This window comes from Colobus angolensis, unplaced genomic scaffold (assembly GCF_000951035.1).
Source record: "Colobus angolensis palliatus isolate OR3802 unplaced genomic scaffold, Cang.pa_1.0 Scaffold367, whole genome shotgun sequence".
In the NCBI taxonomy this organism is placed as follows: domain Eukaryota; kingdom Metazoa; phylum Chordata; class Mammalia; order Primates; family Cercopithecidae; genus Colobus; species Colobus angolensis.
The window spans coordinates 1,971,461-2,043,549 of record NW_012117010.1 but is presented as its reverse complement, the minus strand read 5'-3'; positions in this window follow the sequence as shown (position 1 = coordinate 2,043,549).

Below are 72,089 nucleotides of genomic sequence, written 5' to 3'. Positions count from 1 at the left end.
CTGGTTAGGTACATAATGATGGTGTTGTGTGTGTGTGTGTAAAATCTCTTTTTATTTTGCCTAAATGTATCCACTTCAAAATTATTGCCACCAGTTTATGAGCTCTAGTTTAGCCATGTCCATTTTCAACTGCATCTGACAGTCTTCCACCAGAATTAAATTACTCCCCTGGAATTCTCCTAAATTGACATATAGACTGTACCATTCTAGGTGCTAAAAAAAAAAAAAAATTATCCCCCACAAAATATTTCTTATTTCTACTAGCAGGTATTTTCTCTTTCAATACCATTTAATTGTCATTACAAAATGTGTCATTTATTTCCAGAATCACTCAATATACCCAGAATTACAACCACTCAACTATAAATGCCATTTAATTTAATGGCAATAATAATAAAAAGTTATGTATTATGTGTGATTTTTTAATCTAAAATTGAAATAGAACATTTCAAAGTGGCTGAAAGCTAACATAAATTGCCATTTATTATTTATTACATAAACAAAAGCAAGACAAAATAGTTATACTTGTTGCTTCCCCTTAGAGAAGCAAAGTCACCTGGGATTTCACTCACCACCCTCAGCCTAGAAGTGTCACTGTCATTCCCTGCCTGAATGTAAAGGTGCTGGGACTTGTAGACTTTTCAGAGGCTCCAAAGGAGTGGAGGATAGAAGTGGCAACTAGGTGAACATGACTCTTCTACACACAGAAATGTTTACTTAACATAGGAGAAGTCAATGACAAGAGGCATTATCCTAGGTGAGAGCAGAATATATTCAACTTATTCTTAGAAAAGCTCTAGTTATAGGTCATTTTAAAGATATGTAAAATGAAATTCTCTATTTTCTTTTGAATGCAGACTATACTCTATGCCTCAGTTTTTATATTTGTTAAATGATAGATTTTCAAATAAATGCTCACAAACTTCCCTTTCAACCACCCTATATTGAAGTATAAAACACAGTTCCATAATATGATTATACACTTTAATAATTAGTTTTATAAAAGCTCAGATAAGTAAGGGGAGAAAACTTGTATGACTCATGAAGTAGTGAATTAGTTGGAGATATCAGTGTAATCAGTATAATATAAACACAGAACAAATACAGAGGAATACATACATAAATATTTATAGATATAGGTATATATAAAACTTATTATATACACATATATTCCCTTCCTTTGTTAGCTGAGAGGGCCTAGAAGCAAGGGTTCCTCAGTGTCAATGAATGCTCCAAATGCCCAGATCTTTCTTTCCAACATCATTCTCCAACAAAATGAACCAGTACTTGCTGGAGATATGATTGATTCTATGGCTGAGGCAGGGAAGGTAGAAGATGCCTGTGGAACATCTTATGGTGCTAGAAAGGGAGAAAGTGCTTCAAACACACGCACACTCACACACACACACACACACACAGTCACACACATTAATGGGGGTATGTCAATGGAACACAGGAGTCAACTGAAAAATCTCTCAATGGCCAAAGCTGGAAAAAAAAATAGCAATAAATAAAGGAGTACTGGTTTATAACACAAACTGCAAAACAAATAGCTATAAGTTCATATTCAAATACCACATACTGAAGAATCCAGAGTGATTTATGTACATGCATTTATGGTGCAACAGAACTCCCCACTCCTTAATTTTAGGCTGCACATAGTGATCTTCTCCCAAAGGCGCAGTATGAAAAAGAAGAAAAACAAACAAACAAATAAGCAGAAAACACTTTACAGTTTGAAAAGAGGAACTTAAGAAGAAGAGTAACTTTACCAAAATCTGGCAAACAATATGTCAGCCACATATGTGAAGTTAGCATCATCTGTGATAATTCAAGTTGATAGTATCTGCCTGGTGATAGAGCAGAGGGCTCCCCACACGCAGACACACATGCACACTCACCAGGATCTCTGCACAGGAGAAGTGGGGTGGGTCAGGCTGCTGGTTCTGGCAAGCATGTGCTCTGAATGCCTGGAGATCCGCTTAGGGGTGGGGCAGTTGTACCCTTGAATGCAGCTTAAACTTAAGGAGAAGAGAATGTCAGTTTACCTCTGTGTTCTTCTTCTCTAAAACCCACGACCCCAGTTTACTACTGAGAAAAACATCAGACTCCAGCCAATGACCTTTCCACTAAATACCTGACTAGTACTCCTCAAAATTGTCAAGGTCATTAAAAAAAAAAAAAAAAAAACAAGGAAGATCTGAGAAACTCACAGTCTAGAGGAGCCTAAGGAACTAAGACAACTAAATATAACGTGGTATCTGGATGAGATCCTAGAGGAAAAAGAGAACATTAGGTAACACTGAAAAATTTGAATAATGTATAAACTTTTGTGTATCCTAATGTATTATGATTGATTCATTATTTATGAAAAATATACCATAGTAATAAAAAGTAGGGGAAACTATAGGGAAAACTAGTTATGGTCCATATGGGAAATCTTTGTACTATAATTGCAACTTTTCTGTAAATTTAAACTATTTGTGTTTGTGGGTTTTTTTCCCTAAGATGGTGGATTAAAGGTTTTTAGTGTGCCTCGGCTACTTGGAAATAGTGAGACAGTGCATAAACATTAACTCTGTGAGCTTTAATTCAAAAAGGAAAATGGGAGCACACTAAAATTATGGACACTCCAGATCCCAGGGAGGATAACATAGCCAAACAGCCCCCATGACAGCAACTAGCTGATAAAAGTGAGTGAAACTCCAATATGTGAAAGAGACAGAGAGCCTCCCTCTATGACTTACCTTTCCACCAAAGAGTCAAGCAACCCAGGCTGAGGGAGAGTGCTTTCTCCCAAGTGCTGGTGCTAACTTGGGGAGAGGCTTGGAGGCACTGAAAGGGAATGACACCAGAAGCTACAGGCATTTTTCCAGATCTGTGACTGACAGCAAGATGCCATTTTTCATCCGGGCTCATACAAAGTCATCTGTTTTTGGCAACCCGGCAGTATGGCTGTATGGACATTTCTGTCCTTGGCAAGAGATTGGAGCACTTGTTCTGGAGTGAGTGAGAGGCCTTAACAGTGAGAATTGTGAACAGCACGTGAGTAGAAACTCTGGAATTGTGCTCTTCCCTCTCACAGGCCTGTGTTGGTAGGAAAGCCGCTACTGCCGTGGTTTCTTCTGAGTGACAAGTAACCTTGAAGACAAGTCCAACTTGATGACCTGGAAGCACTCTGCGTGTGTCATTGCTAGGTACCCCAGACTACTCCATTGAGAGCATGGTGCAGTAGAGCCCTCTCTGCTCTAGGACTAGGCAGAATTCCAGGCATTTGGAGGGCTCACTTGCTTGAACCAGCAGCTTTTACGCTACCCCAACCTTCATGGAAATAGATTGTGGTGCAGTGGGACCCTCTCTGACCCACCCCCTAGCAGATCTTCAGGCATTCAGAGCACATGCTTGCCTGAGTCACTAGCCTGACCCACCCCACTCTTCCTGTGCCGCGATCTGGGTGTGTGTGTGTGTGTGTGTGTGTGTGTGTGTGTGTGTGTGTTGGAGCAGAGGGGTCCTCTTTGCTTCATGCCCAGGCAGATATCCATATATCTGGAGCATTCACTATCCTGGATTAAGATTTCAGGCTGCCCCACCTTCTGTAAAGAGAACTTGGGGCCCAGGAGGTTACCCAGGTCCATGTCTAGGGTCCCCTCTGGTTGCTTAGTGTCTGCCCTCTGGATTCTCCCTTAGCACTGGTGACTGTGCCTGCCACTGGAGGACCTGTATGTTGGCCTGCCTAATCTGACCACATTTATCTTGGTTTTCAAACGTCCCAGGGTAGAGCAGGAAGCTCAGACTACTGTGCACTCCATGAATCAGCCCATTGCCTGAGGTAACGGAGAGCTTCTGAGACCCAGTAAACGAAGATTAAGTATACACCCAGCTATGTTGGCTGCAGATAGCTGTTACCCATAAACACCCTCTACTGGCTTGTAAGTCAAACTGCACAGCCCACTACAAAATCCGATAAAAGGAGTGCATAGGGTTATAGAATCAAAGCCAATATATCCTACCCAGCATTCTCTACAGTCACACCACCTTGGGAAAAGGAAAAAGAAAAAAGGAAAGTAAAATGAAACAATAATATTATAGGGAAAGGAGGGAAAAAAAATCCTACTTGCATGAAAATAATTACAAAAATGAGATGTGCCGGTGTCTTTAGACGAGAAGGAACAAGCACAAGAATTCTGGCACCACGAAAGATGTGAACGTAGGATTCACCAAAGGATCTTACTAACTCTCCAGTAATGGTTCCTAACCAAAATGGAAACTCAAAAATAACAGATAAAGAATTCAAAGCAGGGATTGCAAGGAAGTGCAACGAGATCTAAAACAAGGTAGAAAATCAACACAAATAAACCTCTACCCCAATCCAGGAAATGAAGGAAGAGATAAAAATCTGAAACAGAAGTCAAGCAGAGCTTCTAGAATTGAAAAAAAAAAAAAACTTAAGTAATTTCAAAATAAAATTGAAAGATTTATCATTAGTCTGAACAAAGCAGAAAAATTTTAGAACTTGAAGACCAATTGTTCACAGACAAAAAATACATAAAAAAACATTTTAAACAAAGATAATATTTGAGAAATTTGAAATTCTGTAAAATAACCAAACCAATGAATTATTGAAATTCCCAAGAAGGGAAAAAAGGTAAACAAATAGGAAAACATATTTGAAGAAATTAGTAAAGATCTCTCTAATTTTGCAAGAGAGATAGATATCCAGATACAAGAAATTCAGAAAACATCTGCGAGACAATATGTGAAATGAACATCACTAACTAATATAGTCATCAGACTGTCCAAGGTTGACACTGAAGAAAAAAATCCTTAAGGCTGATAGAGAAAAAGTCAGATTGCATACAAAAGAAACCCCACTAGACTAACAGCAGACTTCTCAGCAGAAATTTTAGAAGCCTGGAGATGCTATGGGTCTATTTTCAGGATTTTTAAACAGAAGAGAATCCAAGCAAGAATTTTATATCCCACCAAACTAAGGTTCATATATGAAAAAAGAAATAAAATCTTCCAGGCAAACAAGCACAAAGAAAATTTGTTACCACTAGACCAGCCTTACAAGAGATATAAGGTTCTAAACGTGGGAATGAAAGAATGATACTGGCTATCATAAAACCACACTTAAGTAAATAGCCAACAGACCCTATAAAGCAACCAAATAATAGAAACTACAAAGCAACCAGCTAAAAACATCACAATAGGGTCAAAACCGTACATATCAGTATTAACCTTGAATGTAAACGGTTTAAATGCCCCACGTGAATGGCACAGAGTTGCCATTTAAATAAACAAGACCCATCCATCTGCTGTCTTCAAAAAATTCACCTCACAGATAACAACATTCATAGTTTCAAATAATGAATTGGAGAAAGATCTATCATGCAAATGGATAAAAAGAGCAGAGGTTGCTACTCTTATATCAGATAAAATAGACTTTAAACGATCACTAACAAAAGAGGACAAGGAAGTCATTACATAATGATAAAATTTTCAATTTAACAAGGAAATTTAACTATTCTAAGTATACACACACTCAACATTAGAGCACCCAAATTTGTAAAACCACTACTTCCAGATATATGAAAAGACTTAGACAGTCAGGCAGTAATACTGGGGGACTTCAATACCCTACTGACAATGTTAGATCATCGAGGCAGAAAACTAACAAATAAATTGTGGAGTTAAATTTGACACTTGACCAATTGGACCTAATAGACATCTACAGAACATTCCACCCATCAACCTCAGAATACACATTTTTCTTATCCACACACAGAACATAGTCAAAGATTAGCCTGAGATTTATGCTCAGCCATAAATCAAATCTCAATAATTTCAAAAAAATAACCAAAATCATACAAACCATACTCTTGGCTCACAGCGGAATAAAATAAAAATCAATACCAAGAAGATCTCCCTAAACTGCACAGTTATTTGTAAATTAAAGAGCTTCTTCCTGGTTGACATTTGGATAGACAACAAAATTAAGGCAGAAATCCAAAAATTCTTTGAAATAAATGAAATGGAGACACAACATATCAAAATCTCTAGAACGCAGCAAAAGCAGTGGTAAGAGGTTAGTTTATAGTGCTAAATTCCTACCTGGACATCTCAGATTAACAATCTACCATCAAATCCAGGGGGACTAGAAAAACAAGCACTATCTAACCTTAAAACTAGCACAAAAAGAAATAACTAAAATCAGAGCAAAACTGAACCAAATTGAGATGCAAAAAATCCATTAAAAATGAATGAAACCAAACTTAGTTTATTGAAAGGATTAAAAAGATTAATAGACCACTAGCTAGATTAATAAAGAAAAAAATAGATCCAAATAAGCACAATCAGAAATGACAAAGGAGGCATTACAACTGATCCCACAGAAATACAAAAGACCCTCAGACACTATTATGAACCAGAAAATCTAGAGAAATTGCATAAATTCCTGGAAGTACATAACCTCCCAAGATTGAATCAGGAAGAAATTCAAACCCTAAACAGACAAATAACAAGCTCCTAATTGAATGATTAATAAGAAAACCTAGCAACCAAAAAAAACCTAGACCAGATGGATTCATAGCAGAATTCTATGAGATGTACGAATAAGAGCTGGTACCAATTCTACTGAAACTATTCCAAAAAATTGAGGAGGAAGGACTCTCCATAACTCACTCTATGAAGCCAGCATTATCCTGGTACCAAAACCTGGCAAACACAAAATGAATAATAATAATAAAACTATAGGCCAATATTCCTGATGACTACAGACACAAAAATCCTCAACAAAATTCCATCAAACCAAACTCAGCAGCATATCAAAAAGTTACTTCATTATGATCAAGTAAGCTTGATCCCTGGGATGCAAGGTTGGTTCAACATTCGCATATGCATATGAATGAATGAAATTCATCACATAAGCAGAATGAAAAACAAAAATCATATGATCATTTCAACAGATGCAGAGAAAGCCTTCAATAAAATCCAACATCCCTTTATGATAAAGCTGTCAACGAATTAGTCACTGAAGGAACATACCTCCAGAAAAATAGAGCAATCTCTGAAAAACCTAGAGCCAACATCACACAGAATGGGCAAAAATTGGAAACATTTCTGTTGAGAACTAGAATAAGACAAGTATGCCTACTCTCACTACTCTTATTCAACATAGTGCTGGAAGTCCCAGTCAGGTTATCCAGAAAGTGAGGGTAATGGAGGGCATCCAAATAGGAAAAGATGAAATCAAACTATCTCTCTTTGCCAACAATATGATTTATAGATCAAATACCATAAAGATTCTGCCAAAAGTCTCCTGTAACTGATATATAGTTTCAGTGGAGTTTCAAAATACAAAGACAATGTATAAAAATCAGTAGCATTTCTATACACTAGTAATATTCAAGCTGAGAGCCAAATCAAGAACTCATTCCCATTGACAATGGCCACAGGAAAAATAAAATACCTATGAATCCATCCAACCAAGGAGAGGAAAGGTCTGTAAAAGGAGAACTACAAAGCACTGCTGAAATGAATCAGAGATGGAACAAATAAATGGAAAAACATTCCATGGCCATGGTTGAAAGAATCAATATTGTTAAATGGCCATACTGCCCAATGGAATCTACAGATTCAATATTATTCCTATCAAACTATCAACATCATTTTTAACAGAATTATAAAAGTCTCTTCTACAATTCATATGTAACAAAAAAGGAAGCCAAAGCAATCCTAAGCAAAAGGAACAAAGCCAGAGGCATCACATTACCTGACAAAATCATACTACAAGGCCACAGTAGCCAAAACAGCATGGTATTGGTACAAAAGCAGACACATGGACCAATAGAACAGAATAGAGAACTCACACATAAAGCTGCACACTTGCAGCCATCTGATCTTTGACAAAGTTGACAAAACTAAGCAATGAGAAAGGACTTCTTATTCAGTAAATTGTGCTGGCATGACTGTCCAGCCATATGCAGAAGAATGAAACAGAGCCCCTGCCTTTCACTATATATGAACATTAACTCAGGTTGCATTAAAGATTTAAATGTAGGCTGGGCACAGTGGCTCACACCTGCAATCTCAGCACTTTGGGAGGCCGAAGTGGGTGGAACAACTGAGGTTGGGAGTTCAAGACCAGTCTGACCAATGTGGAGAAATCCCATCTCTACTAAAACTACAAAATTAGCTAGGTGTGGTGATGTATGCTTGTAATCCCAGTTACTCAGGAGGCTGAGGCAGGAGAATCGCTTGAACCCAGGAAGTGGAGGTTGTGGTGAGCCAAGATTGTGCCATTACACTCCAGCCTGGGCAACAAGAGCAAAACTCCATCTCAAAAAAATAAAAAATAAAAGCAAAATATTTAAATGTAAGACATCAAAATACAAGAATCCTAGAAGAAAGCCTAAGTAACATCATTATGGACATCTGCTTTGTGAAAGAATTTATAAACAAGTCCTCCAAACCAATTGCAATAAGAACAAAAATTGACAAGTGGAACCTAACTAATCTAAGGAGATTTTGCTTATCAAAAGAAACTATCAATTTGGTAAACAGACAACCTACAGAAAGGGAGAAAATACTTCTAAACTATACATGCAACAAAGTTCTAACATCGAGAATCTGCAAGGAACTTAAACAATTCAACAAGAAAAAAGTAACCTCATGAAAAAGTAGGCAAAGGACATGAATCAACAAAAGGAGACTTACAAGTGACCAAGAAACAAATGAAAAAATTCTCAACATCACAAATCATCAGAGAAATGAAAATCAAATTCACGAGATACCATCTCATAACAATCAAAATGGCCATTATTAAAAAGTCAAAAGAACAAATGATGCTGGCAGAGAAAAAGGAAGGCTTATAAACTGTTGGTGAGAATGTAAATTAGTTCAGCCACTGTGGAAACCAGTTTGAAGATTCCTCAAAAAACTTAAAACAGAATTACGATTTGCCCCAGCAATCCTGTTACTAGATATATATGAAAAAAAAAATCATTCTACCAAAAAAGCCCATGCACTTGTATGTTTATCACAACACTTTTCACAGTAGCAAAGACATGAAATCCACCTAGCTGTCCATCACTGGTGGATTGGATAAAGAAAATGTGTCACATATAAAACACGGAATACTATGCAGTCATAAAAAGAATGAAATCATGTCTTTTACAGCAACATGAATACAGCTGTATTCATGGCCATTAGTCTAAGTGAACAAATACAGGAACGGAAAACCAAATGCCACCAATTCGCACTTATAAATGGAAGCCAAACGTTGGGTATTCACAGAATTAAAGATGGCAATAATAGATACTGGAGGGGAAAGGGAGGTGGTGTGGGGGGGGTAAGTGTTGAAAAACTAACTGTTGGGTACTATGTTCACTTCCTGGGTGATGGATTCAATCATACCCAAAACCTAAGCATCACACAATATATTCATGTAGCAGATGTGCACATGGACCCCCTGATTCCTAAACAAAAGTTGAAATTGTAAAAAAGTAAATAAAATCAAACTATTTTAAATAAAAATTATATTAAAAACTGATGAACAGGCCAGGCGCAGTGGCTCATGCCTGTAATCTCAGCCCTTCAGGAGGATGAGGTGGGCAGGTCGCCTGAGGTCAAGAGTTTGAGACCAGCCTGACCAACATGGTAAAACCCCATCTCTACTAAAAATACAAAAATCAGCTGGGTGTGGTGGCAGATGCCTGGAATCCCAGCTACTCAGGAGGCTGAGGCAGGAGAATTGCTTGAACCTGGGAGGTGGAGGTTGCAGTGAGCCAAGATCACACCATTGCACTCCAGCCTGGGCAACAAGAGGGAGACTTCGTCTCAAAACAAACAAGTGAACAAGCAAACAAAAACGATAAACAAACTCATATTAGAGATATGCTTCTCAAGATTAAAACCACTTACTAGTTGTATATTGCAGTAATTTTAAATTTGTGTACATCAGTTTCCTAGTCTGTAAAATGCAGATGATAATACTTAACTAATAAGCTTGTTGAGAATATAACGCACCTTAAAACAGAGAGTTTTATAGCAATGTCTGACGCTTAAAAAGCACTGCATTGTTAGTTATTGTTTTGTTCTATCGTACCTATTACTACCCTGTGCCCTTCTGCTTTGCCATTCTGTTGTTGTGGACACATCTTCTCTAGTGACATTTTCTCTATTGCAAACTAGATCATTTCATCTAGCACACACACAAAACCCTCCCCCATGCCAGGGAACATTTGGCAATGTCCGAAAATGTATTTGACTGTCACACTAGGGTGGAAAATATGAAGTAGCTGGAAGCTGGGGATGCTGCTAAACATCCAATGATGCGAAGGATAGCCCATCACAACAAGTAATAATGATCTCACCCAAAATGTCAATAGTGGTGAGGTTGAAAAACTCTGAGTAGCATCTTGCTTCCCAGACTTATCTTTAATATAAACAAAGAAATATGAAACACTCTCATTTGTATGCTTCCTGGATAGACTGAGACTTATACAGCAGGTCATGTGTTTTTTATAGATTACGAAAACTAAGAACTTCTAAATACTCTAAGATATGTGGCAAAAGCTTTAAAAGCAATAACAAAAATCAACACATCTTCAGTAAAATCATATTAAGGCTGAATTAATTGGAGGTTTGTTGTTGTTGTTGTTTTGAGGTGGAGTTTCACCTCTGTCGCCCAGGCTGGAGTGCAGTGGCGCGATCTCGGCTCACTGCAAGCTCTGCCTCCTGGGTTCACGCCATTCTCCTGCCTCAGCCTCCCGAGTAGCTGGGACCACAGGGGCCCACCACCACGCCCAGCTAATTATTATATTTTTAGTACGGACGGAGTTTGACCGTGTTAGCCAGGATGGTCTCGATCTCCTCACCTCGTGATCCATCCACCTCACCCTCCCAAAGTGCTGGGATTACAGGCATGAGCCACCGCGCCCAGCCAGAGGGTTTTTTTTTAAGTTTTCATATTCTTCTAACCAGAAATTGTTGATCTGGATTAAGACTTTTTCCACATAAAAACACCAGAAGCATTAAAAATTTCATTTCAAATAGTTCAGGATATTAAAACCACCTTATGAAGAATCTAGGGATGACTGTAATTCTATTAATTTGTGAGCAATTTAATTAAACTTTAAATAAGAAGTCCCCTGCTTTTGGAAAGTATAGATAAAGAAAAAGTTCTTATTTTACTTATGACATTCTGGGATATACTATACAACTTTTTGAAAGGGCATTTACAAAATATTTATTTGTAACGAGAGTAAAAATTCTACGCAGTCTGATTTAACCTACATCAACTGACTGAATAGGGGTCCACAGATAATGGAAGGTTTTAGAAAATTATCTGCTAAACTCCTTGATATGGTAAAAAAAAATACTAACATTAACTGCTTATAGAAAAACACTAATATACTAATTGTTTGTTTAGTATTTTATCTACATATAATTGCATAATATATTTGCTTGTTACAAATTAAATATTTATGCAGAGGTAGATACTTTGGCAAAATTCTTCACTCTACATTTCTGGTTGAAAAGAATTGCAGCATTCCACGGTCATAAATCTCAAAATGTATATATAACTAAAGATATAATGCACATTGATATATGTATTATATTTTTAAAGAAGAAAGCATGCTATATTTAAATTTTTCATCAATATTTTAATGACAACTTTCAAAGACTGATAATTTATGCCAATAAGTTAGGGCCATATATCTCAATTATATCTTCTTGTCAAAGGTATTCTGTGGAGACTTGTGGGGAAAGAAACCTAAGACACATGAAGAGTTTTAAAGATTTTAAAAATCAATTTCTGAGTGCTTTATGAGACTATAAATTCCTCGCTAGACAGAAAATGCTGTATCTCTCTAGTTGTATGCATTCTCCACGAAAACATGGGTATTGAAAGCAGAGCCTGTTATTTTGCACAACATTGAATTCTCAGAAACTAATTCAGTCTTGCAATAAATAATTTTGAGTAATTAAATGACAATGGGCCTTTAGGTTCTGGCCATGAACGACTTACCCTCCATGAAAGTAAAGGAATACCTTTACTTTCCTACTGGGGAAGCCTATATATATATTATATATAGAGAGAAAGATATATATATATATCAGATATATATATCAGATATATATAATATATATATTATATATATATCAGATATATATATCAGATATATATAATATATATATTATATATATATCATATATATATATCAAAATAAAAAAATGTTAAAAAGAACTTTCTGCAGGCACTAGACAGCAACTAATACTGGGCTACGATTTCCAAGAGACAGATGGCACACTAAGTGAGCCCATATTTACACCGTATTTACTCCTTGAGGGCATGTTCTGAATTATACTGCAAATGGAGAGCCGCAGAGTGGGAAGAAACAGATTGGCTTCAATACTGCTAAGGCAGCAAAGACGGAAGAAGAGTCAGATTACTGGAAAGAAGGTATCTACAGAATAGAAGTCCTAGATATCTGTGAAACATTTCCATCCGATTTTGGCCACCTTCTAAACTGTAAAGGCAAGGACTGTGATTATTGCAAGAGAGAGAGAGAAAGAGAGAGAGAGAGAGAGAGAGAGAGAGAGAGAGAGAGAGAGAAAGAAAGAACAAAGACAAGTAATTGACAGGAAGCTAAAGATATTTCAAAAGTTGCTGAGTGTTGGAGAAATGTTGACTTTGATATTCAGGCCCAGTCAGAGTGAAGAAGCCTTAATGCATATCCTGGCTGTTGAATGAAGATTCCAGAAAAATACATATCCTAGTTGTAAAGCCTGGGAAGAACTATACCCTTGGAAAAAGAGAAAAATTAAAATAGAACTATCCCAATCAAGCCTAAAACCATGCCTCAGCAAGATTAGTAAAATCAGCAGGGAATTTAGCTACAAGACAGAACTAAATCCACTACTCTTTGGTGGGAAATAACATAGTCCAGAGCATCTATATTATGTCATCTTCAATATGTTTCGTTAATCAAAATTTACTAGATACACTGAGAAGAATTTGACTGATAATGAAGAGTGAAGGCAGCTAATAGAAGTAAACCCAGAGATGATACTGATCCTGATCGGCAATAAGAACTTAACTACATCTAACATGTGAAAGGAAACAGGAATAAATGTGGTTAAATTGGATGAATCAATAGAGTATTTCAACTGAAAACAAAATCTAGAAAAATAATCCAATGACCATTCTAGAGCTATAAAAATAAATATATGGAATAAAGAAATGCTTAGTAAATTAGTGGGCAGAAAATTTTCCAGAAGGAAACTGAAAGACAAAAAAGAATGAAAAAACAACTTAACTGGAGAGGTTGTAACGGAGATAGATATATTAAAAGATGTCCCATGTATGCAGTTTGTATCACAAAAGGCAGAGATAAAATAATGGGAGTTAAACTACAGTAAGATTTTGTATTGTGGAAGATGGTAAATGTACTAACATAAAGAAAATTGTTTTAAGCTAAGCTTGCATTTTGTAATTTCTAGAATAATGAACAAATTAATGATACTAAAAGCATCGCAAAAATGAAATTAAAAAGCAAACAGGAGACAAAATGGAAAAATTTAAAAACATGTATATTGGAATAATACAAAAGAAATCAAGAAAGAACAAGTAAAGGAACACGCAAAAAAGACAAAAACATATCAGGATGGTAGACTTACAGGCCATAATGTCAGTAATGTGTTAAATGTAGATAGAGTAAAAATAAGATTTTAGATTGGATTGAAAGATACAACTCAAACAGTTCTGAAAGACATTAGGATTAAGAAAATAATGAAAATAAAAGAAAATAAAAGAAATAGAAATAAAATGTAAAAATAAGAGCAGAACTAATGCAGTTTAAAACATACATTCATTAAACAAAATAAACAGATGCAAAGGATTCTTTTTTGTAATGATTACTAAAACCACTAAATAGCTATTAAAAATTATGAAAAAAGGAATCAGAAATTACTATTCACTAATACCAGAAATAAAAAATTTCATATCATAAGAAATTCTATAAACATAAAAAGGATAATCATACAATATTATTTGTCAATAAACAAAAAAGAAAATAAGGAAATATGAATCGTTTTATGACACTAAAATCATCAGTTTAAACAAAACACACAAATTCCATAAAAATATAATTTATCAAAATAAACATGAGATGCATAATTGTTAAATGTAATTATCAACATATAAATATATTTAGTACTGTTATTAAAATACTACACATTAAGTATTTTTATTAAGTGCATTTAATAAGACAGTTATGTAGTCATTAAACTAATTGAAATGTATCTAATAGATTTTAAAAATTGATTAGACTAAAAACTTCTTACGAAGAAAACTCCAGGCTTCTGGAGCTCTTCTCTGATGAATTCTATCATAGTCTGAAGGAAGAAATAATACATATGTTACATATTTTTAATTTTGAAAGTACAGAAGAATTAAACACTTACCAATTTATTATATGAGGCCAGGGACATTATATCAAAAGGAAATTACATACCGATACCATTCTTGACAAGACAAGCAAAATCATTGTCAAAAATTAAAAAAGTAAATCCAGAAATATATTTTAAATGCAATAATGGTTGATTCATCATTAACTAATTCACATAATGCATCACATAAGCATAATAAAAATGTGTGAGTGTGTTTATAGTAGATACAGAGAAAACATTTGTTAGACTTCATCAATCATTCATAATTTAAAAAAATCTTAGCGAATTTGCAATAAATGACGGTTTTCTCCATCCAATAAAGGGCATTTACTAACAAAATACATTCATCATATTTAATGGTGAAATATTGAGATGAGCAATAATACAAGCTTGTCTGCTCTTACTACTTCTATTCGGCATTATATTGAAAATCTTTGTGCTCTAAGGCAAGAAAAAGTCACAAAAATTAGAAAGAAAAAATTAAAGCTGTTTATTTGTGGATATTATGGATATAAACATAGTAATTGTTAAGATATCTGCATAGACGTGAACAGGAATGAGGAGCTCTGGGTACTGACGTCAAAGTGATTTAGTTTTCACTATCCAAAAATAAGATATATTAAAACAGTTCAGAATAGACCTATGAAAATTTTAAAATATAAGGCCTGAGATTCTTGTACTCTTTCCTCAGCACCCAGAAGAAGCAGCTCAATTTTCCTATAACACCTTCTGTCAATAAATGTTTTCCTCATTGAAAAGGCAATGTGTAAAAATTCATCTTATAATTTTCTACAATTTATATTATCCATGGTTTGTAGGGTCCATTTTGCCTGACAAGTTTGTTTTGCCACATGTGCTGAGTAAGTTAAAAGAAACAGTTCTTAGAAGAAAGTTAACAAAAGTCTATCTTGTTAGTAATAATAGAACACTAAACTCTTACACCTAAGAGTTGTTAAATCATCATACCTGTATTTGCTTAAATGTTCAAATGACTCAACTAAAATAATATTTTCTTTCTTTTCTTCTTTCTGACTAAAATGGAGATAAGAAGGTGTGTTTACCTTGTCAAGAATTCTCAATGATTCATATTATTCGGATAATTTTTTTCTGCTTTGTACTGAAATGACTTGGTATTTTCCTCAAGTTTCAAAATGCTTTTCATAAGAATTGATATATTAATCCTCATGATCTGAAGGAGTTTAAAAAATTAATTGCACCTATATTTGAAGAGTTGAACTTAATTATCTAACACTGTAAGCTTTTCTACATTACATTTCCCTGTTTTATCATGTTCTTCTTCAACAAGATAACTTTTATAATCCAAATTTTTTTCATGTTGCCTCCCTTCCAATACAAACCTTTCAGCTAGCCCAGTAAAATTAATATCACGTTGATCAATGCACGGATTACTAAAACTCTCTAAGATGCTCCTTCATAGCAGTGCTCTTCCCTGCTTACTCGCTGTTGCTTAGATGACTGTTAAGCCTCTCTTCTTTTATTATTAGTATTATCACTATTTCGCAAATGGTTTTCTAAACTATATAGACTCAACAAGACATCATTGCAACATACAAGGTGATCCTGGAGTTGGACTACTTGCATTTGAATTCTATAATAGTTGCATGATCCAGGACAAGTTGCTTAGTCTCCAAATGCCTTTGTTTCCTAACTTGCAAAATGAGGATAGTAACAATATCCTATTCATAGGAACATTTTAAATGCTTGTAAATGAGAAAGCATAGGCAGAGCACTTAGAAAACATAGAATATTCTAGGTATAAAAGAAATGTTGATTGTTAGTGCTATGCTATTGCTGCAGCTAATGCTATGAAAACTTTCAGACTGTGAGCCTCTCAAGAGGAGAAATTGTTTCTTACTCGTCTTTGTATTCCCAGCAAAAAACAGAATGCCTAGCATAAAGTGGATGCTGATAAATAATTGTTGGCTTAGTAAATGGATGTATGAATAAATGGGATACAGAGTCTATTCTCTACTAGCACTTTTGTGTAAATACCTTTTTTGAATCATTTGACAATAAGGTGTCTTTATCTTCACCATCATCATGATCATTATTTCCATCTTCACCATCATCATGATCATTATTTCCATTTTGCTTGTTTAAAGACAATAACCCATTCCTTTTTAGGTTCCCATATACTGACTTTTAAATGGTTTATAATATGTAAAATAAAGTGGGATATCAGAAAAAGGTGAAGATATGTTAGAAATATACATTTTAAACTTCCCTCTCTTCTAAACCTGCCATAAAAGTACTCACAAAAATAAAATAAATATGATGGATGAATGGATGGGAGAAATCTTAGTGCATTACAGGCCTTGCAACTTTCCAGAGAAAATTGTCTGGGATGCCTGAGTGAGCCCAGGGCTTCTAAGTTAGCAGTAGCATCTAGGGAAATATCCATGGAATACTCGGCTGTTGCAGGTGTCAGAGCATTTATTTGAAAGTTTGAAGAGCTGTCTGTCATATACATACTCTGCTAGTGGATTCTGAGTTGACAATGGAACTTTAATTGCTTCATTATGTCTTGCAGGATCACACCATCCTCCCTTGTACGTGAAGAAACCTAGAAGCAGAGAAGCCATCCACTCTCCCCATGTCAGTCAGCCAGTGATCCATGGCAAAGGTAAGTTCATGTTCTGCAACTGGTTTATCACTTTCTGTCAGTGAACAATTTCCCTACTTTGGAAACAATATCCATGAAGACAAAAGTAAATATGCTTATTTACAAGGACTTGTGAATGCAAGGGAGGGGAAAAAGGCTAAATGTTAAAATTGTTAGCTCCTACAGAGACAGTAGGAAACATTTAGGAGTGATATTAAGTACTCTCAAGGATAAAAACTTAACACACAAAACAATGTAAAGAAATAAGATCATAATTTCTAAATGTAATAATTCAATAGATAAATTGGAAGAAAAATCTGATACACATGTTCTAAAATTAAGCAGTAGGTTTCACAAACTTAAAAAAAATTCCCATAATGTTTAACAAAAAAAATTAATACAAATAATGAGAAAATATACTAATGCCTTCAAGGTCAGATTCAAAAGCACTAATATGCAAGTAATGTTTTTCCAGGAAGAAAAATAATAAAAGATAGATATAATAATTAATGAAATTATGTAAAGAACCTACCTTAACAGGAATGTTGGCTCTCCTAATGAAAATAAATTAAAAATTTTATTCAGGGTTAATAACAAAAACATAAAAGACACACATTTAGCTTTTACCTAGACAGATATTGATAAAATTCTATGTTCTAAAAGTAAAAAATAGTATCAGCTTCCATACAGAAATATACATTTTTAAATTAGGAAAAAAATATACTAGTGTTAGACTTCTTGGGTACAAAATTAGAAACCAGAATATAGGAAAAAATCTTTATAGAAAATGAGAAAGGGAAAAATAATATTTACAGAGAGAGAGAGAGAGAGAGAAAGAGAAAGGGAGAGAAGGGGAATTTTAAATATCTAATAAGACCCTACTGAATGGAAAATAGAATAATACCTGTTTTATTTTTATTTATTATTATAATAAAATGGAAATCAAACATTTTAATATATGATAAAAACATGGTTTTAGTCTAATAATAATAGGAAAATAATATTCAAAATTTAAAAACAAATGAAGCATTTATATGAACATATTTCATGAAAAGTAGGCAATAACAAAAGTGTTCAAGTCAGAAAAACAACAGAAAGTCAGAGGAAAATTTTGGCATCTGTTATTTTCCTCCAGGGCATGTGTGTAGTTGGTCACTAACTGCACTTATACAGCAGGTGTAAAATAAGGCTGTTCGAAGATATATGAGTATCTTAGTTACAAAATATACAATTAGAACAAAATGAAGATCATAATTTAAAAATTATAAAATATAATGAATACATGATTTCCAAGATGACAATAATATCATGTAAAGTGGACTTCAAGGATAAAACCGCTGACAAAGTGATTGTCTATTGAAGAACATAAAATAACATAGTAGAGAAGCACATGAAGGAAAGAACTACTATAAAAGTAATGAGAAATTTATGTGATCGAAATACTCATCTTTGAGAATTTATCAGGCTGGATATGGTGTCTCATGTCTGTAATCCTAGCCCTTCGGGAGGCCGAGGTGGGCGGATCACTTGATGTCAGGAGATCAAGACCAGCCTGGTCAACATAGTGAAACCCCATCTCTACCAAAAATACAAAAATTAGTCAGGCGTGGTGGTGTAGGCCTGTAATACCAGCTACTTGAGAGGCTGAGGCACGAGAATTGCTTAAACCCAAGGTGGAGGTTGCAGTGAGCCAAGATTACCCCACTGCAATCCAGCCTGGGTGACAGAGTGAGACTCCATCTAATTTTTTAAAAAAGAAGAATTTATTAGATCAAGTAAACAAGAATAATCATAGATTTTAAAGATTTTCAATAGTTAATGAAATCTAATATGTAAATATATTTATGTATATGCATGTACATATTTGTGCATCATATATACTACATATATATAATATCTATGCTGTACATACATATGTAACATATACAAATGTGTAATATACACACACATGCCCAAGTGTTCATTATAGTCTTATGATATGGAATATCTTGGAAAATATGTCTTACACTTGTCAATATTTTAAAAAGTAATGGATATTTTAGGTCACAATCTAATTGCCCTAAAATAAAACTAGGTCAGCACTGTAATGACGGCCAAATAAGTTGAGGTTTCTGGAAACAAAGAAACAAAATTGCTATACCAATAGAATTGTTGTCAAATTTCATGGAAACCCCTTCCCAGGCCAACACCAACTCAATTTCAACTGCTAATATTCAAAACCACTAAGGATTTCCAGCAAATTATTTTAGGGTTCTTTTATCCGTATGATTTTAGCAGATATCTGAAGTCAAATCAACCCAAAACCTGGTATGATTTTCTATCAATCAGTAAAGGAGCAAAGCCCCAGGGGACTCAATTAAATTCAATCTCAGGATAGAATATGGTGAACATATCTGTGATGAAAAAACATTATCATCAGCTGAGGATGAGCATTTAAAGAATAATAAAGAACAACTTTATGGGAAGTGTCCAATACATAAAATAGAATATTTCACAATGCGCTTTTTATTTACGGTCATAGGCAATAATTCAGGCCAGCATACATCTACCTTCCAAAGGAATTATACAAGATTTCCATTTCTGAAATGCACGATGTAGCAAGGTTTCATGTAAGTAAAATTAGAAACCAAAACAGAACTTGCAAGAATAATAGCAATACAGTTGTTGAGCTCTTTTAGAAACAGAGCAGATGGTCTCCAAAGTAAATCAACTAGTAATTATTGTATGAGCATAAATCTCTGATATTAGTAATAAGTCAGAGTAATGAGATGGTGAAAAAGGAGAATGGAAATCAGAGCCACAGAAACATGATGAAAAAAGATTATCAAGTTTGTGAACAGGACCACAATTCTACTTTCTCTTAACTATAAAAGGCTTCAGCCCTCAAGTAATCCATACTAGGAAATGATTGATTGGTAGTAAAATACTACTGCTAAAGTTATCCCAGGACATTTTTCCTAATTGTATTGTTATATATCTGAACACTCTTCTTTGAATTGTTTTCATTTATTTAAAACTTTTTTTTGCATTTTACTGATATTTTGTGTCATAAAAATAAAAATAAATAGGAAGCCACACATAAAAGCATCACCCATAACAAAGCCCACATCGAGATAACATTTTGATTCTATCTATCTCTCTATCTATCTATCTATCCATTATCTATCTATCTTTTAGCTTAATGCGTATTACAAATTTTCTACATTATTAGTCACCTCTATATAGAAGGACATATAGCAACATATTGTAATGACAACATATAATTTAACTATATTTATTCAAAAACAAATACTTAGTGAATCCTTGCAATGTATCAGGTAGTAAATTAAGTCATATGAGAATTACCAGGTAGCAAATGGTGTCCAACAGCAGAGAATACAATAAAATAATAAATCAGGTCAAGGATAAAAGGGGCGGGATTAGTGTAACTTTTCTATATAAGGAATAAGAGACCTCACTAAGATTTCACTTGAGTTGGTACCTGAAGGGAGTGAGAAAGTGAGCCAAGTGAATACATGAGGCAAACATTTCAGACAGAGAAAAGAGCAAGGCAGGGATGGTGAGGCATGGATGTTTTTGGCATTTGAGGAAAAGTAAGGAATTCAAAGAGGTTTGGGGGAATGGTTGGTAGAAGAGATCAGAGAGTGTGACAGGAAAAGCATATTTCAGATGTAGGGTCATGGTGAGGACTTTGAATATGAATTCCGGATGAGACATTATGTCACCGGAAGATTTTAAGCAAAGAAGTGACATGATCTAACATATTTTGAAAGTGTCACGGTAGCTACTGTGTTGAGAATAAACATCAAGAGAAGGTAGGCCAAAGGACAGAAAGAGGGAGACCAATAGAATAGAATAATTCTGGAGCTCAGAGATCAGGGTTAGGCTCAGATAGAAATGGACATGATGAGAAGTATTTAGGATTTGCATACATTTTGGAGGTAAAGTCAGTAAGATTTACTAGTAAATTCAATGTTGGGAAAGAGCAAGCATGAATTTAAAAATATATTTAAAAATAATTTTGTATTAGACAATTTGATTGAGATACATTTATTCTAGGTGCAGAAGATGTGACTGGTTTGCCTCATGCAATATCTTTGAAGTCTAGTAAAATACCAGACCTGTAATAGAAATATGTGTTGAATTAATGAATGAATGTTAGGAAACTGTATATTGTTTATTTTATAAAGAGAATAGAATTCACATAGTCTAATGTCACATATTGTAAAAATTCCTTCAAGTATCTTTAAGAAATGGTATCTAATCAAAACCCTACTAATACTGCTGTCAGCATTCTGAGGTCTGGGCAGGGTGGATAAGATAATCAAGATACCTTATCATAGGATAAAGATGGAACTGGGATAAGCGTGTTAAACTCATTTTATTTAAAAAATCTACATATTTTGTTTTCTGTCATAGATCCTTAGTTATTTTATAATGTGTTCCTCACAGAGTGATGTTTTCCTTAAAAATTAAAATATATGTGGATATGAATATGAAAATAAAGTATGTTTTCCTTACCTAGATTATAAAAGAGTCATTTAAGGCCATTTAATGCTTCTCTTCGTAGTAGCTTTTGTCTCACACAGTATTATCTTTCTCCCACATGAATGGTATATTAGCGATAGTGAATCTAATAACCCTTATAATTATTTTTTCCAGACATCAGAAATTTCCAAAAAGTAAAAAATCCAAACATATTTATCTTTTCTTTAGTTATTACTATTTAAGTCATACCCCAAATCTTCTGATCATAAAGGATTTTATAATTAGATGAAAATAGAATTAATGGTGATATTGTTTTAAAGTTATAATGTAGAATGAGCTAGCTATGCTTTATATGAGGGCAAAATTTTCCTGAGTTATTTTGCCTTTGTAAATGCCTTCCTTGTGCTTGAGTTACCAAATGCATGTACCCCAACCTATCATATTGTTACACAAATTGGTTTTGTAGGAAGACTGTAGGTTTTTTGTAAGGCAGATTGACATATCTAAAAGCTTGGCTTATTCTAACTAGCCAGGTAATCCTGGGAACATTAGTCAATCTCTCTGAGCATCAGTGTTTTCAGAAATGATAAAATGTGCTTCTCATGAAGTTTTCCATTCATTCACTTATTTAATTAAAATATTTTAAAGGCCCTAATATCTAATAATATTTAATAATGGCCCTAATATCTAATAATGAATATACTAGAAATCCAGCAGCATCTAAAATATTTGATGTAAGGACACACAAAATAAATATTGTTTTCCCTTTCATTTGATGAAAGTATAAATACATAGATATCCATTTATATATTTAAAACTTCACCATTATATTATTATTTTATTTAAATTATTTTAAGTAAACATATATTTTACATTTTAAATATTTTTTGAAAAATATATTTATATATAATATGTAATTATATATAAATATATATATTTAAATGCTTACATATTATATTTTTCTTGTTTGGGAGAAGAGCTACTAAAAAGAGAAGCACAAAATGGTATTTAAATGACTTCTCTTACATATATATATATGAAATTAAAATTTCCGTTGTAAAAAAGGTCATGCAATGGGCAAAACAGAAAGAGTTGTTATGTAAGGGACAAGTTTGAGAAAATCAAAACAAAATTTTCAAGTACAAGTAACATTGGCTGGGTATTAAAACTCTCAAAATGTGGCAGGCCAGGTTTCCATTAGCAACCAGAGCAGTCGGCCTTCACCAACAACTTAATGTAATTCTGATGAATGTGTAAGTTAAACATTAAAGAACAGAAGAAACTAGTACTTTAGTACAAAGGCTAGAATGTAACACAAGTCCATTAAGACCACACCTATGCTTTCTCAGAACCTTAGAGTTTAATTAAAGTAATGGTTAAGTTCTTGCACACCTTGTACCAGGACCCACTTTAGATAGGTAATTTTTCCAAGGCTCTGAAGTAATTGTCTAGACTCAGTACCCTAATTAAATATTAGATAGAGTAAAACACTTTGATTTTGGTTTGTAGGTGCATCAAATGTATACAAGCACTAGAGAACACCTGTAACTTTGAGTTGGTCTGGTGAGTTACTCCGATCTCTCTGTAACCAGTTGCAGAAATAAACTCCCTTCTTTCCCAGTTTGCCTGTATCTTGTTATTGGACCACAAGAACAAGCAGCTGGATACCCACTTGGTGTGAATTCAAAAATGCTTGGCAAATTTAAAGTGACATTTTGGCTTTAGAAAGAAAGATAATTTCTAGTTAATTTGGTTTTACTGTAATACATATGTAGATTTAGGAAAATCAATAAAATTACTTGAAAGGGCAAAGCCAAGTTATGGTAATATATCTAATTGTGAATTTGAATTTTGTTTTGTATTTTTTATTACTTTTCTCATCAGAATGCTGAATGAATAAAATTATGACATACTAATCACAATGCTAGAGAAAAAGATAATTCATTAGTAAATGGTAGTATATATTCAGAAAAATGATTGTTTTTAACTTCTTTAAAAATTCATTTTAGAAAGTAGAGGTATTCTGTAATCTAACTCAGACAATCAAAATATGGAGAAAAATTAAGTGCAAGATAGCATTTGTTTATTGTCATGGTTTTAAAATAGTATATCAACATTGGTAATTTCTTTCATTATTATGAGTTTTTCTTTATGAAATGGAATCAAGAAAGCTTAAGCAAACTTAAAATAAGCTTAAAATTATAAAATAACATTTCTAGAAGTATTTATTTTGGTGATAACCAAGAAGATCTTTCATGAAAAATTCTTCCTCCTTTCTCTTAATACTGTACACTGAAATTAGTTAAATTATCATATTAAGTAAGGCCTTTGTGTTGCAGAATGGAGGAGTGAGTTAAGAAGAGAAAATCATCTCTTAATGGTAAAATTAGCAAATCTTATGCAATTTCCCATCAAAATGTCATGTTAATCTGTCTAGGCCTAGTTTAGAAGCAGACAGGGCATAAAAGTTAACCAAACCTCTGGAAAAGAACCAAAGTTTGCAGAAGAGGCAGGCGGCGCACCCTGACACACACCCACTCATTGACTCTCCTCTGCCCCCTCACAAGAAACACTGACGGACTCATGAACAGAAGATATTTGAATAAAAGCCTGGTATGATCTATTCTAATCAGATTTTGGAAATATCAGGTTATTTCCAATGAAATATGAATCACTCTAAATTTTACTATATATATATATCTTAAAATGCACTGTAATAGGTAATTTTAATAATATTCAAAGTCCACAGACTCTAATTACTTGTATGTTTTAATGCATTTTTAAAAGAGAAAAGGGTTTAGATTCTGAATCTACTCACTTGGGAATTGTCTCATGATGAATATTTGAAAGCTTCTTAGGCCTGTGAGCTCTTCTCTAGCCTGCAAAATGAAACCTTAGGATCCTAGGAGGGCTTGTGAAAATTCAGCTTTTATACTAGAATTTTAGAGTGTCCAGATTTGAAGGAAAAATATCATTTTTGTGAGAAAATAAAGCATCTGTGATTGATTGTGTATGTGTGTGTGTGTGTGTGCACGCTTATGTGCTGGAGTTTAAGCACTGGTGGATGAGAAGCAATTAGTGTGAAAAATATGTGGTATAAAGGAGAAATTTTGTGTTAAAACTATTGAGGAATTAAGGAGCATTATCAGAAGAGAAGAGACTGGCAGGGCAGCAAGAAGAGGAGCATTATGACAAGAGTCTGGAAAAATTCTTTAATTCTGATATGAATAATGAAAGAAAGTCAGTCACAATCAATCTGGATTTTGATGCCTCATCTAATGTCCAAGAGTTGCTACAATTACTTCAGAGTTTGCAAACCAAACACTTAACTCATGGATATCATATTACTGAGGCATATAAGCATATTTGTTTGTGTCAACTGAGATGCAAATTAAATTAGCAATGATAAACCACCTTTTATCTATTAAATTGTCAAGTACAAAAAACAATATTCAGGACTTGGATGTGTATGATAAGATGAGGCTTGTGATTCCATTCTGATAAGGATAAAATTGGCATGAAATATCGTGAAAGAAGTTTGGGATTACATATCAATACAAATGAAAATTTCAACATTCCTACTATTTAATGTGGAACCCACTTCCCCAGTATCTCTCAAGAGAATAATAAAATGAGTCAAAGTTTTACAAAAAAAGATAACTAACTGCTGGAACTGTCTGGCTCCTATGAACTTGAAAAACTGACCCTCCAGCTCTCCATCAGGGGACAAGTCCTCAGATTAGAAAAAAACTTCTGAGAGAAGAATCAAAATTGAGGAGGACAGACACAGTAGAGACAAGCAGAAAAAGATCTAAACCAAAGTGAGTGAGGAGTCCAGATGCAGAATATCTCAGAAAGTAAGCTGCCACGCATTTGAGCATTACAGAGAACAGCAGAGGGGTGCCATGTGACGTTATCAAAGCTTTCTTGAAACGTACCTTCATCGACATTTCAAGTCCATGTGTATGGAGCCTAATTTTTCATAAAAATGTACAATATAAAATTATTACAAGAAAAAGAATAAGAAGGATAATACCCCTACAATGAAAGCACATCATAAAGATACACTTTATATCCAACACAACTGACAAAGGGCACAGATAAAATAGGTTAAATGACATTAAGAAAATGATCAAAGACATAAAAGAACAGTATAACATAAATAAAAGTTTTTAAAATTCGGAAATAATATGTCAGTCCTCAGGAAACAAAAATAAAAATAATAGCTATTTAGAAAATAATGCTAAAGTAAAAATAAAATTATAATGAATAAACACAGATAATCCTTTGAGAGAAATAGAATGTAAAAAGAGTACATTTTTAAAGTAGCATTAAAAATTTGAAGAAAGAGATGAAAATAATTTTAAAAAAGACAAATATCAAAGATAGGCAGAAAAGGTTTAATTTAAAGTATTTAATAGAAGTTCCAGAACTGAAAGCCAAAGCAAAATAATAAAATAACTTCTTTTATTTTTATTTATAAAAATAAAAACTTATATATTTTATGTTTTATAATGATAAAAAAAACCTTGAAACTATATATGGAAATAGAAAACCATAAATCTAAGAGTGTTATCTCAGAATCACCAACACCATTAGACATTCCAGTAAAATTATTAGAAAAGGAAAAATGATTTGTGCATCAAGAAAATCTAGCATTTGACTTATATGGGAAAGTATATTAAACTACCATAACAATTTCAGGAGCCACACTTTAAGAAAGAAGAAAATTGAGAAAAATGTTTAATGCATTCAAGAAAAAAAATGTATAAGCCAAAGGCTTTATATCCAACACAACTGACAAAGGGCACAGATAAACTGTTAACAACATGCAAGCACTCAAAAAATTATGTTCCCCTGAGCATTTCCTCAGAAATATACTATAGAATAGCACACAGATAACCACAATGACCAGAGAGACCCAGACATAAGGAATGATGTGAGCATTAAACATACGGTTGCCCACAGAATTAAGATGGCATGAGAGCTAAGAGGAAGACAGTATGCAATAACTATGCATTCTGACAATTTGCTTATGAAGGGATTGTCGTAAACAACGGAGAAAGATAAAAAGTAAAGTGATCAATAGTCATTTAAGTGCTAATACTAGTACTGTTATTCTAAGAGTAATATATGATATAACAAATGAGAAATTATTGAAGATCCAAATTTTATCATTATCTTCTTCTTTAGAATCAAGAGATAACGAAAACATCAAAGTTCTGTAGTCTTGAATTTTACATAAAAACATCAATATGTATTTTTAAGGTGTTATATCTTGAGTGAATTAAACTACAAAGTGATAGTATTCCATACCAACTAAAATAAAATGATAAATTAAAAAGAACCCTGACTAAGTGTAAGTGTGGGAGATGATGCAGGCCAATTGGAGCACCAGTTTTCTTCCAGTGGGACTATGTATTGCTCTAACCTCTGGCAAAAACCCTATTTGACAGTATCTTTTGAATCTGTTACAAGTTTTACTCTTTGGTTAACTACAACAGAATTACGTACATATCTATTTTCACCAGACTATAGGTGTAAACATGTTATTAGCTGCATTACTGATAACAGTAAAAAATTAGAAACAATTAATATGTCACTCAAACTTAGAATAACACATTGTAATATGTTCATATAAAAGTATATTTAATGAACAACTGATGTACATAATCACTCTGGTGAATGCCCAAATCATAATATTGAGAGAAGAACGTTAGACACAAAAAACCCACTGCTTTGATTCAATTTATGCAAAGTTTGAAAACAAGCTAAACTAAACTATAGTGCTAAAAGTTAGGTAATTTATTTTTATTATGTAAATGCGGTTAATAACTAAGTAGGCCCTGTAAAGCTTTCTGCAGTTTAAAGGTGTTACATTTCTTGAACTGTATAGTGGCTCTATGTGTATGTTTTCTATATAATAATTTATCAAATATAGGCGTACACATAAACTTGTAAATTTTTCATGTGTGTGCTATAAGGGATCATTGACGCTCTGACAAACCTGGTATACCCCAGCTACTGTGGGTGTCTGAGGCTGATAGCTCACAGGTGAGTTCCTCTCTTAAAATTGCCCTTGGCCACAGAGGAGTCCATTCTTTTTTTTGTTTGTTTGTTTTTGTTTTTGTTTTGAGATGTAGTCTCACTCTGTCACCCAGACTGGAGTGCAGTGACGCGATCTCGGCTCACTGCAAGCTCCACCTCCCGGGTTCACGCCATTCTCCTGCCTCACCCTCCCGAATAGCTGGAACTACAGGCGCCCGCCACCTCGCCTGGCTATATTTTTGTATTTTTTAGTAGAGACGGCGTTTCACCGTGTTAGCCAGGATGGTCTGGATCTCCTGACCTCGTGATCCGCCCGCCTTGGCCTCCCAAAGTGCTGGGATTACAGGCTTGAGCCACAGCGCCCGACAACAGCTCTGTTCTAACAGTATTCTACTAGGGAGACACCATAGTCCATCACTGGATCATGCAATGATATAAAGTCCTAGACACTATATTTCATGTCAGAAAAACACTGAAGAGTCATTCCAGTTCTAAAGCTTTATTGAAACTGTGTTTTGGGTTGACTTCTCTTTCTGCTCAATCCTGCTTTTTCTGGTTCATCACAGATACATCTACCAAGAGCATTCCCCAATAAATCCTCTCTGCATAAAACTCTCCATCTTAGAGACTATGTCTAGGGGACTTCATATGATTCTGTTGTTACTAGAAGGGGTCCTAGAAAACAAACTGTAGAATAATATTCCAAAACTGGATCAAAATATTCAGGCCATCTAGCAATGAGGGCCCTATTGCTGGTGGTAAGTGGAGGATGAGTAGACTTCACATTTCACAGTTGATAAAACTGTTGCAAGTCGTGAACTCAGAACTCAGATGCAGTACTGGCGGAAGAAGACACACTGGCTGTGTAATCACTTCTGGAACTTGATGTCGTATAGAAAATAATAAGTATAAGGACTACAAAGTAAATAAACTTTACTGAGAAGCATTTTATTTTGATTTAAGAGTTGATAATGATGAGTTCAGGTGATTAATTAATTATCATTCCAAGGTAAAATGTGAAAGCCAGAGGGACTCTTGGCAGAATCTAAGGAGACTCTAATCATCTGCCACTGGTGGGCAGTCACTAGAGGACTAAATTCAAAAGTTAATAATACAACTAGTGGAACTTCAAAGATAGCTGGATTCTTCACCTCAGCAGGTTTCATAAGCCAATGTCAAGACGCTAACAAGAAAGAAATATTTCCCTTAGATTTAGAATGAATACAATTGATTAGACGTAGCTAAAAACCTTGAAGTTCTATTTTCCCCCATATGCTCTTTTTTGGTGGAAGTATCTTCTAATTCTTTTGATACAAGATAGTGGTCTTCTTTTAAAGAAAGCATTGCTTGGAGATCATACAGAAATTTCAAGTGACTTAGGTCCTTTAAAAGACAGTGCTTCCATCTAAGACCCCCACACACTGAGGAGCTATCCTTATTTCCTTCCGGGCAAACATTCCAATAATAAGGGTTAAATGCCAGCACATTTCAATGAGACAAGCACTGAACTAGCTAAGGGAAGAAAGAGACTATATGTAAAGGAATTGTAGGACCTGTCTAATAGGTACCATCGGAGCCAAGAGAACATGAATGAAACTGGATCCTGAAGGTGACATAAAAAGAGGCATAGAACTTTAGAGTTGGATATGCGATACTTTATCAATATGGAGCACTCTCACATGATATGTAATTTAACACACTGGCAAGGACACCAGGAAACAGTAATATATCAGCAGAATGGCACTAGGAAAGTTTGAAAAAATAATGGCCCGTATAAGTGTAGCAGAAGTGCCAGAACTGCATGACAGATAGAAGATGAAGGCATTAAATGTGCATGCTACAGTGACATACTATGTAAAATCAGAAAAACCATCAGCAAACTATATTCCAAGAAAGATTAGAAGCACAGCTAATTCACTAAAGCAACACGGATTACACTGGTGAAAAAGGCACTGTCATTTCTGAGCTCAGTATGGTTCTCCTCTGTAGACCAGGGAATACTGTGACAGGACTGGCCTCCCTGAAAGAAACAGGTATGAGAGTATCCTGAAATAAAACGAAGTCAGATAGTGGCTCTTAACTGTCAAAGTAAGAAGGACACATTTACCACCCTGGGCACCAAAGCTGAAGTGGCAGGCAGAGAAGGTATGAACTGCAGAGATGTTATATATATCACTTTATATATATGCATGATATATGACTAGAGATATGATTATGCATATGATTAATATAACACAGTATTTTCAAAGACAACTTAGGAAGTCATCAAATATGTTGCTTAATTTACATTATTAAAATAAATAAAGAATGAATAATTAGGAGACTGAATGCAACTATACTAATAAAATATTGTTTTCCCTTTCCCAGTCTTAAGACCTGAGTACAGTTCTCAGATCCAGAATCCATGGCGTGAGAAAGGATCAGACAACACCACAAGTATATTAAAGAGTAATTCCTCCTATTCTTTCTGAAAATAACTGACAATTATGTAGTAAATAACCACACATGAAGGAAAGGACGTAGTCACACCTTTTGGGGATTATTGGATATGGATCTGAATCGGCATCGATATCTGTGGACCCAAAGGACCACCATTTTCCTCTTGTTAGAGTGGCATTATTAGTGAAGTTCCGGAACATGTCTGGTTCACTATGGAGCTAATGGATCTATCAATTGCCCAGTGGGCATGTTCCTGCTTTCTAAATATAACCTGAATAAAGAGACTTGGTAGTTGGCAGAATCCCAACATGGATTTGTCAGTTTGTGTGGTAAGAGGTATTATAGTGCAGAAGGTCCATTGGAAACTTCTTAAACTATTCATTTCCCCAGAAAAAAAACAAGAAACAATATTACATATTTGAAAAAATTGATTAGTATCACCTTAAAATATTAAAAGATGACTTGTGTCTCAGCCTGCTTTTTGCTGCTACAACAGCATAACTGAGACTGGGTAATTTATAATGAACAGAAATTTGTTTGGCTCATTGTTCTAAAGGCTGGGCACTCCAATGGCATGTTTCTGGCATCTGGTCAGCCACTGATGAGAGCCCTTTTGCTGGTTCATCCTAGCGAAGACAAAGACAAGAGAGCAAACGAGAGCTAGAGAGCTCCTAACTAGTTTTTATAACAAATGCATTATTTTGATAATAAACCCATACCTGAGATAACTAACCCACTCCAGTGATAATGGTATTAATCCACTCATGACGTCAGAGCCCTTATAGCCAAATCGCCTCTTTAAAGCTCTCACTTCTAAACACTGTTGCATTGGGGATTAACTTTCCAACACATGAATGTTGCAGGACACAATTCATCCATAGCAACAGGTGTGATTGTCCCCACCAGATTCCCATATAATTCAGTGCTCTAGCCCCTAAAAAAAATAGATTATATGAATCACAGTGACCTCATATAAACTTTACTTAGTGGTAGCTATAATTACAGATATTATACCAAATATGGTATCTTCGCTAGAGCAGATTAATTTAGCTTCTGACACATGTAGCTATTGACCTAGCTAACAGTTTGTTTTCCTTATCATATTTAAAGGAGCGTAACAAATAATTAGCTTCACATGAGTATACACTTATGATTTCGTCTCAGAGCTATTAATTTTCTGAAGGTAAACATCCTCTGGACATTCCCAAGATAATTACTTTGGTCTATTTTAGTGTTTATATCATGTTAATAGGAGGATGAACAGGAAGTGGCAACTCACAAGGACGGCAAAGTAAGATACACAGGCCATAGAGGGTGGGAGATAAACTCTATAAAGATTCAAGAACGTGCCATATAGATGAAGTTTTGTGGCTCCAGAAATCCAGGTCATATTGGTACACCCAATCTAAAGTATAGGATGAATAATCAAATTTTGCATATCCCACAAGTAAGAAACACAGGACCTCATAAGATGCTGATTTCTGGAGGCAGCATATTCTTGGGAAATTTGGTCCCAATTCATTTCCTCAGTGATTTGAAAGACTGTCAGCTTTCAGTGATAACTAAAGCAAGAAAGGCCTCAAAAGGGACCAGGCTATGGTAAAAGCAGACATTCCACCTAGATGCTATGACCTGGAAGTCCTTATGGTTATGCACCATTTTTAACAAAACTTTCAATAATAATGAAATTATTTCATATTTTAACTGTCCAATATAATAACCAATGATCATAAGTCTGAAATAAAACTTTCAGCAGGTCCATGGCCACTCTGGAGATTTTGGGGAAAATCCTTCCTTGCCTCTCCTAGATTCTGGTGACTGCTGGTATGCCTTGGCATCCCTTGGCTGTAGTTGCATCTCTCCAATTTCTGCCTCCATCTTCACATCAGCTTCTCCTCAGTGTGTATCTCAAAACTCCCTCTACCTCTCTCACACAGATTGTCTAGGATAAGCTTCTTCTGTCAAGATCCTTTACTTTATGACATGTTTTGCTATATGAGGTAATACTCACAGGTTCTTGATATTAGGATTTCAGCATTTGTTTTTTTCAGAGCCAAATTCAGTCCACTACAAGAAGTCGGTGTTGTCAGCTGTTATGAAGCTTGTAGATGGGTGGAGATGCAAGAGAGATTACAAATGAACAACAACAAAAATCAGCCAGTGACTGGTACGTGCAGATAATTGAAGTTATAGAAAGTCATTAGGTAACTCTTTAAGATTATTTTTTCTAGAAGGTCTCTAGGAATTAGTGGTATTTCAACAATAATCCGAATGACTAGAGATACAAGAAAAAATTAGGAGTTCAAATACCTTGAGGAAGAGTTTCCTAGGCAAAGGGAAAAGTTAATGTAAAGACAAAAGCTGCAACAGGTATGTCATATTAAATAAATGAAAAACAAAACCATATACCTAGAAAATGGTAGATACACTTGGAGGTGTAGATATGGACCAAATCATATAGTACCTTGTAAACCAGAATAAGGAATTAATCAATTAGTAACACTTACGTTCTGGTAGTCTCACATAGCTTCCAAATTTCTTAACATAGCATACGTTATTGTGGTGCTCCTTAGACATTTGCTGCAGTCTCATATCCTTAAATAAGGTAATTTCTTCCTAACCTCTGTTTGTTATCAACGTTAGGATGAGAGTTTGCGTAAATAATTTATTTCAAATTACTCAGTCACCTGAATCGTTATATTACCATAAGATTTGAAGTGTCTGATTGCAATCATAATTGTAAAAATGATTGATCCATGTTACATATCTTAAAATCCTTGCTAGTTGATTAATTTGCTATCTGAGTGAAACTTTTTATATTAAAAACTAACAAGTACAAATAAGAAGGTGTGCTTTTAGTTATACAGATTTTCTCATAAATCAATCAACAAGGGCAGGATAAACTGTTTTGATAGAATAAAACGAGAATTTCCAAAGGTCACTTTCCCTTTGTATTAGAGTAACATATCTGTTTAATTTTTATTTTTGTGGGTACATAGTAGTTGTATATATTTATGGGGTACATTACATGTTTTGATACTGACCTGCAATGCATAATAATCATATCATAGAGAATGAGATATTCATCCCTTCAAGCATTTATCCTTTGTGTTACAAACAATTCAATTATATTATTTTGTTTATTTCAAAGTGTACATATTGACTATGGTCACATTTGTGCTATCAAATAGTAGGTCTTATTCATTCTTTTTAAATTTTTGTACCCAGTAACCCTCCCCACCTCCACCCACCATCCCTGCTACCCTTCCAAGCCTCTGGTAACCATCATTCTACTCTCTATGTCCATAAGTTCAATTATTTTGATTTTTAGAACCCACAAATAAGAGAACATGTGATATTTGTCTTTATTTGTCTGGCTTATTTCATTTAGCATAATGACCTTCAGTTCCATTCAGATTGATGCCAATGACAGGCTCTCAGTCCTTTTGATGGCAGAATAGTACTCCTTTGTGAATATATACTACAGTTTCTTTATTCACTCATCTATAGATGAACACTTAAGTTGTTTCCAAATCTTGGTCATTTTGAACAATTCTACAACAAACATAGGAGTGCAGGTATCTCTTTTATATACTAATTTCCTTTATTTTCAGTATATACCCAGCAGTGGGATAGCTGGGTCATGTGGTAACTTTAATTTTACTTTTTTTCAAGAACCTCTAAACTGTTTTTCATAGTGACTGTACTAATTTACCTTCCCACCAACATTGTACAAGGCTTCCCTTTTCTCCACATCCTCACCAGCATTTGTTATTGCCTGTCTTTTTGATATAAGCCGTTTTAACTAAGGTGAGATGATATCTCATTGTAGTTTTGATTTGTAGTTCTCTGATGAACAATGATGTTGAGCACCTTTTCAAATACTTGTTTGCCATTTTTATGTCTTATTTGGAGAAACATCTATTCGTATCTTTTGCCCATTTTCGAATCAGATTATTAGATTTATTTCCTAGAGAATTGTGTGAGCCCCTTATATATTCTGATTTTTAATATCTTGTCAGATGTATGGATAGTTTGCAAGTATTTTCTCCCACTCTGTGGGTTTTTTTCTTCATGTCTTCTTTGCTGTGCAGAAACTTTTTAACTTGCTGTGATCCAAATTGTGCATTTTTGCTTTGGTTGCTTGCGCTTATGGGGTATTCCTTAAGAAATATTTTGCTCAGACTAATTTCCTGAAGATTTTCACAGTTTGAGGTCTTAAATTTAAGTTTTTAATCCATTTTGTTTTGATTTTTTGTGTATGGCAAGAGATAGGTATCTAGTTTCATTCTTTTGCAAATATATATTCAGTTTTCTCAGCACCATTTATTGAAGAGATTATCTTTTTCTCAATGTATGCTCTTGGTAATTTCATCAAAAATGAGTCCACTGTAGGTGTGTGGATTTGTTTCTGAGTTCTCTATTCTATTCCATTGGTCCATAGTTGGTTGGTTGATTTTTTTTTTTTTTTTTGCTGGTAGCATGCTGTTTTGTTACTATAACTCTGCAGAATAATTTGAAATCAGATATTGCGATTTTGTGATTCCTTTAGTTTTTTTTTTTTGGATAGCTTTTTCTGGGTCGTTTGTAGTGTCCTATTAATTTTAAGATTGTTTCTCTATTTCTGTGAGGAATGTCGTTAGTATTTTGATAGAGATCGCATTGAACCTGTAGCTTACTTTGAGTAGTATGGATATATTACCATATCCTTATGGTAAAATTTAACAATTTAAAATATTGGTTTTTTCCAATCCATAAACATGAAATATTTTTTCACTTTTTGGTGTCTTCTTCAACTTCTTTTATCAATGTTCTATAGTTTTCACTACAGAGATCTTCCACTTCTTTGGTTAAGTTAATTCCTAGGTATTTAATTATTTTTGACTATTATAAAAGGGATTACTTTTTTAACTTTTTTCAGATTTTTCACTGTTGGCATATAGAAATACTACTGAATTTTGTGTGTTGATTTTGTGTCTGGCAATTTTAATGAATTTGTTGATCGCACATAAAAATGACAATAGTTTCTAATGGATTTATTGTGGAGTCTTTAGGTTTTTCTGAATATAAGATCATATCATCTACAAACATGGATTATTTGATTTCTTCCTTTCCAATTTTGATGCCTTTATTTATTTTTCTTGTCTGATTGCTCCAACTAGGACTTCCAGGATTACGTTGAATAACAGTAGTCACAGTGAGCATCCTCATCATGTTCCAGGTCTTATAGAAAGGCTTGCAGTTTTTCTCCATTCTGTATGATATTAGATGTGGGTTGGTCATGTGGCTCTTATTATGTTGTTATTCTTCTATAACCAGTTTTTATATGATTTTTTTAATCATGAAGGAATGTTAAACTTTATCAAATGCTTTATAGGCATCAGTTAAAATGATCATTTGGGTTTTGTCCTTCATTCTGTTGATATGATGTATCACATTGATTGATCTGCATATGTTAAACTATGCTTGCATCCCTGTGATAAACCCCACTTGGTCATGATGAATAATCTTTCTAATGTATTGTTGCATTTGATTTGCTAGTATTGTGTTGAGTATTTTTACATCAATACTCATCGGAGTTATTTAACAGTAGTTTTCTTTTTTTCATGTGTCTTTGTCTGGTATTGGTATTAGGGCAATTAGTTTGCAAGTGTTCCCTCCACCTCAGCTTTTAAGAATAGTTCGAGTAGTATTGGTTTCAGTTCTTTAAATGTTTGGTAGAATTCAGCAACAAACGCATTGAGTTCTGGGCTTTTCTTTACTGGGAAAATTTTATTATGGCTTTGATCCCATTACTTGTTATTGGTCTGTTCAGGTTTTGGATTTCATCATGGTTCAATCTTGGTAGCCTTGCTCATCATAGCCTCTAATGATCCTTTGAATTTCTGAAGTATCAATTGTAATGTGTTTGTTTCATCTCTGATTTTATTTTGGTCTTCTTTCTTTTTTTTAGCCTTGCTAAAGGTTTGCCAAATTTGTTGAATGTTTTAATAAAACCAGCTTTTTATTTCATTGATCTTTTGTATTTTTTAATTTTAATTTTATTTATTTCTGCTCTAATCTTTATTTTTTTTACTTCAACTAATTTTGGGTCTGATTTGCTCTTGCTTTTCTAGTTCCTTAAGATGCATCACTAGGTGAGGTATTTGAAGTTTTTCTTCTTTTTTAATGTAAACACTTAATAGTTACAAAATTTCATCTTAGTATAGCTTTCCCTGTATCCCATAGGTTTTAGTATGTTGTGTTTCCATTATCATTTGTTTCAAGAAATTTTCAATTTCCTTCTTAATTTCTTCACTGAACCACTGGTCATTCAGCAGCATGTTGTTTAATCTCCATGTATCTTTATGGGTTCCAAATTTCTATTGTCATTGATTTCTAACTTTATTTTGTTGTGGTCAGAAACGATGCTTGATTTTATTTCAACTTTTTTGAATGCTTTCAGACTTCTTTTGTGACCTAATGTAAGATCTATCCTTGAGAATAATCCATCTGCTGAGGAAAAGAATGTGTATTTTGTAGGTCTTTGATGAAATGTTCTGTAAATATCTATTAGATCAATTTGTTCTATAGTGCAGATTAAGTTGGATGTTTCTTTGTTGATTTTCTTTCTGAAAGATGTCCAGTGCTGAAAGTGGGGTGCTGAAGTCTCCATCTGTTATTTTATTGGAACTTATCTCTCCCTTTAGCTCTAATAATATTTGCTTTGTATATCTGGATGCTCCAGTGTTGGGTGCATATATGTTTAAAATTGTTGGGTACCCTTGCTGAATTAACCTCCTTATCATTATATAGTTATCTTCTTTGTCTCTTCCTAAATTTTTTCTCTTGAAATCTATTTTGTCTAAGTATAGCAACTCCTGCTCTTTTTTGGTTTCCATTGGCATGAACTGTGTTTTTCCATCCCTTTGTTTTCTGTCTATGTGTATCTTTATAGGTGAAGTGTGTTTCTTAACAGGCAACAGATCAATGGTTCTTGCTTTTTTATTCATTTGGCCACTCTATACCTTTTGATTGGAGAGTGTAATCTATTTACATTCAGTGCTGTTTTTGACAAGTAAGGATTTAATCCTGCCATTTTAAAATTTGTTTTCTGGTTGTTTTGTGGTCTCTTTCTTGTGGGACATACCTTTTAAGCAATGGTCAGTTTTTCACATGACTTGTTTTTTGTAGTGTAATTTAGAAGGCATTGCTTAAATAAATCTCCTATAATATCTTACAGTGTTTCTGTGAAATTTCCATGGGGTAAAAATATTGAATCTTACAAAATTCTTTTCCAAAATGTATATACCCTAAAAAGGTAATATATTAAGCTATTAATGTGTCATTGTTTAATAAGAGATTAGAAAACAAGTCAATTCATTTACCCAAACACAGGTTGCAAACCAACTGCTCTTAGCAGAATCTGGCTGCAATCTTGTTTTGTTTGGCTAACAAAAATGTGTTTGTGCAATGCTTGAATTTTAATGACTTTAAACAAGTGTTTAAATACTTCTTCCCATTTTCCAGTGGCCCTTCTGAATTTCTGTCTTGTTTATACCAGGCTCAAATTATGTACTTATGTTATTTTTTAGCATTTGTGTTTGTGACCTCCATCAAAGTACCATTATGTTTATGAAGTGAGAGAAGGCACCACCTCAAGCTAGTGTAGTTGTGCAGCTTAGAGATGACATGTCCAGCAATTATTAGAGTGCCTTTCTAGGTCCTCTTTTATTAACATATCCCCACTCTATGCTGATAATCTCACGCTATGTTGATGACTTTCAAACCTACATAACTGTCCTTTCTTCTGAACTATGATTGTATACAACCCTCTCTTGTACTTGGCACTTGGAATTCTACAGACATCGCCAAAATTTCACTTTCTAGCTTGCCTCTTATGTTTTCCATTTCAGTTAAAGGCCCAGTATTGCTTTAATGTGAGCTGCTTGGAGGCAAAGATACCCCTATATCTCTAGCAAAAGAGACCTAGTCTTGTTCATAGTGGGTGCTCCATTTTTGTTTTTAACTTTTTATTTGGAGATAAAACTCACAGGAAGTTGCAAAAATAGTAGTTTTCATGTAACCTTCATTCAACTTTTTCTCAGTAACAACATATTATATAGTCATAGTACATTTCTGAAACTAGAAAATTAATATCAGTATAAATATTATTAAACTATTTTTTTCAGATTTTACAAAATTTTACACATATTTGTGTTTTTTTTAGGGTATAGTGTGACAAAATTTTATCACATGTGTAAATTGGTTTAACCACAACTATAAACATTACAAAAATACGCTACATTGCCAGAAAGAAACTCCCTCTTGCTTCCTCTTCATAGTCAGACTCTATCCCTAAACCCTATACACTAATTCTCCATCAATATAGTTGTGTCATTTTGGAAGTGTTATATAAATGAAATCATATAACATGTAACCCTTTGAGATGGGTATTTTTTCTTAATTCAGCATTATAACCTTTCAATCCATCATAGTTAGTGGGTGCCTGTATAAAAATAGTTTATTTCTTTATATAGCTAGGTAATATTTCATAGTGTCTATGTATGTACTACAGCACATTCATACGTTCACCTATTCAATAACATTTTACTTGTTTTCGGTTTTTATCTATTACAAATAAAGCTGCTCTGAAATGTACAGGTTTTTGAATAGACATAAGTTTTTATTTCTTGAGTATAAATATATACACAGAGGCGATCACTAGATCATACAATAAGTGAATGTTTAACTTCATAAGAAACTGACAAAGAGGTGACAAATACCTCTTCAAGGTGGCTATACCATTTTACATTCCTATCAGCAAAGTCAGAGAGTTCTAGAACTCTCTGCTAGCACTTGATATTATCAGTATTCTTTTTTTTATTTTAGTCATTCTCATTGGTGTGTGTGGTACAGATATCTCATTATGACTCTAATTTGTTCTCTAATATGGCTTATGGTGTGAACATTTTTTATATGTTCAGTTGACATCTGCATATGCTTTTTGGTGAAACATCTCTTCTCTATATACTGCAGAAGGGATTTGACTGACTTCTTATGTGCTTTGCAAATGTTATCTCTCAGTCTGTGGCTTAACATTTTATCCTCTTCACAGGGTGTTTCACAGAAAAATGCTAATTTTGATGAAGTTTCAATTTATCCTTTTTTTATGGATCACCTTTTGGTGTCATGTTTAAGAATACTGAAACTAGCCCTTTGTTGCAAAGATTTTCTCCTAAAAGATTTATAGTTCAACGTTTTAAATTTGTATCTATTATCCATTTTAAGTAAATTTATGTGTGATGTGAAGTTCAGGTTAGATTCACATTGTTTCAAATAATGTATTGAAAAGGCTACTCTTTCTTCATTGAATTGCTTTTGCTATATTTTTTTGTGGGTCAATGTCTACATTTTCTATTCTGCTCCATTGATGTACATGTCTGTCCCTCCTCCAATACCACACTGACTTAGTCACTGTGGTTTCATAGTCTTAAAATTGGGAAACATAATTCCTTAAACTTTAGTCTTCTTTTTCAATATTATATTTAGCTAGTCTACTTTCTTTGCCTTTCATGTAAATTTTAGAATTAGCTTGTCTATATCTGAAAAATATGGCTACTGAAATTTTGATAACATTGCATTAAAATTATAGATTAATTTAGGGATAATTAATATCTTTACTATGTTGACTCTTCTAATTCATAAATATATGCCTTTCTATTTATGTAGGCTTACTTTAATTTTTTCATCTGTATTTTATAATTGTCAGTCTATGGATATCACACATTTTAAAAGTGTATAACTATTTCTTTTTTGGAGTAATTTTAAATTGTATTGAATTTAATTTTTATGTTCAACACTGATACAGTCATATGCCACTTAACAATCTTTTGGTCAACAATGAGCCATATCTCTGAAAATCATTCTATAAGTTGTCACATAACAAAGCTAAAACATTACTATTACTTATCTACATCATAGCCTTCCTAACATCATAAGAGTGCATTACTCACATGTTTGTGGGATTCTGATGTAAAAAAAAACCCTCTGAGCTATCAGCTGTATAAAAGTATAGCAATACAATTATGTAGCGTACACAATAACTGATAATGATAATAAATTACCAGGTTACTGGTTTATGTGTTTACTATACTACACATTTTGTCATTTTAGAGTTTACTCTTTCCACTTGTTAAAAAAGGTAAACTGTAAAAAAGCTTCAGGTAGGTCCTTCAGGATGTATCCCAAAAGAAGGCGTTGTTATCATAGGAGATGACTGCTCCAAGCAGGTCGAAGACCTTCCAGTGAGACAAGATGTGGAGGTGGAGGGCAGTAATATTGATGATTGTTAACCTGTGTAGGTGTAGGCTAATGATTGTGTTTGTGTCTTAGCTTTTAACAAAGACATTTAAAGAGTAGAAGAAAAATAAAGAAAAAATGTAAAAATAGAAAAAAGGTTATATAATAAGGACATAAAGAAAGAGAATATTTTTGTATAGCTGTACAATGTTTATGTTTAAGTATTACTACAAAGAGTTATGAATTACTGAGTTATAAAGAGTCAAAAAGTTAAAAAATTAAGTATATAAAGTAAAAAAGTTAACAGTAAGCTAAGATTAATTCAATATTGATGATATTTTATTTTTTAATTTAGTTTAGGCTAAGTTTATAGTGTTTGTAAATTCTATAATAGAGTACAGTAAACTCCTAGGCCCTCACATTCATTTGCCACTCACTCACTGACCCACCTAGAGCAGTTCCCATTTCTGCAAGCTCCATTCATGGTAAGCTCTATTTATATATGTGACATTTTCTTTATTCAATCATCCACTGATGTAAACTTGATACCATATCTCTGCTATTGTGAGTAGTGCTGTGATAAACATGTGAGTGAATGCATCTTTTCAATATAATGACTTCTTTTTCTTAGGTAGATACTTAGTAGTGGGATTGCTGGATGAAATAGTAGTACTATTTTTATTCTTAGAGAAATCTTCATAATGTTTTCCATAGAGATTGTAAAAATTTACATTCTCACCAAAAATTGTATAAGCATTCCCTTTTCTCTGCATCCTCACCAACATCTGTTATATTTTGGCTTCTTAATAATACCAATTCTGGTATAAGATGGCATCTCATCCTGGTTTTAATTTGCATTTCTGTAATGATTAGTGATGGTGAGCATTTTTTCATATGTTTCTTGGCCATTTTTATATCTTCTTTTGCAAAATGTCTGTTCATGTTCTTTGTCTACTTTTTAATGGGGTTGTTTGTTTTCTTCTTGTTGAGATGTTTGTATTCCTTGTAGATTCTGGATATTTCTCTCATTGGATGCATACTTTGAAAGTATTTTCTTTTTCTGTAGGTCTTCTTTTTTTTACTATTGATTATTTATTTTGCTGTGAATAAGGTTTTTAGTTGAATTAAGTCCCATTTATCTATTGTGATTTTTGTTACATTTGCCTTTGTGGTCTTAGTCATAAATTATATGCCCAAGCCAATATCCGAAAGAGTTTTTCCTAGCTTATTTTCTCGGATATTTATAGTTTTTGGTCTTACATTTAAGTCTTTGTATATGATGAAGGAGAAGGATACAGCTTTATATGGCAATCCAGTTTTCCAAGCACCGTATCTTGAAGAGGGAGTTCTTTCCCCAAGTTATGTTTCTGTCAACTTTGTCAAAGATCAGTTGGATAAAATTATGTCACTTTATTGGTTCTCTATTCTGTTCCATTGATGTATGTATCTGTTTGTGCTAGTAGCAAGATGTTTTGGCTACTATAGCATTGTAGTCTAATTTGGAATCAGGTACTGTAATGCCTCCTGCTTGTTGTTGTTATTTCAGCTTAGAATTGCTCTGGCTATTCAGTCTGTTTTCTTGGTTTCATCTAAATTTGAATTTTAGATTTTTTTTCCTAATTCTATGAAAAGTGACTTTGGTATTTTCATAGGAATTTCAATGAATCTGTAGATTGCTTTGGGCAGTCTGGTCATTTTTAATGACATTGCTTCTTTCAATCCATGAACATGGGATGTTTTTTCATTTGTTTCTGTCATCTATGATTTATTTTATTAGTGTTTTCTTATTTTCCTTGTAGAAATATTTTACTTCTTTGGTTAAATATATTTCTAGGAATTTTTTAATGATTGCAAATAGGATTCAGTACTTGATTTGGTTCTTAGCTTGATCATTATTGGTGTTTAGAAATGCGACTAATTTTTTTATATTTATTTTGTATCTCGTAACTTAACTAAATTGCTTCATCAAATCTAGCAATCATTTGGAGGCACCTTTAGGGTTTTCCAGATGTGAGATCACATCATCAGCAAGTAAAAATAATTTTACTACTTTTTTTTCCAATTCAGATGCATTTTATTTCTTTCTCGTTCTTGATTGCTGTGGTTAGGACTTCAGTACTATGTTAAATAGGAATAGTGAAAGTGAGTGTCCTTGTCTTGTTAGATCTTAGGAAAAATGCTTTCAGCTTTTTCTTGTTCGGTATGATATTTACTCTGGATTTGTCATAAATAGCTTTTACGTTTTTTTAAACAGGGTCTCACTTTGTTGCCCAGGCTGGAGTGCAGTGGTGCAATCATGGCTCACTGTAGCCTTGACTTCCAAGGCTCAAGTGATCCTCCTACCTCAGTCTCCTGAGTAGATGGGTCTACAGGTGTGTGCCACCACATTCAGCTAATTTTTGTGTTTTCCCTAGAAGTGAGGTCTTATTGTGTTGCCCAGGCAGATCTAAAACTCCTTGGCTCAAGCAATCCTCCTGCCTCTCAAAGTGCTGGGGTTACAGGTGTGAGCCATCACACTTGGTCATGAATGACTTATTATTTTAAAGAACGTGCTTTGATGCTTAGTTTGTTGAAGCTTTTCATCATGAAGGTATTCTAACTTTTATTAGATGCTTTTTTTAATCTATTGAGATGATCATATGGTTTCTGTTTTTAATTCTGTTTATATGATAAATCACATATATTGATTTATGTACTTGAGCCATCCTTGTTTCCCTAGAATAAAACCCACTTGATCACAGTGCATTATCTTTGTGATTTGCTATTGGATTCGGTTTCCTCATATTTTGTTAAGAATTTTTCATCTATGTTTATTAGAACTATTAGTCGTCAGTTTTCTTTTTTTGTTATGCTCTTGCCTGGCTTTGATTTCAGGGTAATACTGGCTTTGTAAAGTGAGTTAGAGAGCTTCTTCCTTGATTTTTTCAAGCATTTCAGGAGGATTGGTACTAGTTCTTCTTTGTACATTTGGTGGAGTTTGGCTGTAATTTCATTTGGTCTTCAGCTTTTTCTAGGGTACTGGGGAGATATTATTGATTCATTCTCACTTCTTGTTATTGATATGTTCAGGATTTCTACTTCTGGCTGGTTCAATCTTGGGAGGTTTCCAGGAATGTATTCATTTCCTCCTGTTTGTGAACATGCAGTTGTCCATAGTAGTCTGATAATTTTTTGCATTTCTGTCATATCAGTTGTAATGTTTCTTTTTAAATTTTTGATTATGTCTGCTTGAATCTTCCTTCTCATCTTGGTTAATATAGTTATTGTTCAATCAATTTTTTGTATCTTTTCAAAGAACAAAAAGAACAAACTTTTTGTTTTTCTGATCCTTTGTGTGATTTTCTAATTCTCAATTTCATTTAGTTCTCTGATCTTTGCTATTTCCTTTCTTTTGTTAGTTTTAGGTTTGGTTGTATTCTTGTTTTACTTCTTAATTAAGGTAAATGAGATATTTGGCTGCAAATCTGTGATATTCTGATATAGGCATTTAATACTGTAAACTTCCTTCTTGCACTACTGTGCTTTACATCAGAGTTTTTTGTATGTTGTGTTTCCCTTTTTGTTTCAATAAAATTTTCAAAATATGTCTTAATTTTGTTGTTGATCTAAATATTGTTCAGGAGTATGTTGTTTAATTTTTTTATATTTATATAATTTCAAGTGTTCGTCTTTAAATTTATTTTTTAGTTTTATTGTCTGCAGTCTGACAAAATACTTGATTTTTTTTTACATTAATTGAGACTTATTTTATAGCATAACATATGATCTGTCCTGGAGAATATGTCATGTACTGATGAGAAGAATGTGTATTATGCAGTTCTTGGGCAGAATGTTATATAAATTAGGTTTATTTGGTCTAAAGTTCAATTTAAGTCTACTCTTTCTTTCTTGATTTTCTGTCTCAATTATCTTTCTAGTGTTGTCAATGGGGTGTTGAAGCCCTCCACTATTATTGTATTGTTGTCTGTCTCTTTTTTAGGTCTGGTAATATTTGTTTCATGAATCTGGGTGCTCCAGTGTTACGTGCATATATATTTGGAATTTTCATATCTTCTTGTGAATTGGTCCCTTTACCATGATATGAGTTTCTTTTTCTTTTTTTTAATTGTTTATGATTTAACGTATGTTTTATTTGATATAATGGTAGCTACTCCTGCTTGTTTTTCTTTCCATTTGCATAAAATATCCTTTTCCACCCATTTGCCTTCAGACTGTAACTGTCTTTACTAGTAAGTTGGAGTTTTTTATAAGTAACATACAGTTGGTTTATATTTTTAATCCTTTTCACCAATCTATTTCTAAGTGGAGCATTTAATTTATTTATGTTCAAGGTTAATCTAAGTTTTTTGTTCCTGTCATGATGTTAATTGTTGTCTAGTTGCTGTGTAGATTCATTGTTTTTTTTCTCTCTGTCTTTTAGTTTGCTTGAATTCTGTCACACTGGTGTTTGATTTCTTTCTCTTCTTCATTTGTGAAATTGTTTTTTATACTTGTGAGTTTTATAGTTTTGTGTGATTTTATAATGGTGAGTATCAACCTTTTGTTTCCATGTTTACAACTTCACTGAACATTGGTTGGAGGTCTGGTCTAGTGGCGATAAAGTCCCTCAGCATCTGCTTGTCAGAGAAAGACCTTATTTTCTCATTTATAAAACTTATTCTAGTAGGACACAAAAACCAGGATTGACTTTTTTTTTTTTCTTTAGGCACTTTGAAAATAGAATCCTAATCTTTACTGGCTTGTAATGCTTCTGCTGAAAAGTTTGCTGTTAGTCTGATGGAGTTACCTTTATAGGTGATAGATGCTTTTCTCCTCCTGATTTTAATATATTTTTTTCCTTCACATTGGCCTTAGAAAGTCTGATGACTGTATTTCATGATGAGGCCTTTCCTGCAATGTATTTTTCTGGAATTTGTTGAGACTTTTGTATCTGGATGCCTAAATCTTTTGCTAGACTAGGGAAACTTTACTCAATTATTTCCCTAAATAAGTTTTCCAAACTTTTTGCTTGATTTATATGTTTGGCCATATTTTGTACTCCTTTTTCATTATTTTTAATTCTTTTTTAAAAAATGTTTTTGTCTTACTGGATTAATCCAAAAGACTTTTCTTCAAGTTCTGAGATTTATTTTCTTCTGCTTCATCTAGTCTGTTGCTGAAGACTTTATCTATTTTTTGTAATTGCGTCAAGAGATTTTTCATTTTCAGAAGTTCTTTTTGATGTTTTAAAAATCTGTTTATCTGGTAAGTTTGTCATTCATGTTCTAGATTGATTTTCTGATTTATTTGTGTCCTTTTTCAGATTGCTCTTTATCCTAATTGAGCTTCTTTAAAAATCAGTATTTTGAATTTTGTGTCTGGTATTTCAATAACTTCATTTTGCTTAGGACTCATTGCTGGAAAGTTAGTGTGATCCTTTGGGAGTTTCATAAAACCATGTTTTTTGAAATACTTCTAGAATTGTTATGTTAGTTTCTTTTCATCTGGAGTGACTGTCACTTCTTATTTTTGAGTGTACTTTTAAAAATATTATTTTTAACTTTTATTTTAAGTTCAGAGGTATATGTGCTGGCTTGTTATGTAGGTAAACTTGTATCATGGGGGTTTGTTGTACAGATTATTTCATCACCCAGGTATTAAACCTAGTACCCATTATTTATTTTTTTTCTGGTCATCTCCCTCCTCCCAACCTCTACCATCTTATAAGCCCCAGTATGTGTTGTTTCCCTCTGTAAGTCCATGTGTTCTCATCATTTAGTTCCCATGTATAAGTGAAAGCATGTGGTGTTTGGTTTTCTGTTCCTGCATTAGTTTGTTAGAAGATAATGGCCTCTGGCTTTATTCATGTCCCTGCAAACAACTTAATCTCATTCATTTTTTATATCTGCATAGTATTCTATGATGTATATTTACCACATTTTCTTTATCCAGTCTATCACTGTTGGGCATTTAGGTTAATTCTATTCTATGTCTTTGCTATTCTGAATAGTGCAGCAATGAACATATACATGCATGTGTTTTTTTTTGTTTTTTGTTTGTTTGTTTGTTTGTTTTTTGAAATGCCGTTTCACTCTGTTGCCCAGGCTGGAGTGCAGTGGCACTATCTCGGCTCATGGCAACCTCTATCTCCCAGGTTCAAGCAATTCTCCTGCCTCAGCCTCCCAAGTAGCTGGGATGACAGCCGTGTGCCACGATGTCCAGCTATTTTTTCTTTTTTTGTATTTTTAGTACAGACAGGGTTTTGCCATGTTGATCAGGCTGATCTTGAACTCCTGATCTCATGTGATTCACCCACCTCAGCCTCCCAAAATTCTGGGATTATAGGCATGAGCCACCTCGCCTGGCCAGCATGTGTCTTTATAACAGAAAAATATATATTCCTTTGGGTATAAACACAGTAATGAGATTGCTGGGTCAAATGGTATTTCTGTATGTAGGTCTTTGAGGAATTTCCACACTATCTTCCATAATAGTTGAACTAATAGACACTCCCACCAACAGTGTATAAGCATATCTTTTCCTCCACAACCTTACTGGCATCTGTTATTTTTTTACTTTTTAGTAATAGCCACTCTGATTGGTTTGAGATGATATCTCATTGTGGTTTTTGTTTGCATTTCTCTGATAATCAGTGATGTTGAGGTTTTTTTTTCCGTATGATTATTGGTCACATATATGTTTTCTTAGGAAGTGTCTGTTCATGTCCTTTGCCCATTTTTTTTATGAATTTGCTTAAGTTCCTATAGATGCTGGATGTTAGACCTTTGTCAGATGAAAAGTTTGCAAATTTTTTCCCCATTTTGTAGCTTGTCCATTTGCTCTGTTGACAGTTGGCTGTGCAGAAGCTCTTGAGTTTAATTAGATACCATTTGTCAATTTTTGCTTTTTATGTAATTGCTTTTGGTGTCTTTTCACAAATTTTTTGTCTGTTCCTATGTCCAGAATATTATTGCCTAAGGTTATCTTCCAGGGTTTTTAATGTTTTGGGTTGGTTTTACATTTAAGTCTTTAATTCATCTTGAGTTAATTTTTGTATATGGTATGCAAAACAAGTCAATTTCAATTTTCTGCATGTGGCTAGCCAGTTATCCCAGCACCATTTATTGAATAGGGAATCCTTTTCCCATTGCTTGTTTTTTGTCAGATTCAATGAAGATCAGATACTTGTTGGTATGCAGTCTTATGTCTAGGTTCTCTATTCTGTTCCATTGGTCTATGTGTCTGTTTCTGTACCAGTACCATGCTGTTTTGGTTACTCTTGCCCTGTAGTATAGTTTGAAGTCAGGTAGCACAACATGTTCTTTTTGCTTAGGATTTCTCTGGATATTCGGGCTCTGTTTTGGTTCCATATGAATTTTAAAATAGTTCTTTTTTTTCTAGTTCCATGAAGAATCTCATGGTGGCTTAATAGGAATAGCAATGAATCTATAAGCTGTTTTAAGCAGTATGACATTTTAGTGATATTGATTCTTCCTATCCCATAAGCATAAAATATTTTAATATTTCTTTGTACTGTCTCTGATTTCTTTGGGCAGTGTTTCATAGTTCTCCTTGTAGGGCTCTTTCACCTCCCTAGTTAGCGATATTCCTAGGTATTTTATTATTTTCATGGCAATTGTGAATGGGAGTACATTCCTCATTTGGCTCTCACCTTGACTGTAGGAATGCTAGTAATTTTATTCACATTTATTTACTATCCTCAGATTTTGCTGAAGTTGTTTATCTGCTTAGGAATCTTTTGGGCTAAGGCTATGGGATTTTCTAGATACAGAATCATATCATCTGCAGACAGGGATAGTTTGACTTCCTCTTTTATTTAGATGACCTTTATTTATTTATCTTGCCTGATTGTCCTGGCCAGAACTTCTAATATCATGTTAAATAGGAGTGTTGAGAGAGGGCATACTTCTCTTGTACTGGTTTTCAAGGAAAATATTTCCAGCTTTTGCACACTTAGGATGATGTTGGCTGTGTGTTTTTCATACACGCATCTTGTTATTTTGAGGTATGTTCTTTTAATACCAAGTTTATTCAGGGTTTTTAATATGAAGAGATACTGAAATTTGTCGAAAGACCTTTCTGCATCTATTGAGATAATCATGTTGTTTTTATCCTTGGTCCTGTTCATGTGACAAATTACATTTAATGATTTGTGTATGTTGAACCAAGTTTGCATCCCAGGGATAAAGCCTACTTGACTGTGGTAGATAAACTTTTTGATGCACTGCTGGATTCGGCTAGTCTGACAAGCAAGAATGATTACTCAGGGTATTGGGGGATCCACTGTTCTCTGCACAGTGTTAGTGCAAGGTTGGGGCACTGGCAGGGATGGGCCTGGCTGGCTCTGTGCTCGTCAAGGCTTGCTCTGCAAAGGTGACAAGCAGGGAGAAAGGGGATGGACTGCACTCCCATTTGCTGGTGGTGCAAGTAAAGCAAAACCCACCCATGCAGACACATACCAGTCCCATTGCCATGAGCTCAGGGGATGCTACAGTGTGGGGAGAGAGCATGCAGGCTAGTGTGTGGCCATAGGGGTCACCTCACTGGAGCTTTCTACTGGTCAAGCACAGAAGCTATGGTGTGGGCCCCCGGGGCACCGAAGACTGCCCTGTAAGCAGATGTGGGCAGGCTGGGACCCTGGGAGAGGCCAGCAGACCAACCGTTGCTCAGGTCCGACCAGCACCGTCTGATGTATAAGACCGTCCTGCAAAGATCACATCAAATAGTGCCTCCTGGAGCTAAAGTCTCTTATGGGAGAAAGTTGAGCCTAGAGGAATGGCTGTCCCTGGCCATGCTCCACTACAGGTGCTCCAGCACCAAACCCTCTGAGCTCCACATCAGCTGGTTGTTGCAAGGCCCCCACCCCCCACCTACGGCCACTTCTTTAAGCAGCTCTCCCTGTTATCTTAAGTGTCTGTGGTGGTCGAGGGGTCCTCTCCTGGTGGGGTTTCAGAGCCCATGGTGAGATTGAGTTGCTCCTTGCCAGTTCAACTCATCCATTGCCTCAGAGCTATTGTGGTTAAAAATGAATCCTGGTGCATGAGAGCCCATGCCGGGTTTCCAAATTTCTCTCCCTTCATCCCAGCTTCTGTCTCTTTCTTCTGTCCACTCTTCGAGTTTATTTTAATTGGGACAGGACTTTGTTTTCCTTGAGGATATGACTATAATGTATGTTGATTATTTGGCTTTGCTTCTGTATGTTTTCATGGATTATTTGGCTTTGCTTCTGTATGGTGAAGCTCCGTATGAATTCCTTGGTTATAAATAGCCTTATTGTGGTGGCTCAAATGCTGGTTGTAGAAGTGGTGCACTGTGCATGTGAGCAGTCTCACAGCCTCCTGTGAAACTGAGGTGGCAGGATTTTTAAGAACTGTGTATTTTTCCCAAGTGCCGTACACTTGCGTCGGCCGATTATGTATTGGGTTGTTCAGGCCTACCTCTAGGCCAGTAGGTGGCGCTAGCAGGCAAAAGCTGATTGTGGAAGTAACAGTAGGCCTTCTGCTTGATATTTATTTACCAGAAGCTCTCCAGTGCCTCAGGGAATGGGCAGGGCTATGGAATGTACCGTAACCCCGGCTCCACATTTAGCTCCAGAGTGGGGGAACGAAGTTGGGCAGAGCTGGACTGGACAAGATGACACGTGAGTCCCCCAGTGGCTGGTGTAAGCACCAGCTTCAGTGGGAGTCCAAGGGGCAGCCACCAAATGCCCAGAGATATGCCCAGGCAAAGAGTTGAGAAACCACTGATGCACCTAATTCTCTGCACAGGAAGGGAGGGGTGGCCCAAGCTTTCAATCTAGGCAAGCAGGATTGGGATCAGCCTCTCTCCCACTCCTCAGAAGCAGCAGAGTTCAGTCTCTTTCCTGACTAAGAGAGCAAAATGAGGTACCCTGCAGTATCACACACAGACTGGTCCCCAGGAACAAAGCTATTGCTGTCTGCAGTCTTGCCACCCAGTCAAAACTGTGACTCCAGGAAAATCTCCTCCTGCTCTAGTCCCATGAGGGATAGAGCCTAATTCCAGTGCCTGCAGCTGGAGTACATTCCACACTTGCCTCTCAGTTCTGCTGGTGGGCACCCTTCCCATACTCCAAGTGCTTCAATCTCCAGCCCAAGACTTAAATGTACTCAGTGGCCACTGCTGCCAGATTGCCAAACATTACCTGGCTTGGTATGTGCCTGGATAGAGAATGGCATCCTCCTGGGAAAATGCCTGAAGCCTTTCCTAGTGCCTTTCCTTTTCACAGTCACTTAGCCTCTCCCCAACTTACAACCAGTGCTAGGGAGGGACAAGGTGCTCTTCCATGGCCTGGTTGTATGGTTCCCTAGTTGAAACGTGGATCACAGAGGTACACTCTCTGCCCTTCTCCTATATTGGGGTTTCACTGACAGTTCTCAGCCAAATGTGGTCATAAATGCTGCTTACTCACTTTCTCTTTCCCAGAATCTGAAGTGTACTTCACTTTTCCAATGAATTCCCATTTTCCTTCTTGAATAAAAGATCACTGTGAATCTCCACAGACTATTTTGCTATTTACAAGTAGATGAGGCATGCTAACAAAGCCTCTAATCCACCATCTTGGGGAAAAAAAGAAGTTCAACTTTATTCTGAATAGGTGTTGGATTTTGTTCAAATATTTTTACATCCATTGAAAAGAAAATGTGACTTTTCTTCCTTAGACTATTGATGTGGTGGGTGACATTGATTGATTTTCTAATATTAATCTATCCTTGCATACCTGGACTAAATCCCACTTGGTCATGGTACGTTAGTGTTTTAATATATTCATGGGCATTATTTGCTAACATATTGAGAATTTTTGCATATGTATTCATGATGGAAATAGGTCTGTATTTTCTTTTCTTTTTTGTTATCTGTATAATTTTGGTATAAGGCTAATCCTGACTTTATAACATGAGTTAGGATGTATAATCTTCTCTTCTATTTTTTTGGCATAGATTGTGCAGATTTGGTATTATTTCTCCATTAAGTGTTTGGTAGAATTTATAGTGGATATATCTGAGCCTAGAAATTTATTTTTCTGAATGTTGTAACTACAAATTCAATTTCCCTAATAGTCATATAGCTATTCAGGTTTTCTAATCTATCTTGTGTAACAAATGAATCACATGCCTATGATTTCCATTGGCCATCCGGGAAACAATGTTGAAATATGGTTTGTTTGCTTGCTTTTTCCTTGTATACTTTACTAATTATTTGTCACTCTTGTATTGGTAAGTGCTATTGTTTGTGAGAGTATGCTTTGATCATTCAGTTCTTCATGGTACTAAAGGGATCACACAAAGATCTACAGGAAGAACATTTCAAGTAGAGGCTAGAACTGTTGCAAATGCGCTATCATATAAGAGGAACAACAACAACAAAAAAGATTAATGCCACTAGAGCTTAGTGAATGACAGAGTAAATGACATGGGGGGAGGAAAGAGAGGTAGAACCTTCTATTTTGATTGTGATAAAAATGAATTCTAAATCTTTTTTTTCTTTTGTTTTTTGAGACGGAGTCTCGCTCTGTCGCCCGGGCTGGAGTGCAGTGGCCGGATCTCAGCTCACTGCAAGCTCCGCCTCCCGGGTTTATGCCATTCTCCTGCCTCAGCCTCCCGAGTAGCTGGGACTACAGGCGCCCGCCACCTCGCCCGGCTAGTTTTTTTTTTTTTTTTTATTTTTTAGTAGAGACGGGGTTTCACTGTGTTAGCCAGGATGGTCTCGATCTCCTGACCTCGTGATCCGCCCGTCTCGGCCTCCCAAAGTGCTGGGATTACAGGCTTGAGCCACCGCGCCCGGCCCTTTTTTTTTTTTGAAATGGAGTCTCACTCTGTTGCCCAGGCTGGAGTGCAGTGACTCTATCTTGGCTCACTGCAACCTCCGCTTCCCAGGTTCAGGTGATTCTCCTGCCTCAGCCTCCAGAGTAACTGGGATAACAGGCATGCAACATCACGCCCGGTTAATTTTGTATTTTTAGTAGAGATAGGGTTTTGTCATGTTAGCCAGACTGGTCTGGAACTCCTGAACTCAGGTGAGCTGCCTGCCTCAGCCTCCCAAATTGCTGGGATTACAGGTGTGAGCCATCGTGCCCAGTCTCTGTAATTCTGACAGAAACCACTGGGGAGCTGTAAACAAGAAAGGTGTATCACCTGATTTGTATTCCTAAAATATTACTTTTGCTAATGTGGAGTGGATGGATTATAGGGAAAAATAATCAAGTAGGAAGACTAGACAGTAGGGTATCACAGTAGTCCAGGTGAAAGACTATGGAGAACTGGATTAGAGTTTTGACTGTAGAAATATGATAAATAATTATATTCAGGTTATGTTTTCAAATAGTACCAACAATTCTTGTTAAAGAATGCTGCAAATATGTGGCCACAAAAGTTGTCTTGCCCAGTGTGTATTATAATATTATATGTATTGTTATATATAAGTCTTCTATAAATATACATTATAATATAAACATTATTAAAATCATTTTTTAGTTAAAGCAAGGCTCTGTTTTAATTACAACTACAAGGAGGGATTACAGATGTTTTATTAATATATTTGACGATATGTGGTTAGATAAATACAAATATTAAAACATAAGAATTTAAATATTCAATTAATTATTGCATGGCATAATAGTGTGATATTGGTGTGCTTTCTCACTCATTCCGTCTAAGTTGATGTTAAACTACACATTTTAGAATTAACTTTCTTTTATGTGTTATTCAGAATGACTATGTCAATGATTATTTTATGTTCATGTATTTCTTTGTATTAAGTTGGCAGAAAATGTTATGGCATGGCATTTCACTTAATTATTAGCAAACAAATATCTATTGAATTAGTTAGTTGAATTATTTTGTCTTGGTTTAATATCAAATAATTTGGTAAGGAAAACAATATTTTAAAACTAAAACAAATGAATGAGTGAGCAATTCCCTGTTAAGCATATCGTTTTTAAAAAATGGAATAAAGCCAGCTATGATTACAGAACCAACTTCTTTGCAGAAAGGCTAAATAAACTCTCAAAGACATTCTACTTTCTTTGAGTGAAAAAGGTTTAAGGTAGGGCTAAATAATCATTTAAGATAATTTAACATATCTAATAATTATAACTAATTAAATGGAGGTCCCATTACAGAGATTCTTAATCCTATCTAATTATCTATCTACAGATTTTCAAAAGTATTAATGCCTGGTCTCAACCTCAGGACAATTACATCAAAATTGCTAGGAATGCCTAGCATCGGGTTTTGAAGCCCCTTGGATAATTCTGATATGCAAACAAAGTTTAAGCAGTGATTCTTTACTTCAGTATATTGAAATTATCTTGGGAGTTTTAAATAACATTGATGCCGCCCTGCCTTCCCAGGAGTTTCTGATTTAGTTGGTTTGAAATGTGTCCTGGGAAATGAAAGTTTCAAAAGCTCCTCCAGGTGATTATAATGGGATTCCCAGGAGGTAACTACTATCATTAAACCACTGCTTAGTTTGCCCCTACTAGGCAGGTGAAAAGAATGGACCTATTGAAAAATGCCTCACCTGCTCATATAAATACAACATAGAAAACATACTTATCATGATAAGACTCTTCTCTAAATTCTGGATGAAATTAATGTCCACTTCATTAGGTTTTGTGAGAACTTAATGTAATATATGAGTACCTTACTCATTAAAAACACTTAACAATGTTAGCTACTATTATTTATACATCAACATCACTAAACTTTAAATGTCTTGTGTGATTCAAGTAAGTAAACATGACCTACTCAAAATTGTGTGACATCATCCATCCCAGTGTGTGGAACATAAGTAATAAGTATGTGTTGAATAAACATATGTATGAATGAGTGAGCTAAAGAATGAATTGCTATTGCCATTAGAAATGAAACATAAGGGCAAAGCTCAAAGGCGGGATTTTCAGGAATATTTATAATAATGGAGAAACAAGAAGAAAGGAAGCCAGAGAACAGTACTGTCAGGGAGGGAGAAAGCTGGACTATAAAATGTTTTGTAAGGCAAGACACAGAGAGATTTAAACAGGAAGATGACTCTACTGTGTCAAATATGGCAGAAAGACTGATATTAGCATTTCTCACTAATTCTTATAAAATGGTATCAATTCAAATTAGCAAAAGACTAGAGGTTTTATGCTCAAAATAAATTAGTCTACAAACTAAGTTACCAGTAAACAATGATTTTAATTAAAATATGACACAAATCACATTATAAGTAATATATTTTATCAGACTACTAAAACTCACTGACATCAAGGGCATTGTCATTAGGCTTCCAGCATGTGCTATCTTGACTATTCGGTCTGCTTCTGAGAAATTATTTTACCTGTAGTAAGGTTAAATTTAGGAAACTAGACAGAGAAAGTATTGGTCTACAGTATCTTAAAGAGTAGTCTGTATAAACTGGCTTATAACTTGCTTTGACTCATTTAACAATCTAAGGAAAAGTTTTTTATGTTATCAGTTAATCTTTCACATCATTATTTTTAATGATTTTATCACCCTCTGTCTTCAAAACGAAATACTAGTCCTTTTTAGGATAAACAGTAGCTTCAAATGTATTGCAATTATAAACCATTCTGGATCTGAAATCACTAAAGATAAAGATTTGCAAGTATCATGAATATATTCTCAGAACACTTTTTCTTGAAGTTTAATGGTTGCGTCAATAAGGAAGCACGATTTTAATGCTTGTGATACAAATTCTACTAGAAGCAGTGAAAAGGAGTGCTGACTTCCACACATCTTCATCAACACTGTGTTTTGTAATTTCTTCTTTCTTTTTGTGTCACAAAAAAATTGTCACATCATGGTTTTAATTTGCATTCATATGATTAATGCTGGGTGAATCTTTTGGGAGCTGGTTTGAAAATTTTCACACCCAAAGCTAGAGAGAGTGCTGAACCTAGGTGGGTGGGCAGTGCCAGGGACTCAGTTGGAATCTGTTTCTACAAAGAAAGAGAAGGCAGTTTAAACTCAGGAGGCCAAAAGTAGACATGATAATCTAAAAATGGAAAGACAAATATCCAAGAATTAGGCCATGGACAGTGAGCAGCCAGAGAATGAGACTTTGTCGGAAAGTCTTGCCAAATTGCTTTGAGCAAGATTGTTGACTCACAGTGAGTCTCGTGGATCTTCAACAGTGTAGAGCATGAGTGAGAAATCTGTACTTCAAAGGGAGGTGTAGGCCAAATAGGTTCTAAGAATAGAAAACTTAAAGGAACCCCAGTGCATTGATAAAATGAGAAGTGATGCAGGAGTAGAACTGATGCTTGGTTCAGAGCATCTATGTTAGAACAAGTTAGAACTTGAAGGCAATCTAAATACACACCAGTAGGGAAGTGGCTTAAGGTTTGGCATATTCATAATTAATATACTCTCTGGTAATTAAAAAGATGATTTAGATCTAAATGTATTAACATACAAGGATCACTGTGACATTCCAGGATGTAAAAATCATGTTGCAAAACAGATTTCTATTACAGACCAATTTACGTTAAACATTTTCCAATATGTGTGTATGTAGGAAAAAAGTCTTGAACAATATTTACCAAATAATAAAGCAAAATTGGCTAAGAAGAGGGGATCAGTTATGAGATGGTGAGTAAAGGAATGAAAGGGAATCGTAGGTTTTTAATCAAATTCCTTGGTAGTTTGATTTTATAAGCACATATGTTCATGAATAATAAGTATATTAAAAATAAAATATTTCATTTATCCTTTATGAATATACTAACATTGCACATTCTTATTACATTTTTATTTCTAAGTAAATATCAAATATGTAATTTGGCATAGACGTAAAAGTGAAAACATTCACAATAATTGTCTTTGACTACTATAATCATAAAAATTTTCTCACTATTTTCTTGAATTTTGCATTTTTATGATAAGAATTAGAATAATGCATATATTGAAGCAGTTCTCTTATTCTGTCTTAGCTGAGGTCTCAAAGACCGAAATCCCTTTCCAAGTGCTGCACTACTTATGCGGGATATGCTGAGATTACAAAATCCATTTCAGCCAATATTAATCCATCTTCCGTACTGACGTTATAAAATAGTAGAGGTGAAGTAAAACAATGCTCTTAAACTTCAATTTGTGTACAAATGACTTGGAGATCTTGTTAAAATGCATTAGGTCTGGGGTGAGACCTGAGATTGTATGATTTCAACAATTTCTCAGGTCATACTGCAGCTCCACAGACCGTACTTCAAGAGTGAAAGGGAAATTTGAGAATAATTTTTGGTGTGCTCTGTGGGGAATAAAAGAAGTGCTTCCTTTTTACATTAAGCCCAGGGACAGAGGCTGCAAGATGACCACTAAAAGAGCATGACATAGATCTCATAGAGTTAAGGAATGAAAGCACAGGACTCTGACCTATATCTTAAAAGTCTGAAGAGAGAGGCTCTGACTATATTGCTTTAGGCTGCGAAGACATGGCTGCAAGAACAGCAAGTGGCACTTTCATTAACTTGGAAAATGTTTGTTTTCTGGTGTCTAGCTGTGCTACCTGTCAATTAGAGCTGACCTGGAGTTATCTTAAAGACCCTCCACCAAGAGGGCCACCTGGATGAGCTGAGCAATGAGTCATAAGCAATCAGCCAGAAGGATTCCTCAATCATGTTCTCATGACAGAAGATTTAGCTTTCAAATATGCCACTTCTCAAGCATTCCGATGCCATAGCACAACTCTATCAGTGACAGGAACCTGTGCCTTTTAACCAAAATCTTCTTTTTCAAGGGCAGAAACAAGGGCTAGTGAATCTGGAAGAAGGTGAAATGGGGGATGGGAAACTACCCATCTACTTTTTTACCTGAGGTAAACTCAAGCTCACAGATGAGAAAAAATTTGACTTGGACGTTACAAATTTCAGTTATCACACTAAAATGTATTCTTTAAGATTTTTGAAGTGACCAGACAACTTTCATTATTTAGATGGACTGGGAAAGCAATGGGACTTACACAAAATTTTATTCCAGGGGAGAAAGGAATTGTTAAGCAAACTTAATAGAAAAAAAAAAAAAAAAAAAGCTTCTGTTGTTATCCTCATGTGTGTTTTGTGCCTTCAAAATACCAGGTCATAATATATATTACATTTATAAATCTTTGTGTAAAATAGTTATGTTATAATGCTATAAAATATTTCCAAGTGTATGTTCTAGGGGTCTTGATAACATATTAACAGTTGTATTTTGTGAAGGATGTATTAAAATACAGTATTATTTAGGTCATTTTTAAATTGAGTATTTGAGAAAAATTATCTGTAAATTGCAAACTTTTTGAATGTTCTCCCACCTCAACTCACCCCCTTTACTTCCAGCTATTCCTTTTCCCAGATGAAGAAGCATCCACAGAAGCCATCTTCATTTACAACCAATCATTATGATTGTGGCTAATTGCACAAGGGTTGGAAAGTTGATCCAAACTGGTTTAATCAGAGTCCCTTCCACAGGAATTTAGAATTTAGTCAATGAGAAAAAGAAAGAGAAAGAGAGAGAGAAAGAGGGGGACTGGTAAGTGGATCTATAATACGTAAACTTGATGGCAGTCACGTTTCACTAAGTCATTTGAGGGAAATGACACATAGAGAAGGCAGAAGAGAGAGATGGAGACAGAGAAAGTATGCAATCTGGTTTCTCAACAATTAAATGCGTCCTCCACAAGAGCAGTGACTTTTGCTTATGCTACTGCAGTTAATTTATAATGAATTATAATCAAAATAGTCTTAACTAGTGCATAGAGATAATCGATACATTGAAATTAAAGTGCGAGGTCTCAAAGACCAAGGATTATATATGTAAAATGAAAGCTATTTGTAAAATAAAAGTACTCATTCTTCATTTAAAGGTGGGATCTATACAGTTTTAAAGAAAAAGTTTCTTGATTCAAGGCTGTAATATTAGGCTGTAAGAATACTACGTAAAAGAGTCTATAAGGTATAGAAAAACTCTGGTTTACAGCAATACATTCTATCTCCCAGAGCAATTGTTTACTTTCTGAAGCACATCTTCTAGTTTCAGAAGGAAACAGACACTGACTGTTGCAGCTTAACCTGACGTGAGACCTGCATAGTTTCATTTTCCTAATTTGGAGGGACCTTTGAAGAAGATTTAACTTCTCATTTAGCTATAGACTTTTATTTTCTAAATATATGTCATTTCATCCACTCCTCTTCATTTCACCTGCCTCTACCATGATCCATGATAATTTAACTCATCCTAACTATGCTAAATCCCTCAGCAGCTGCCCAGTGTTCTTAGGATAAAAATAAAAATTACTGGCATAATCCATAGAGTCATGGCATCATCTGACCCTGCCAGTTGCATCTAATGTTCTCCTGCTTACTTTATAGAGTTACAGCTTCTTTAATAATCTTTCAGTTCCTCAGGCATTTCAGCTGCTTAGGACACAAGGGTTTTACATAAACATTTCCCTTTCTTTATGACACTCCTACCTCTCTCCTTCAAACTGTCATTCTCACTAATACTTCCAAACTCATCTCAAAAATTATCATTGCTAGAAAGCCTTCCCAGACCACCACTCCCTCATCAACATAACTGTTTCCCTACTCCTGCATGCTTCCATTAAATATTTTTATTCTATTAGATTATTTATGGCATTTATAAACTCCTCTTCCATAATGTGAATATTTGAATGATGAGTGCTGCCACTTCCTCCCATAATAGAAGGAGAAAATGTATGTTTTCTGCTGTTACTCTTCATTGCTCATTTTTGTATCCCTAGTGTTCTAGCAAATTGATTAATAGATTAACATAAAAAACTAAACAAATGTGGGTTCAGTATTTAGAAAAATCAATTTTATTGAGATACAATTTATATACAATAAAAAACACTCTTTCTAAGAGTTGGTTCCACATTTTCTAGATGTTAATTATAATGAACTGAGATTTAAAATGGAAAATAGTACTTTAAAATTTCTTCACAGAAGTTCAGGTACTCTGATTGGAGATCAGGATTTTACAATCAATCACATTGGCTTAGGAGAGAAAAATTAGGACAAAACAATTTCATACAATGTAGATTCCTATGGTAAACTGCCATGTTTACTATCAATGGATTTATTATATAATATGACAGATTATGTAAAACAAAAGCTATTTATAAAACGAAAATACTCAATTATTAAATTAAAAGCTCAAAATAAAAGTGAGTAATATTTGTGGATAAGAAATGAATATGTCTACTAAGCATGCAAAATCATAGATAAAATAAAATATTATAGATATTCATAATAAAGTGTCTAAGAAAAGGACCATGGTATTCACTTTAGTATTTTATAATTATTATTCCTAAAAGTTTTTAACAATAAAATATTTCTGGAAATAAACCAAAATAGTGTAATCATTTTTTAAAAAATATAAGCCCTTGTAGGCAATGTGATTACATGCTTAGGATATGCATTAAAACTAGTTTATATGTTGTTACAATAAATAAAGTGATTTAACAAATGTGCTATATATCAGTGTACAAAAATTAATAGTATCATTATATATACTAGCAATAGTCATTGGGAAAATAAGAAATAATAACCCATTCACAATAAAAACACATCTGTGAAACACCCAGCAATACCTGTGTGAATTAAGAGAACATTAGCAGTGGCCTGGCAGTACTTCCTGTGGGCCTATGATGGTGGTAGGGTGTGGCTCTTCTATCTGTGGAAAGGGTAAGAGGGAATTGAAAGTACTGCATCTCATGGTTTGTGTCAGTACACCCACAGTACAATGGAACACAGAGTAGACTTCTAAGGTTTTGACTGCATCCCTGGCTCCTAGACAGCACCTCTGGACTCATCTGGGCCTGGGGGAACTTGCCAACCTGAAGGGAAGAACAAAGCCTGGCTGGCTTCTCCGCGTGCTGATTGTAAAGCCCCAGTGCCTTGAGAAAACATAAGCAATAGCTAGGTAGTAGTTACAGCAGGCCTTGGGTGAAGCCCGGTGCAGTCCTGGCTTCAGATCTGTCTGACCCAGCACAGATCCAGTGGTGGTGGCCACATGGATGCTTGGGTCACTTCACCTCCAGCTCCAGGTAGTTCATAATAGAGAGAGAAATTCTATTAGTTGGAGAGAAAGTAAGGGAAGAAAACAAGTCTCTGCCTGGTAATCCAGAGAATTCTTCCAGATATTATCCAAGGTCAACAAGGTGGTGCCTCTACAAGTCTGCAAGAGCCACAGTGTTAGTAGACTTGGGTAACCACATGCTAGTAGACTTGCCCCTTAATGCAGATATGGCTTAGATCACAATACTCAAGATCTTTCAAATATCTGGAAAGTCTTCCCAAAAAGGATTGGTACAAACAAGCTCAGACTGCAAAGATCACAATAAACACCTGACTCTTCAACGTCCAGAAACTGACAAACATCCACAAGCATTAAGACTGTCTAGAAAACATGACCTCTTCAAATGAACTACATCAGGCACCATACCAGGGGCCAATCTCAGAATGACAGAGATATTTGACCTTTCAGACAAAGAATTCAAAACAGCTGTTTTGAGGAAACTCATTGAAATTCAAGATAACAGAGAAGGAATTCAGATAGGAAGTGCACAGAAAAACAAAGAATATTATAACACTGTGAATGTTGTGTGTAAACTACTCTTAAGTAGAAAGACTAACAGATTAATCAATCAAGAATAATAACTGCAACAACTTTTCAAGACATAGTACAATAAGAAATAAATAGAAACAACAAAAAGTTAAAAAGTAGGGGGATAAAGATAAGGTGTAGAGTTTTTAAATTAGTTTTCTAATGGTTTGTTTATGCAAACACTATTAAGTTGTTATCAGCTTAAATAATGGGTTGTAATATACTATTTGCAAGCCTCATGGTAACTTGAAATAAAAAAAAACAATGAATATACAAAACATAAAAAAGTAAGAAATTAAATCATACTAGGGAAAATTGCCTTCACTAAAAGATATAGGAAAGAAGAAAGAGAAGACCATAAAACAACTAGAAAACAAAGGACAAAATGACAGGAGTAAGTTCTTACTTAACAACATTGAATGTAGATGAACTAAATTCTCCAATCAAAAGACGCAGACTGGCTAAATGGATAGAAAAAGAAAAGCCAATGATATGTTGCCTTCAAGGAACACACTTCACCTGTGAAGACACATAGACTGAAAATAAAGAGATTGAAAAAGATAGTTCATGCCAATAGAAACCAAAAAAGAACAGGAGTAGCTATACCTAAAGCAGAAGAAATAGATTTCAAGACAAAAACTTTAAGAAGAGACAAAAAAAGGTCATTATAAATGATAAAGGGATCAATTCAGCAATAGAATATAACAATTTTAAAAATACATGCACCCAGCACTGGAGCACTGAGATAATAAAGATAGCATTATTAGAGATAAAGAACGAGATAGCCTTCAGTACAATAATAGCTACAGACTTCAACACCCAGTTTAAGCATTGGATGGGTCTTCTAAACAGAAAATCAACAAAGAAACATTGCACTCAATCTTATATATAAGATAATCAACCAAGAAACATTGGACCTAATCTTAATGTAGACCAAATGGACCTAATAGATATTTATAGAACATTCCATGCAATGGCTGCAGAATATACATTCTTTTCCACAGCACATGAACCATTCTCAAGGATAGACCATACATTAGGTCACAAAACAAGTCTTAAGACATTCAAAAAAAATGAAATTATATCAAGCATCTTCTCTGACTATGATAAAATAAAACTAGAAATCAATAACAAGAGGAATTTTGGAAACAATACAAACACATGGAAATTAAACAGTATGCTTCTGAATGATCAGTGGGCCAATGAAAAAATTAAGAATGGAATTGAAAATTTTCTTGAAACAAATGATAATGGAAACACAACATACCAAAAAATAACAAGGGTTTTAATGATGAGAAAAATTCATTTAAGAAGTAGAAAACCTAGGCAAGGCAGGTGGATCACTTGAGGTTAAGAGTTTGAGCCTAGCCAGACCAACATGGAGAAACCCCATCTCTACTAATAATACAAAAATTAGCCAGGTGTGGTGGTGCATGCCTGTTGTACATCTACTGGGGAGGCTCAGGCACAGGAATCACTTGAACCCGAGAGATAGAGATTGCAGTAAGCTGAGATTGTTCCACTGCCCTCCAGCCTTGGTGATAGAGTAAAACTGTGACACACACACACACACACACACACGGAAAACCTAATTACTGGAAAAGAATGTAATTAAAGGATAATATTTTTCTTTTCCTATGTATGACAATGCATATAAAAACAAACCTCAAACATAAAATGCAAATATTGCATATTGTTAAACATACTCAACTTGAAGATATTGAACAGAAAAAACAGTTTTGGGCCAGGTGTCACGGTTTGTGCCTGTAATCCAAACACTTTGGGAGGCTGAGGTGGGAGGATTGCTTAAGCCCAGGAATTCAAAGCCAGCCTAAACAACATAGTGAGATGTTGTCTACAAAAAAAATTTAAAAACCCCTAAGTGACACAGTAAAAGCAGTACTAAGAAGGAAGTTTGTAACTATACGTGCCTACATCAGAAAAGAAGAAAAACATCAAATAAACAAACTAATGATGCATTTTAAAGAACTATAAAAGCAAGAGCAGACCAAATTCAAAATTAGTAGAAGAAAAGAAATAATAAAGACTAAAGCAGAAATAAATCTGAAATGAAGAAAATAATATATAAGATCAACAAAACAAAAAGTTGGTATTTTGAAAAGATAAACAAAATTGATATAGCTTTAGTTAGACTAATTAAAACAAAAAGAGAGAAGACCCAAATAAATACAATCAGAGATGAAAAAGGAGACACTACAACTATTGCAGAAATTCAAAGGATTATTAGAGGCTACTATGAACAACTTGTATGCCAATACACTGGAAAATCAAGAATAAATGGATAAATACCTAGACATATACAACCAACAAAGATTAAACCATGAAGAAATCCCAAGCTTTATCAGACCAATAACAAGTAATAAAATTGAAGCTGTAATAATAAGTCTCGCAGCAAAGAAAAACCCATGCCAGTGGCTTCACTGCTGAATTGTACCAAACATTTAAAGAACAATTAATATCAATTTTACTCAAACTATTATGAAAAATAGAGGTGGAAGGAAAACTTCCAAGCTCATTGTATGAGGCCAATATTATGCTGATACCAAAACCAGACAGAGACACATCAGAAAAAGATTATAGGCTATTACTACTGATAAATATTGATGCAAGGATCCTCAACAAAATACTAGCAAATGAAATTTAACAACACGTTAAAAAGATTATTCAACTTGACCAAATGGGATTTACTCCAAGTATGCAAAAATGGTGAACAGATGCACATCTATCAATGTGACACATCATGTCAACAGAATGAAGGACAAAAACCATATGATCATTTAAATTGATGCTCGAAAAGCATATGATAAAATTCAACATGACTTCATTTAAAAAACTCTCAAAAGACTGGGTATAGAAGTGATTAGTACATTTCTCAACATAATAAAAGACACATAGCTTGTATCATACCAAATGGGGAATGCCAAAGTCCTTTTCTCCAAGGTCAGGAACATGACAAGCATTCCCAGTTTCACCACTGTTATTCAACATAGTACTGGCAGTCCTGGCCAAAGCAATCAAGCAACAGGAAAAAATAAAGGCATCAAAATTATTCTTGTTTGAATGGTGTGAATCTTTTATATTTGGAAAAAACTAAATACTCCACACAAAAAAAAACTATTAGAACTGATAAATGAATTCAGCATGGTTGCGGGGTACAAAATAAGCATTAAAAAATTAGTAGCAGTTTGATATACCAGAGAGATAACAATTTGAAAAATAAATAATTCTATTTACTTTGCAATAGTTATGAAGAAAATGAAATACCTAGGAATTAACCTAACTAAACAAGAGAAAAGTCTCTAAAATGAAAACTATAAAACATTGGTTCAGGAAATTGAAGAGGACACAAAAAAATGGAAAAATATTTTCCAATGGAATAATTAGTACTGGTAAAACGTGCACATTTCCAAAAGCAGTCTACAGAGTCAATGCAATCTCTATCAAAATAGCAATGACATTCTTCACAAAAATAGTAAAAAAATCCTAAAATTTATATAGAACCACCAAAATTCAAGACTAGCCTAAGCTATCCTAAGCGAGACGAACAAAACTGAAGGAATCACTTTAAATTATATCTGACTTTAAATTGTACTGCAAAGCTATAGTAACAAAAACTGCATGGTACTTGTGTAAAGACAGACATACAAATCAATGGAACAGAAGAGAGAACCCAAAGCAAAATCCATACATCTCATTTTTGACAAAGATTCCGAGAACATATATTAGGAAAATTATATCTTTAACAAATGGTCTGGGAACACTGGATATCCATATGCAGAAAAATGAAACTAGACTCTTATCTCTAACCATATAAAAATCAAATTAAATGTATTAAAGACAAAAATGTAAGACCTCAAACTATGAAACTAGTATTATACAAGAAAGCCTCAAGGAAACTCTCTGGGACATTTGTCTAGGCAAAATTTATTGAGTAATTCTCTATAAGCACAAGATACCAAAGCAAAAAGGGACAAATGGAATCATATCAAGTTAAAGAACTTCTGTATGGCAAAAATAATCAACAAAGTGAAGAGACAATGCACAGAATGAGAAAAAATACTTGCAAACTACCCCTCTGACAAGAAATTAATAACCAGAATACATAAGGAGCTCAAACAACTATATAGAAAAATGTCTAGTAATCCAATTAGAAAATGGGCAAAAGATCTGAATAGACAGTTCTCAGATGTACAAATGGAAACCAGATATATGAAAAGGTGCACAAATCACTGATAATCAGAGAAATGCAAATCAAAACTAAAATGAGATATCATCTCACCGCAGTTAAAATGGCATACATCCAAAAGACAGCCAATAACAAATGCTGATGAGGGTGTGGTGAAAGGAAACCCTTGAATACTGTTGGTGGAAATGTACCTAAGTAAAACCACTATGGAGGGACCACCGTTTAGAGGTTCCTCAAAAATCTAAAAATAGAGCTACCACACGATCCAGCAATCCCCCTTTTAGCTATACACCCAAAAGAAAAGAAATCAATATATTGAAGAGATTCTACACTCCCATGTTTAGTGCAGCACTATTCACAATATTCAAGATTTAGAAGCAATCTAAGTGCCCATCAACCAATGAATGGATAAAGAAAATGTGGTACATATATACAATAAAGTACTATTCAGCCATAATAAAGAATGAGATCCAGTCATTTGCAACAACATGGATGGAACTGGAGGACATTATGTTAAGTGAAATAAGCCAGGCACAGAATGATAAGCATCACATATTCTCATTTATTTGTGGAATCTGAAAATCAAAACAATTCAACTCATGGAGACAGAATAGCAGGATAGGTACCAGAGGCTGGGAAAGGTAGTGGAGCAGGAGGTAAGGAGCAAGTGGGAATGGTTAGTGGGTACAAAAATAGAAAGAATGTTTAAGAGCTACTATTTGCTATCACAACAGGGTTACTATAGTAAAAAACTATTTAGTTTTTCATTTAAAAATAACCAAAAGGGTATAACTGGGTTGTTTGTAACATAAAGGATAAATGCTTGAGGTAATGGGTAGCCCATTTATCCTGATATAATTCTTATACATTGCATGCTCATATCAAAATATCTCATGCAACCCATGAATATATATACCTACTACATACCCCCAAAAATTAAAAAATAACCTGTTCAAGCATTCTGACAGTATTTTATGAAGAAAAGTATAAAACCATGTGAACATATATAGAAGAAAAAATATAAATTGAGAAATACACCATGCTCCTAAACAGAAAAAGAAAACTTGAAAAATATCAATTTTTTCCTAATTAAATCAATTTTTTCCTAATTAAATTATAGATTTAGCAGATGTGGGAAGAGAAATATTCTGAAACCCATCTGTAAATAAAAATGAGAGTAAGATATTTTAAAAAGTTGATATATGAACTTGATTGTATTATACAAATAAAACAGTATAAAACTATAATTATTAAAGCAGTACACTTTACAATACAGATATTGATCAATAAAATAAAGTAAAACATGTTTCTTTAAGTAAACATTAGTGTTATTGGTTGAATTGCATCTCTCTCGAAGGATATATTGCAATTCTTACCCTCAATAACTATGAATATGACCCCATTTGGAAACAGGTTATTTAAAGAGGTAATCAAGTTAAGCTGCATTTATTAGAACAGGCCCTAATCCAATATGACTGGTGTCCTTATAAAACGTGAAAATTTGGACACAGGAAAATGATGCAAAGACACAGTGAAAATGCCAGCTGAAGATGGAAGATTGAGTGATGTATCTACAAGCCAAGAAATGCCAAAGACTATAGACAAAACACCAGAAAAAAAGGAAAAAGCAAAGAAGAACACTAATGTTTACTTTCAAGAAAACATTACCTAGTAATGGGATCGCTAGGTTGCATGGTATTTCTGTTTTTAGGTCTTTGAGGAATCACCACACTGTCTTCCACAATGGTTGTAGTAATTTAAACTCCCACCAATGTAAAAGTGTTCCTTTTTCTCCACAACCTTTCCAGCACCTATATTTTGTCTTTTTGTTAATAGCCATTCTGACTGGTGTGAGATGGTATCTCATTGTGGTTTTGATTTGCATTTCTCTAATCATCAGTAATGTTGAGCTTTTCTTATGTGCTTGTTGACTGCATGTATCTCTTCTTTTGAAAAGCATCTGTCCGTGTCCATTGCTCACTTTTTAAAACTTTAGTTTAAGTTCATGGGAAAATATGCAGGTTTGTTACAAGGGTAAACTTGTGTCATGGTGGTTTGTTGTACAGATTATTTCATCACCCAGGTATTAAGCCTAGTACCTGTTAGTTATTTCTCCTGATCCTCTCCCTCCTCCCATCCTCCGTCTTCTGATAAGCTTTATGGGTTGTTACTCTCTATGTGCCCATGTGTTCTCATCATTTAGCTCCCACGTTTAAGTGAGAACATGCAATATTTGGTTTTCTGTTCTTGCGTTAGTTTGCTAAGGATAATGGCCTCCAGCTATATCCATGTCTCTGCAAAGGATATAATCTTGTGGTGTTTTTTTTGTGTGTTTGCATAGTATTCCATAGTGTATACGTACCACATTTTATTTTGCTCACTTTCTAGTGGGGTTGTTTTTTCTTGTAAATTTGTTTTAGTTGCTTATAGATGCTGGATAGTAGACCTTTATGAGATTCATAGTTTGCAAAATTTTCTCCCATTCTGCAGGTTGCCTGTTTACTCTGTTGACAGTCTCCTTCGCTGTACCGAACCTCTTGAGTTCAATTAGATCCCATTTGCCAATGTTTGCTTTAGTTGCAGTTGCTTTTGCTGTCTTTGTCATGAATCTTTTGCCCATTCCTATGTCCAGAATGATATTGCTTAGGTTGTCTTCCAGGGTTTTTATAGTTTTGGGTTTTACATTTAAGTCCTTAATCCATTTTGAGTTAATCTTTGTATATCGTATAAGAAAGGAGTCCAGTTTCAATTTTCTGCATATGGCTAGCCAGTTATCCCAGCACCATTTGTTGAATAGAGAGTCCTTTCCCCATTGCTTGTTTTAATCAGGTTCATGGAAGATGAGATTTTTGTATCTGATCTGATAGTGTGCGGCCTTATTTCTGGATTCTCTATTCTCTTCCATTGGTCTATGCGTCCGTTTTTGTGCCTGTACCATGCTGTGTTGGTAAGTGTAGCCCTGTGGCATAGTTTGAAAAAACTTATTTTAAATATGCCAATTATTTCACTATTTAATGGAGCATTGCCCAACTATACAGTTAAATAAAATAAGATTTACCTATGAAATTGAATATTTGAAGCAAATAAACTTATTTATTCAACAATTATTTATTAAATGTGTGACCGGGCGCAGTGGCTCACGCTTGTAATCCCAGCACTTTGGTAGACCGAGGTGGGCAGATTATTTGAGGTCAGGAGTTCGAGACCAGCCTGGCCAATGTGGTGAAACCCCATCTCTACTAAAAATACAAAATTAGCCGGGCGTGGTGGCACATGCCTGTAATCCCAGCTACTCGGGAGGCTGAGGCAGGAGAATTGTCTGAACCTGGGAGACAGAGGTTGCGGTGAGCCGAGATCACAACACCGCACTCCAGCCTGGGTGACAGAGCAAGACTCTGTCTCAAAAAATAAAAATAAAAATAAAAATAAAATAAAATAAATTATTATGTACTATGCATCAGACATTGGTCTAAGTGCTCTTAATTGAGCAGTGAATAAAACAAGACTCTACTAGAGTTCTAGGGTGTGTGTTTGTGTGTCTAAAATAAGGGGAAAAAGTAGACTATAGGAAAAGAAATACTTATCACAGGTAATATGAAGAAAACCAAGTAGACTAGGAAGATACACAGTGATGGAATAGGATAGGTTTTCTTATGAAGTGTTATTAGAACAGACACTCGAATTAAGAGGGAGAACACGCCATCTTATGAGGTGTTATTAGAACAGGTACTCGAATTAAGAGGGAGAACATGCCATATATACATGAAGGGAAAGGGCACTGTGAGCAGAGGGGATGGTAAAGACAAAGACCCCAAAAGAAAGAGGTGTTCTTGGCATGGTTGAGGAAGAACAAGTAAGTCTTGGCTGGCTGGTGTGGAATGAGTGAGAAGAGAGTGGGAGAAAATAAAGTCCCATGGTGAGCCAGGATCATTTATTTCATGGCCAGTAAGATGAAAACCCACTGGTTAATAAGTTTTAATAACAGGGGTAATTTGATACTAAGGGTAAAACTTGAAGATATAAAATCAAATAAAAACAATTAAAATACATATAAACAAAATCGTCTCAACTTTATTTACAAATACAGAAAAAGGCCTCGAAGTACATATGCCAAACAGGATCAAGGGTTTGAATGATAATGAGAGACTGGGTGCTTTTTTCTTTTCATATGCTGCTACATTTTCCAGAAATTTTACAGTGAGAATAATTTTTATAATCACAAAAAGATGTTTAAAAAGAAATATATACACATGCATAGTTACAAATTTTACCATGTTTAGAAAAAATTTCTATTAATTTGAATCTTTGTAGAAACCATTTACCTTTCAACTCTCAAAAATTTAGATTCCTACATCTTTTCATTATTTGTCATTATTTTTCTTATTTTTATGTATTTATATTTTCTTCCTTAATTTCTGTGCGCAGATAAATGAAACGAAGTCAGGTAACATTACAACAGTTGTGGACTGAAAAGTAGATTTGTTTCTAGAACATAGAGTAAAATTCTTAATGGAAGTGCTGTTTATAAATATAGCTTCCATTTTTGAGGCTCAACAATATTAACTGCAATCTAATTGATTTATGGCATCATTCTACAGATATACTCTAATATTAACTCTAATTTAAATAGTCTTGTAAAACATTGTGTGGCCTAGCCTACACAATTTGCCAATACAGGTATTGATCAGAATAATCTATAGAATAAAAATAAAAGCTCATTTTATGTGTGTATGTCTGGGATAGAAAGTGTCTGGAAGATAAAGACTACAGCTGTGCATTTATATGCCTTTGGTAGAATACTATTCCTATTCTTTGTCTCCTTTCACTTTGATGTTGAAAACTGACTGTCAAAACTCCAGGCAATTATAATTCACTGATTAAAACACATTGAGAAAAAAACATATATAATACAAACATTAAGTATGCAGCTCCTGCAACTCTAGTGTAAGAGCATATCTGATCTTTATAATCAAACTATTTTAAAATTCTGAGTTGTATCCTAGAAAATGAAGCATAACATAAATTACAAAGAATGTTTTCCTATTTATAATGAAATTTTGCAATTCTGCATTTTGCAAAGTATACTTCAAACCTATGCCTTTTTCATTATGGCACAATGCCTTCATCAGAAGGGAAGACGTGCCTTCTCAATGAGTGTGAGGAATTTCTTTCTTTATTGTTTCTCTGTTAAGATTGTACAAGAACAAGGGCCCAAGGCATGAAGACAAAGGAAAAAGAAAAGCAGAGGTATTCACATATACAGTGGAAAGAATCTTGGTGCCCTTAGGCATGGAATTCACACACTAAAATAAAAGACTTCTTAACATTGATGGGCATCTAGGTTTATTTCGTCTTTGCTGTTGTGAATCGTGTTGTGTTAAAAATAACAGTAGAAGACTTGTGTATATCCAGTTCTTACATGTTTTCTTTCCTTTGACTCAATTATTCTCTTATTAATGGTGGATCTACACAGGACTAATTGTCATTATTTCTATATACACTTGCTAGTAGCACCTGAAACATTCTCCTTCTCTCTTGGTGAATTCATCTATAAGCAAAACATATCAGCACAACTCTAAAAGGCTTTGCAGACGTAACAATATAATTCACCTTTGATCTTGTACTTTAAATTTCCTTAAACAACAAAAACTCAGCTAAAACCCTGTCTTTCCATAGGAAACTTGCTCTTGATTAACTAAGGGATGAAATTCAGAGCTTGGAGTGTGATTGCTTTCCTGTAGCTAGCAAAATGTATTAAGTTACCTCTAACATTATCTAATGAAGTGCCTGTATTCAGTGGAGACACTCTCATGAGAGTCATGTTGTAAAATGGAAATGCGGTCTTGGGAAACTGCAACTGCTCTGAGCCAAAAATAGAGGGTCCTTTATGAATAGTATTTACAAGTAGAATAAAACATAAAAATTTCCCCAAAAGTAGCTTTCATTATCATCCAACAGAAATTTAAAAAAAAAAAAATCATGGGAAAACAACAGACAGTAAACAACTCAGCTGTACCTGAGAGTCAATAAGAAAAAATACAACAACTAGTTGAAAATATAGCCCTGGGGCAAGGGAACTTACTAGTATTGGGATAGGTGCATTGAGTTGTCAAAAGCATGTAGTTATCATTATAGCTTTATTATTTAAAAGACAAACATTTCCAAAAAATTCACACAGATTAACAGAATATTTCATTACTATTTCACAGTATGTTATATTACTATAAAATGATAACTTTAAAATGTGGTAATATGAAATGGAGATATACTGTTAAGGGAAATAAGAAATATAAAAACTAGATAGATATATAGACAGATGTATAGGATAATACTATTTTAAAGAACTATATTTTATATCTATCCATGCACCAATTAAGAGTGAAAAAAAAACACCAAAATATCGCCATTTTACAAGACTACTGTACCTTTCATTCCAATTCTCAATACAGATAGTGCTAAAGAAATTATAGTCCTTTTTAATATATGATCATAGAGACACATATTTTTTAAAATACGATTTAAATCCAACAGATTGCTATATGTGATTACAATACTTAATAATCAAGTACTGTTTATCTCAAGAATGCAAGGATGATTCCATATCAGAAAATATATCCATGTAATTGGTCACAGATAAAAGAAGCAACTCATGATTACTTAAGAGATATAGAAATAGCATCTGGTATAAATCAACACATAGCATAAGGAAGGAAACCAAATAATAAACAGAAGAGGGTTTCATTGATATGGTCAAGTTTCTAAACCAAAACACTGACAGTGAATATTTTATTTAAAATAGACATTTTACATATAGTCTCCTGTTAAAATAAGGAATGAGACAAGAATGTCTTGTCAGTTTTAATTTTTATTGTTTCACAATAATAAGAATACTAGAGTTCTGAAAAAATACTATAGGACA